This window comes from Coregonus clupeaformis, unplaced genomic scaffold (genome assembly GCF_020615455.1).
Source record: "Coregonus clupeaformis isolate EN_2021a unplaced genomic scaffold, ASM2061545v1 scaf1271, whole genome shotgun sequence".
NCBI lineage: Eukaryota > Metazoa > Chordata > Actinopteri > Salmoniformes > Salmonidae > Coregonus > Coregonus clupeaformis.
Genome location: NW_025534725.1, coordinates 28 through 56,477, shown reverse-complemented (window position 1 = coordinate 56,477; position 56,450 = coordinate 28). Strand labels below are relative to the sequence as shown.

The window sequence follows — 56,450 nt, the reverse complement described above, 5'->3', positions numbered from 1 at the left end:
TCTGTGGAGTGAAGAAAAGGTGTGTGGGTGTGTGTGCACTTGTCTCTCTCTGTGTGTGTGTGTGTGTGTGTGTGTGTGTGTGTGTGTGTGTGTGTGTGTGTGTGTGTGTGTATGTGTGTGTGAGAGAGAGAGAAAGAGACAGAGAGAGCGAGAGAGAAGGAGAGAGACATCAGCGTGTCCGTCCTGAGGGCACTTTGTTATTGTGTGCTGAAGGAATAAGTTTGCTCTTTCCCTCTCTCTGTGCGCTCAGCTGTATGGTAATTCGGCAGCACCTGCTCTCCCCTCAATATACAGTGAGTGAGTTTCCTTGGGCGCGCGCCGCTATCCTCACCCAATTACAATGTACCCAACATCTAGAAGAGCGAGCCCCTCCTGAACAAAACACAAACAGTAGGTCAAATATATATTTGGTTTTCCCTCTTTGCTCGCATATGCAATGAATACTCTCTTTCTATGTCCACGATGTGTTTTTTATTTAACCAAACTCGAGCAAACGATTTAGGGGAGACTATTATTCAAGTAGGCCTACTTTTGTGTGAAGGGGGGCAGAGTGGGGGTGGGGTCTCTCTTAATTAGGTCGTTCATTATAAGTGTGATTTTCTTTTGGATAATAGGCCTGAGGTCCATAGTTACCATACACAGATACATTGCGTCACTGCTAAGATATGCAAGTCGAGGTTCAGGCTTGTTTAAATTCCCTTTTATCGAACAGCCAGAGTTGTTGTTGTTGTACCTGTTTTTTTTTTTTATCCCTATTGACAACACAAACAGCCTATAGACAGAACGAATACATCGGTGTTGTTTGTGATGAGCTGTGCTGTGATTACGCATTTAAATCATTAAAAAAAAAATCACAGTAGAAAGGGCGTTGTTTTTGCATTGAAGTCTCTGAATAACTTTTCTAGTACAGTTCATTCAGTTTGGGTTTGTATTTTCTTCTCGGTGGCAATGACCCAGAAACAGCATGTTGCGCCTAACCATTGCCCAACATTTTTCCATATGGAACACTTTGGGCAAATAAACTGCGCAGTAGTGATATAGGATAAACTGCTTTCTCCATTGCACATAACCCACCCCTATAGGCACCCATAAGAACTTCCCTCAGCATACATATTTTTTATTCTTGTGCTGCCAACCCACTCAGACTTGAGTTTGGACAGAATGCCCCCTTCTCTACTTTCCAACCTTAATTCCTTTCCAAAATTGATGGCTACGGGGGTGACTGTTTAACTAAAGTGCTACTGTAGGGGGCTGTTGTAGTTTAACTCCTGCCCACCAGTAGCTGCTGCTAACAAAAAGGGTTATTCGAGGTCTGACTATTCATCCATTCTTTGCGCCTCAATTTTCATTGATTCTGAATGCACCGGTAGCCCTTGGGGATTCTCCGTGAAGGGCCACGACACGCCTTCAGACGCCGCCAGACCCTTACAAGCCATCTGCCACTACCCAAACGTCGTTTTTTCCTCCTCCCCCTCCCTCCTCCTCCCCATCTTCCCTCAAGCGCACGGGTCTATACGCCACTGTCCACTGGCTGGCTCTGTCTACATTGAACTGGAAGCATGTTAAAGAACCTGTAACGGTATGGCAATGCAGGGCCATATGGCGAGGGGAAGCCAGAAGTTTTCGTCCCGGAAGAGTAGACACCACATGGTAGCTCGTGGGAACGTAAACACGGCGCGCATCACACGATATCGATCATATGAAGTGATGTGGAGAAGATGATTAGCTTGAATGGGGGGTTGGTAACTGTTACCAGGTGATCAATCGACTTACTTTTGATTCTTTATGAGCATTCAGACTGTTGGCACGATTCACCTCGGCTACTTATTGGTTCGACTAAAATAGGCAATTTTCCAAACCCTCATAATAATATGCCATTTAGCAGACGCTTTTATCCAAAGCAACTTACAGTCATGTGCGGATACATTATCCGGGCTATAGCTTCTGTCTCCTTAAAAGAAAATGTCGTATGGTCATTTTTAAGCGCAAATAAGATTGGCGACTGAAGGGCAACTTTATATTTGTCTTATCAGGGCTGAGATAGGCCTAATAACAGCAACTAATCTTCTCTGGTCGTGGTTCTCTCCATTTTCATCCTTTCTGACCCACCTGTTTACCTGCTGAAATCCTTGGACTCTGCAGGAGCAGCGCGGTCTTTGTGTCCAGATCAGATTACTATGGCCAGCTGCTTGAACGGGGGCACAGGCCAAACCATGGGTTCCCCCTGGTCGTGCTGCTGTCACATTTGCATATGTTGTGGCTGAGTACGTGCTGGGCTTAAGTTTGGGGAAGAGTGCCGCAATAATTACGCGGTGGCCCCTGAAGACGCGCCCGCGCGTGTGTGTGGCGCGAGTGTGTTGTGTAGGAGTGTGTGGGACAGAGAGAGAAAGAGGGAGAGGGACAGAGGAGGGAGGGGGGAAGTGGAGAAGGCGTCGAAGTTTTTCACGGAGCAGTGGCCAGTCGCGTGCCAATGTTTATCAAAACACATCTGCCACGTTCCCCCGGGTAACGTCCATGCTTTGGCGCATCACAACATATGCGGGTCCCTATGCATAAATCGATAATTGAACATCTGATCATTTGTATGACACATATCCACACACAACAAATACTCATGGTGAAATGTGATAGAATCAATCCATAATCAATGCAGACATAGTGAAGTGAAAAATATATGGAGTAGAACTTGTGACAAAAGTAGTTTTTGATACCCCCAACTCATTAGTGTTGATAACTCCTAACCATGATATGGAAATAGGGGCTGATCAATTATTGTATCATTCTAGTTGAGTTCTAATAGGAATTACCCCATGCATGATCTTTATTGCTTATGAACAACTATGTGGAAAGTATGGCCATAGTTTCTTAAAGATGATCATTTGTAGTAGCTCCAAGATTTTTTCACTCCGTCTCAATTCTGAACCAGTGCAATCTGGATGAAATTGTCTACCACAATCTATGAATAGAGAGACCTTGTGAATGGGGCAGTGACACCTTTCTCTCTCTCCCTCCCTCCTCTCTCTCTCTCTCTCTCTCTCTCTCTCTCTCTCTCTCTCCCCTCGCTATTTCTCCCCTCGCTCTCTATCTCTCTCCACGACATCTGCCCAGCCATGAACAGATGTAGGCACCTGCGTTGTCGGCCCACATATGCACACATGTCCCTTTCAACCTCTCTGGGACCCGGACCAATCACAATGGGATAGACCAAGGGTGTGGTAACCAAATACTCCCTATCCCCCCAGGACACACGCTCTGTTAGAGGCATTGTCACCAGCAATATCATGTGGCCAGGCCAAACAATCTGTTCTAAGACTGTTCATTTGAGAGATGGGGGTTTGTAGCTATGTGTTAAAGGGGCTATATAGACTTTCTTCTTGTTGTTGGAAGTTGAAGTAGTAACACCAAGGCATTTGATTTTACCATGTTTTAGAGACGTGAATAGAAAAGCATAGAGAAGCAATGGAGCTATCATGCGATAGACTAAGTGGCCGTTTGGGTAATTCTGGAGTGGCCAAGCCAGTGGCAGCAGCAGGCAGGTGTTAGTTGTGGTTCAGTAGATGAGGCTGATGGGAACAACAAGGAACAGGGCGGGAGCAGGTTAAAGACAGAGGAGGGTTTTGTTCTATGAGGATGAGTGGGAAAAGTAGCCTGAAAGCCCACTGGCAGCCCTAGATAATAGCGATAATAGCCCTGTCCCTATCCCTCAGCTGCTGCAGGACAGAGGATCCACACGCACCTGTTGTCTTTTCGTCCCCATTGTGTGTGGCTAGCTAGCTAGTGTTAGCGCTACCTCTCAGGAATGCTCCAGCCCCATCCCTGCTGCACCACGACCATTAGCCTCTGTCCCAAGAGGGAGGAGGGGAGCTTGGGTGGGAGGTGGAGGGAGGTGAGGGTAAGCTAGGCTACGTGATGCGGAAACCAGCAGGGGGGCTATAGAAGGGTGTATGGGGAGGGGGGCCGGTTTAGACGCAGTGCCCTCTTCATAAGGGGTTCCCTCCAGGGTATGTCCGGAGACCCCTGTCCTAAATCACTGCCCCCAGGGGAAAGGCCCTCCTTTGTGAGGAGATGGGCCTGCAAGCTGGGATGCCAGCTGCCACCTCTGTAGCAGCACAGTCTCCACCATGACAATGCTTCTCTCTCTGGTCACACTGGCCAGGCCAGCAGAGCCCATTAAAAAGGACTTGGAGGGACTCCTAGAAGGGCTGCAGGGCCACAACATGTTTTTTTGGCTAAACGTTAATGATGACAAACTAACATGTAGGTTATGGTGTATGACATAATAACCTCTGCTGATATCAATTATTTCTCTGTGGTGAATAAAATGGAGTGTCTGTAAAGACTGATGAGTCATGATTTGGATGTTATTACATCATGAGATAATCAATAAAACAATGCTATAAAGTGGTTTCTGGAAGCCGTACTGAACATACAGTGTAACACTGGGGATTGAACTATAGGGCTGTATTGACTGTTGTCTTGTTGCTTTCATTGAATTGAATGGAGTTCAATGATAAAGGAAAACATGTAAGTATGTTTGTAAAGTAACCATGACAACACATGAGAAAAACACAGAACATTTACTTTCAGTCAAAACTATATTTTGGAAGGGTGGTGTGTATCCCAAAAAGCATCCTGTGATTTGAGCCTTTGAGACTAACAGCTGGTGAAGAAACAGGAGAAACAATGAATAGAAAAGTGAAAAAGCGTATTGCGTCCACTAAATTATAAGATGACATCATGAGTGTACCATGAGTCTTCCTCACTACAATATTAGACGTGATATAGCCAAAACGTGAACGTAATATGAAGTATAGCAGATCCCCAATCATGCTCATATAAGCATTCAGACATTTGTGTAGGATATTCCCATCCATAGCTAAGGGAGTCTGTCCCCCCATTGTATGGAGCTCTAATGGTGATTCTAATGATGCCTTGTCCATCTTTGATAAAAAACAGCACGCCCCTCATTAAAGACCCAGGGCTGGTTCTCATGGCCCTCTCTCCCGTCCCCGGAGCTGGATGGACAGCAGGCGCGGGAGTCGAGACAACACCGTGGCACACGCCTGTTGACCGAGCCACAAAGCAAAAGCGTGTGACACTCACCGCCCCAACCCCCTCCCCAACCCCTGCCCCAGCCCCAGCCCCATTGTCCCCCAGGGTCCCGCAGCACAGGCACAGACAACCCCCCTATTCTAAACCCACACCACCTCTTCCTTTAGAATCAATTTTACCAATCAGCTGATCCCTAGCTCTCACACCACCAGAAATATTAAGACACACCCTCCATCCTCCACCTACCCTCCCCCATCCTACCCAACCGACCCTGGGAACATCAGCTGCTAAGGTGGAAATCCATCATTGTGTGTAAGAAGGTTCCCCCTCTGCACATTGCACGTCATTACCATACACCATACAGGGGAGGAGGAGGGGTGGTGCTCTAATTCACTGATTCGCATGCAGACAGTATTTCTTGGGAGTCTGGGGCTGGGCTGGAATAGCTGGCTGAGGATGGAGATGGGGCAGGTTGGGTGATGGGGATGGAGATGGAGATGGTGCTGGTGGGGGGTGCAGAGGGGTTTACGGCTGCCGGGGTCAGGCCTGTCCTGGGAAAGTTGGATTTTCCATTTAAATCAGCACATGTTGTGGCCTTCTGGTGGCTGCGTGAACGCCTCACGCTGACAGATGGCCGCGGCCCATAACTATAGAGTCCGAGCGCCCGGTCCCCGAGGGATACAGAGAGAGATGGAGAGAGGGGACCCGCTCAGTCTGATCCCACACAAAAGAGAGAGAGAGGGAGGGAGGGAGATAGGGAAGGAAGGCAAGAAGGAGGGAGGGAGGGGGTCGGGGGGAAGAGCCCCAGAGCCCCTTAATCCCAATCCCTAAAATTGAGTAAATATATTTGCCAGCTCTGCAAACTTTAAAAGGGCGCCTGGCGCTCCCTAAAGGTTCTGATTAGGTGTCTAGTCTATCAGCTGGGGGGTCTTTGGGCAGATTGTTTGTCCACGGGTAGAATAGTGGCTTTGTATGGTGTTGGTGTTCACAGAGGATAGGTTTATAGTACCATCTAGTAGAACTGGGGTGCTGGCTGGTCGTCAGTCCTCATTGTGTGATGCTACCTTTTGTCTTTTCACCATGACTCTTCGTTAATCCTATTAATGAAACGAAGTCATCGCCTGGTTAAAGATCCCACGTCTCTGATTTGCATATTTGAGGAATCTTCTTTGAATAAAGAGTTAAAATAGCACTAGTACTGGTAGACAATGAAGCCCTGAGATGCCCGTCACCATATATGTACAGTGCCTTCGGAAGGTATTCAGACCCCTTGACTTTTTCCACATTTTGTTACGTTACAGCCTTATTCTAAAATGGATTAAATAAAAAAAATCCTCAGCAATCTACACACAATACCCCATAATTACAAAGCTAAAACAGGATTTTAGAAATTCTAGCAAATGTATTAAAAATAAGAACCAGAAATACCTTATTTACATAAGTATTCAGACCCTTCACTATGAGACTCGAAATTGAGCTCAGGTGCATCCTGTTTCCATTGATCATCCTTGAGATGTTTCTACAACTTCATTGGCGTCCACCTGTGGTAAATTCAATTGATTGGACATGATTTGGAAAGGCACACACCTGTCTATATAAGGTCCCACGGTTGACAGTGCATGTCAGAGCAAAAACCAAGCCATGAGGTCGAAGGAATTGTCCTTAGAGGTCCGAGACAGGATTGTGTTGAGGCACTGATCTGGGGAAGGGTACCAAAACATTTCTGCAGCATTGAAGGTCCTCATGAACACAGTGGCCTCCATCACTCTTAAATGGAAGAAGTTTGGAACCACCAAGACTCGTCCTAGAGCTGGCCGCCCGGCCAAACTGAGCAATCGGGGGAGAAGGGCCTTGGTCAGGGAGGTGACCAAGAACCCGATGGTCACTCTGACAGAGCTCTGGAGTTTCTCTGTGGAGATGGGAGAACCTTCCAGAAGGACAACCATCTCTGCAGCATTCCACCAATCAGGCCTTTATAGTAGAGTGGCCAGACAGAAGCCACTCCTCAGTAAAAGGCACATGACAGCCCGATTGGAGTTTGCCAAAAGGCACCTAAAGACTCTCAGACCAAACAAGATTCTCTGGTCTGATGAAACCAAGAGTGAACTCTTTGGCCTGAATGCCAAGTGTCACGTCTGGAGGAAACCTGGCACTATCTCTACGGTGAAGCATGGTGGTGGCAGCGTCATGCTGTGGGGATGTTTTTTAGCGGCAGGGACTGGGAGACTAGTCAGGATCGAGGGAAAGATTAACAGAGCAAAGTATAGAGAGATACTTGATGGAAACCTGCTCCAGAGCGCTCAGGACCTCAGACTGGGGCGAAGGTTCACCTTCCAACAGGACAACGACCCTAACACAGCCAAGACAACACAGGAGTGGCTTTGGGACAAGTCTCTGAATGTCCTTGAGTGGCCCAGCCAGAGCTTGGACTTGAACCCCATCGAACATCTCTGGAGAGACCTGAAAATAGCTGTGCAGCAACACTCCCCATCCAACCTGACAGAGCTTGAGAGGATCTGCAGAGAAGAATGGGAGAAACTCCCCAAATACAGGTGTGCCAAGCTTGTAGCGTCATACCCAAGAAGACTCAATGCTGTAATCGTTGCCAAAGGTGCTTCCACAAAGTACTGAGTAAAGGGTCTGAATACTTATGTAAATGTGATATTTCCGTTTTGTTATATTTTTTATAAATTAACAAACATTTATACAAACCTGTTTTTGCTTTGTCATTATGGGGTATTGTGTGTAGATTGATGAGGGGAAAAAAACAATTTAATCAATTTTAGAATAAGGCTGTAACGTAACAAAATGTGAAAAAAGTCAAGGGGTCTGAATACTTTCCGAAGGCACTGTATATTGTGGAAATGAATAACAAGGGCTTCCTCTACAACTATAATATAGGATATTGAGAATGGATGTTCTATCTACTATAGTTCTACGTTCTGTCGGCCATTACAGGATTTTGTAAAGCAGTATATCATTCCCTGTACTCCCACTTGGTCTCACTCCTCACTGTACACCCTGTTTCACTGCTGCTCTGTGCATACTCTCACACCCACTCACTTCTGCTGTGGCTCTACATGCAGTTTTCTGTTTTTTATTAAATATGTTCAACTTTGAATAGCATATAAATAGTCTAGTGATAGAAATCAAAATGTTCGATCAATTCTACAGCTAATACTCCAGTCATGATTTCACGTCCCTACCATTCTGCTAGGCCTAAGGTCTACTACCAAGACGGCACTATGTTGTAGTAACAATTCACAGTATTGGATTGCTTGGTGTGGCTTGCTATAGGTCTAGGCTGCCATCCTCACCGTCATGATGCATTGGCACCTGCAATTTAAGCCCTAGACTCCAACCCTCACAGGTTGTGTGCTTTTTCCACTAGAGGGCACACATAAATCACTTATCAATCCACACAGTTGTCCTGTCATGGCAGGCCCTAGACTTTTGAGGACCCTAAGCAACATTTTATTGCGGATCCCACACTTGGCGGGCAAAACATTTTAGTGGCCCCCCTCTTGACGGAGGATAGAATTTTTTTTGAAAAATAATTCCTGCAACTCTACACATTTTGCCATGGGGCGTAGAGAAAATGTTGCAGTTTTAAAGTACATTTGCTGCAATTGTACACATTTTGCCAAAGGATGGAGAGAAGATTTAACAATTTTATAACTCATTTTATGCAATTTTACTCCTTTTGCCATAAGTTGGAGAGACATTTTTGCAGTTCTGAAGCTAATTTCCTGCAATTCTACACATTTTGTCATGACTTAATGCCATGTTAATATGATATTTGAGTGAAAGTGACTAACAAAATCAACGGGGGCCTCCTGGAGGTCAGGGCCCCTGGGTACGTGCCCTGCATGCCCGGTCGGTAATTCCGCTGATTACTACAAGTTTAGATAGCTGGCTAGACTAAGTTACCAATCTCAATGGGCTAATTGAGTGACTGGCAGTGACTGACATAACAAGACAAAAACTGCCAATGCACAACCAAATTTCGAAATTGGGGCGGGGCCCCCCTAAGTGGTCACTTATGCCTAGGGCTGGCCCTGGGTCAGGGTTAATACTCATGTTGGAGTCCTCATTTACTTTATGGAAGGATAATGCAACTTTGTTAGAGATAAAACTTGTCTGGTTTTATTGGCTACCCATTCTTCTTATGTTGTTGCTAGAATCAAACAAATAAAGAAAACAAATTAATATTCAGTGGACCATATCCTTAAAAAATAGATCAAGAAAAATGTGTAGACCTACATAATTGGTCAAGATTTCTCAAACGCAACTCTGGACCTCGAAGCAATGTTTCACTGCATTTTTCATTGTTCCCCTCTAGTCAAGGACTGATTTAGACATGTGACACCAGGTGGGTGCAATTAATGATCCTATAGAACAGAAAACGAGCAGGCTCCGGACCTCATAGGGTAGGAGTTGAGTACCCCTGGTCTAGATATTCACCATATTTACTTGTGTAAATGACAAAGTGGATCACATTATTTACTACAGGGGATCAGAGTTTCCAATGATCTTAGTTTGTTTCACTTTGAAAGCCCTGGGACACCGACCGCACCTCATGTGGCGCGCGGTAAGCCTCTTACAACCATGAACACACCAGATGCAGAGGATGCCAATCAAGAGAAACTTAACGCAGAATGCGTTTACAGTATGCTGCACGAGTTCCGCTGTAGCCTACCTGAATTATTATTTATCTACATTTATATGACTCACTGACACAAACGGACAGTCAGGTGCGTGCTGGTTCTATAAACTCTAGAACCAACATATGGGATATCAAAGTGCAGAGACCCAGACGGCTCTGGCATTATTGAAGTGTTATTCCCCGTGGATTAGGCCAGTTATTCGACGGCACAATGCTTCCACAAGATATAGGAGTGCAGAAACCCCGTCGGATCTCGGATCCGGCTCCACCGGTACCACCACGGCGGGGCAAGAACAGAGACTTTCCTCTTTCAAAGCGCCGGCGATCGGGCTCCGTACCTGAGCGCAAGGTGAACTGCGTCCTCGTGGGAGATGGAGCGGTCGGGAAGACAAGTCTTATCGTCAGCTACACCACAAATGGATATCCGACAGAATACATTCCAACAGCTTTCGATAACTTTGCAGGTAATTTGTGAGAAATCAGATAACCCGAAAACGTGATATTGTTAATTTGACAGCTTTTGTCACAAGTTTTACTCATTAATTGATTTATCCAAATGTTGCATTTTATAAATGTTTTCTTGTTTTGTTTTTTTGTTGCTTTTGTGTATAGTATATTATTTTAGATCTCTCCGAGTCAATAATAGGTGACTATTTTATATAATTTGATGGTGCAAAGTAAACATCACTGATGCCTATAGTGCTATGACAGGTAGGCATTGAACAGGTGTCTTAATGCTGTCACCATCAATAACAAATCTGTGCACGCTCTTCTTCTCCTTCTCAGTTATGGTTGTGGTGGATGGAAAACCTGTGAGACTGCAACTCTGTGATATGGCTGGCCAGGTGAGTCAAAGTTTTGTTTTTGAATCCAACACTAAATGAGTGTTAGTAAACTACAGGCACATTAACAAGGATATCCTATTTTAGTGGTAACGCTAACACATTATTCTTTCTTCACATGTTCTGCTCAAAATGATAGAAATGGGGGATGGAGGATGACACTATTAATGTAAGCCATTCTCTATCAGTGGTCAGTAGTTTGTTTAGATTCCACAGCTTCACTTATCCCAACATAGGTTGCTTCCACATTTTACCCCCTGTGTCTTGGTTGCTCACTGTAGGGATTCCCCTGCACACCCTCCCTTCTCTGATCCTGTGTCAGTAGTTATTACCCCCTGGCAGAATATCTTTCATAGCCATTGCCTCCCCTTGATCCTCAGACTTATATCGCCCCCTGTAGGAGGTTCCTGTCCATGCTCCCAGAATCTATACCTTCTTACCTCTCCCCTCTGGCTCTCTGTGCTTTATCGCCCCCTTTTGGATTACACTCACAGACCTTGCTCTCCCTGACTCATGACCAATTCCAAATCAACTCTTCCCATTCTCCTTAATAGGCACCTTTGTAGATCTGAAAGGATTGAATAGGTGTAATAATCAATATGACCTGAACTCAGAGAGAGAAAGGGACGTATTACTGGACCATGTTGCTAACCATCCAGTAGTAGTCTTTTCAGAATCAGATCTACATGGTATGCCATAAGATCAGGGCTAAGAATCAATTTGGGATTGGGTATCTCTGACCCTTCCACTTCCTCAACTTGAGACTTTTCCCCTCCTGTCTCCTATAGGACGAGCTGGACCGGATCCGCCCTCTATGCTACCGCAATGCCGACGTCTTCCTGCTCTGCTACAGCGTGGTGCGCCCCTCCTCCTTCCGCAATGCCACCGACCGCTGGGCGCCTGAGATCCGCCGTCACTGCCCCGGGGCACCCATGGTCCTAGTGGGGACCCAGCTGGACCTGAGGGAAGACGTCCAGGTGCTGGTCCAGCTGGCCAGGAACCAGGAGCGGCCCGTGGGAACCGAGGAGGCCCAGCAGCTGGCACAGGATATTGGGGCCGTGTCCTTCGTAGAGTGCTCGGGTCTGACCCAGAAGAACCTGAAGGAGGTGTTTGACCAGGCCATCTTGGCCAGCATCCAGCCGGCGGAGAACGTTCAGCAGCTCCAGCAGAGGCAGAGCCTGAGGAAGAAGACCCCGGATAAGATCAAGAGTCTCTCTGAGACTTGGTGGAAGAAGCTGAGCTGTGTTGTTGTGGCAGGAGAGCGTGTGGGAGGAGAGTCCGACTGAACCCCCCAAAGCAGCTGTTTAGGATTTTTAATTTTTCTATGCTTGTCTTTTATTTATTTTTTTCACTCCAGATATAATAGCACTTAGGAAAACAGACCTGGATCAATAATATGTTGGAAAAATTTAAATGTATTATCTAAAGACTCATGGAATTATTTAATATCTAAAAAGGAGAAGCACTAGAAAGCATTATCGTTGCTGGCAAGATAATGAATGAAATGCAGAATGTCAGCGTTAGTGATACCTTATGTTTTGTGTTCAAAGGCCTTGATGAGGTCACAGCAAGTCTAAATTAAGTGATTTGAGTTAGCAAATCCAATAGCTGGGGAGACTACTAATGAAATGACTGACTTCACAATGACTTCTGTGTAACCCCCATCAAGGTTCAAAGGTCACCAGTGGAGAATGTTGTGGAGGATTACGAGAAACTAGCCAGTAGAAACTGTAACGCCAAACCATAAGCTTGCTTTGTGTCCGCCATTTTGACAATTAAGTCTTTCAATGTTGTTTACTAACCTATATCAGATCAAGTACAATTATTGGTCTTTCAGATTCAAGTAGTCTAAAACACTGTTCCTGTATCAGTTGTTGATATTGCTGGACATACCAACCAAACACAGCTAAAGGATACTGTAGCTTCCCAGTCAGATTGACTCTAATCTGACTAATCTGCAGATCAGTTGGTTTGGCTTTCCCTCCTGATCCCTGGTCAGGTCTGTCGTGGTGATGAATCGTAGTGGTTCTCCGGTGGAGGCCGTACGCAGCTTTCTAATAGGATGAGACAGGACCACCTGGATTGGATTAGCTGGGCATATGGTGGCTGACTCTCAGTCCCCTGAATGCCATCACACCTTAGCCCTGCTCTGATGTCAACCAAGACCGTCTGCCTAGGAAGACTAAGCAAGACTCAGACCCTGTCACCCTGCTGCTAGTGCTTTTTTTTATTGTTGTGCTGTCACCAAGAGTTGAACAGCTTGAGAGAGTTGACATACTGGTGTGGTTAACTTGTGAGGCATTTGGCAGGTGCAGCTTCAAATTCCTATTCACTCATCCATTAGTTGTCTGTTCCAATGTGTACTCTCCCTTGCTTATGAATTGGTGGTCTTTTAAAAAATTTTATTTTTAATTTTTTAGGGTGTGGATCAGCTTTAATATTGCAAATAGATTGTGGCTTCTATCAATGTAATCGTGTGCATCATTTCCAATCCCCCATATATATATTTTTAATAAATATACATCTTTTAAATATATATATTTTATTTGACTTGGTGGTCTGTTATCACCTGGACTCTATCCTACCAACAACAAAAAAATACAATATTTTTTAATGAAAATATTCTAAATATATAGACAAAATATATACAAGATTATTTGATTTCTAACTTATAAGAAAATCGTATAAATCCATAATATAAAAACTGTTCAATTTTGAGGGAGTTGGAAGAGAGAAAACCCTGCCATCTTCTATTGTCGTGACTGAAATTCACTGCCACTAGAGGTCCCTGAAGCATTACAAATCCTGAGCTGAGCTGCAGTTCATGATCCACCAAGCCTCAAGTTGACCAAGGTCAGTGCATTTCTGTCACCTCATATATCTTAATAGTGGCAGAGACCTATTTACTGTTTAAAGGCATGAGTTTAGAGAAGACATCACACAGTGTCACAGATCTTCATACTATCTGAATTTCAAGACATCAATGCATCATTCAGTTGCCTAATCCATATAATATAGATATTTCTTGCACTGTACTGTAGGTCTACAAACCTATTCCACAAATATGTAAAGAACAATATATAGTGGATCCAAACAGCAGATCTTATAGTATTCTAGATGTACGATTGAGTGCCTCTGCCTAGAAGCAACAGGCTGTTTTTAGAGGACCTGGCTGCTCTTGCAAAAGGGGCTATTTCAGTCCCCCCTCTTAGCTGTGCTCTTCAACTGGGCATATTATCTCTGACTAGCATTAAAGACTTAAGTCAAAGACCACAGCTCTGGCTCTGTTCTGCCCTCCTGCGGCTCAGTGGCTCCACTCAAAGCAACCACTGCATTTATGGACAGACATAACTCACTGTTGTTGACGCAGCAATTCTCCCTTTTACCCAGCTTCGACCATTCAAGATATTTCATACCCCAGAGCCTGCCCCTTTTTCCAAGACTCCTTTCTCAGACACTGTCAATTAGGGAGGGGTCCTTCTCTGCTGGCAAAGGAACACGTGGGGGGCTATATTTAATGCCCAAAGCCCTTCCCCCTTTCAGTCCCAGGCGGCTGGTGGTGTTCCTGAAGGCACCTATTTTGGCCCTATTGCGTTTTGAAATGCCAGGTGGCTTTAAATAGAGCGGGAAGATGTCTGGAGGGTGGAATTCTCAAGTAGAAAGGGCTTGAATAGACTTTGGCTCTGATTGAAGGACTCACTGTTGTATGCAGTTGCTTGTCACTGTCAGTGTTACTTTGTAATTAATGTGTTACTGTGTTAACGGGGATTTGATTTTATTGACTTCGGGCACACACATACAGAAAAAGATACCCACACTCATAAAGATTTAAGGAAGTGTTTCTGTCTCTTTTAAACAATCAAAAGATAACCATTGCACTCTCCATAAACCAGCAAATACAATTTGTTTGTCTCTTAAACACCGATGTGCCAACACACACACACACACTCTGTCTCTCTCCATCAGCTGCCGGAGGTGGGTATGTGACAGGTTGGTATTTATAGCCAGTGCTAAACCCTTTGTCAGGAGATCTGCATGCTAAGAGGCCTTTTGTCTGAACCTAATGATGTATTGTCCCACGGAATTCACTCATCATACATAACATCTGAAATGTCCTGTCTAGTCTGTCATTGTGTCAGGCTGACGACTTAATACGAAAGCCTTGTAAGTGCTGTGGTGGTCACCTCACTGGAATCATACAGTACTCCATATCCTACACTGGGACACATGGGTCATAGAGGACGATAACGTCAGAAGTATTCTGGAGAGAGAATATGATCTGGTATGTGATTCTAACGTTTCACTGAACCTTTCCGTTACGTTTCAGACACCATAGAGCGCAGATGACCACACCTAACAAGAAGTTATTTAACTAATAGAGAAAAGTGACAATGTAGTTGTAGTCATGATGGAGTGTCTCAGAATATCACAATACCTCACTAACGGATCAACATGGTAGTAAATTGGAGTACTGTTTTGACTAAAACAACTAGTTATATATTTCTCACATTGACGGAAGTTGGTGGGACACTAACGTAGCATACATGAAAGAAACGCCTGAAACTAGATCCCTACATAATGGTCTTGACGAGGAGAAAAAACAACTGTCGGGGGAGGTTCTCTTCTGCACTGTTCAACCAATCCAGTAAATGTGGAGGAGGAGTTAAGACGGAGTGTCACCTTGTTAACGTCCAAAAGCGGAAGTTGCGTCACAGGCTCTCTTTCCATTTCCTCTGAAAACAGGAACATCCGGTTGTTGGGGACTTGGCAGAGACTAGTGGGACACATACCTGGCAGTTAAGTGACAGACAGGGTGCTCTACAATGCACCAAGGACACCATGCCCAACACAGATTTTGTAACTTTTCAGGCCTGGATAGATGGCAGCCGTTTGCAGTCACTGAAGTAGGAGGATACTATCCATAGATTACTCTACTCTACTCTTAACCCTGGTGCCAATGCTGGACAGTGACATCAGATAGACCTCAGAGCAGCAGTGCAGAAAGGGCTGTAGGTTGAAATACCCTAAAATACCCTAAGTATATCACATAGGTTAGGAGTGAAATCGAATTAAAACAAATCATGTATAATATCACTGGTATTAATTGATCAAATTGTGTCCTTATGGGTCATGGAGGGGTCATGCAAAAATACATCACAGTGTTGTTGTTTTTTAAATGCCTATATAAACATAAACAAAAGCAAACAACTCAACTATTCAAATATTATTTTAATTCACAGCAATGTTTCAAAGTGGACAAAAATATATATAATTGTGCATGTTTTCAAATACAAATACAGTGATCAAAAATGTAAACATCTGTTGAAATAAAACACAAACATGGTTATATATACTATTGTATGAGACATATATCACTTTTGGTCAAATAATATCTTATGCAAATCAAATCCACACATAAAAATAACTCTAAGCGTTGTTCAGAGAGCTCAAACAATTAATCTCCTATATAAAACAATCAATTTAGTTTTGAAACAGTGTGTTCCAAGCCCCTGAAACAGTCCATCACATTTCCTCACATTGTAGTTACAGTAAGCCTTTAGACACATCATTAGTGTCTCTTATTCCTTCCTGAGAGATGGTTCATGGAATGAACATATTCATAAAGGAATGTTTTAAAGGACAATGAACACACAGACACTTTACTCAAACCTGTCTGTGATTTAAGCAGCCAGCTCTTCAGTTTTCATGACTTAGTCATAACCTGACATAAAAACCTATGACTTCTTATAATGTAATGTTCAAGTAAAGAATTACTGGGTTGTTTTGCCAACCCATGATGACATAGGAGGGAGGTGTCACATGACCACCAATGGATCTTTGACCACTCTGAATAAAGATGACCATAAGATAATGCCAGTCGGTAATCGTCTTAACAGTGAGCTCTCTCTGCCTCTACAACCACAACCAACCACACACACTAAAGACTCCCCTCTGGCGGACACAAGGGAAGTCTCATCAGATTGTACACGCATTAGTCAATTAAAGCCACACCCTTTTCAACACTCCAAAAAACTGCTGGTGTCCAACAAGGTTCCCCGTGAGACGTTCTGGAAACGTCATTCCAACGGAACCGTTCCTAAGCTAAGATAGAGGTGAAAGTGAATGATTTGGTGAAATGTAAAAGTATACATTCTGAGTAAAAACATTCTGAGTGAATAGTACTATGTATAAGCATAGCATAAAATAGGAAATGTATGTAAACTGAGCATGAATCACAACCCACAACAACCTATATTTCAAATACAACACTTCATTTCTATCAAAATAGCCCTAATTTTCAATTACAGATACATAAATTGGTACTGACATCACAATTCAGTATGAATAACCATCAAATAAGTACATATACGAAAACCTGTCAAAGACAATGGTGATGGTGTGAGTGACATACTCTAAAAAGCGTATTTGGTGATGTAGCACATTAGGGCATTTCTTTACCACGTTACATTGCAATTTCAGCCTGTCTACTACAAAACTTGAGGCAGTGAGTGTTTGTGATTGTAAAATATAAGACAACCCTAAATTGGAGGGTGAAGCTGCCAAGATGGCGCCTCGTACGAACTATCCTGATCTCGCGTGCTTACGTTCTGGATCTGTGTAGCGAAACAGAATGTGAGCTCGCGAGATCAGGATGGTTAGTTTCCAGGCTAGCCAAGATATAAAGAACAGGAAATACAGGTGTGAGCACAATAACTATGTCATACAATGTCTAACAGTATCTTTCTCCAACTTTACAACAGTTTCCATTGTGCTGTTGATAAGAGCTTTACATTTAAATGAAAATATTAACAATACAAGCCTCTGGAATGCATTCTACATTTAGATGGAAATTTGCAACAAAATACAATAAAGCTAATGCAGGATATTACCCCGCTAACAGTTTATTTCTCTGCAGCCCCTTGGCTATGGCTTTTAGTAGCTCAAAAATACTGTAATATCTAAAACAATAATTGTTTGGTCCTTACATCTAACTCAGGGGTCTTCAACCTTTTCTTGCATAGGGACCCACGCCCAAGCAAACCGGCAACCCAGGGACCCTCATCATATGCTAGCTTTTTTCCCCCTGCATGTCTTGTCTTATCATCAGGTGAATGGCAAGGAGAATGAATCAACATTTTTAAATTAATCGATTTGGTAGATCGTTTTTCATAGCCTATTAGCTAGAAAGGTAACTCCAAACATTTATTTTTGCCACGTTTTGGCTAAAACAAAACAAGAAAGCTTACCAGCGGGTGCTTTGTCAAAGCCTACAGTATGTCAGATACTCCAGTGAGTGTAATTAGCTCCAATTAGTGTAATTTGCTCAATATTAGGAGTTGAGAAATACATTTGACATCATTAAAAAGAAAATATTCTTCTATTTTTTACTGTAGCTTTTTATGTTTATTATTGTGGACCCCCTGCAGTACTCCCGGTTGAATACCCCTGATCTAACTTTCTGATTTTATGCAGCTGCCTTTGTGATAGAGCCTGAAATGACATAAGCAACACAGAATGTCAAAAATGCCACCAAACTAAAGCGATGTGTAAAAACCATAATCTTGCTTGGAATTTATAATAATACAGTACAAATCATACTCTGTAGTCAGCAGCATAAAAATGCACAAACCAGTCCAATTTCTCAAAGCATAACTACATATCTTTCAATATTCTACTATGATTGTTCCATCCCTTGTGAAAGAAAGAAGAAAAGTGGCATATGGCCAACTAAGCGATCAACTTAACAAATCAACCATACCTTATGATTAGGGCCCTGAGTTCTTCCTAGTCAGGTTACGCTCTGGATAAGAGCGTCTGCTAAATGACGAAAATGTAAATGTACGTGGCAAGGAAAACCTCAGGGCCCTAATTCGTGTCTAAACCAATCCAGTCATTTTGTTCTGTTAACCAATCCTCAATAAGAAAACATGGTGTTAAAAATTGAATGGTCGACGGTGGCGGTGGAATACCCATGATCCTTATGCTCTACCTCAACCGGGCAGAGAAGCAGCGCATGTACTCGGTCATCCAACGGTCATCTACCACGGCCAACTCCAACCGCCGTATCTTCTCCAGGTCGGCGGACCGTGCCCTCCTCCGGTCCAGATTCGAACAGCGTTTATCCGACTCCCGTCTGGTCTGGACGCATGCGTCGGATGTGCGACTCTGCGGAGAGAGAGAGGTCCCTGGGAGGTTAGGGCAATGAGATAGGATAGGTGCTTCCGAAATATATACCACTCTTCTATTATTGATAGTTTCTGGGGGGGGAGTGTTGGATGATGAGCTACGCTTCTCTGGTATCCTTTCCATGAAGATGTGCCAAAAGACTCAAAATGGCCTCCTATCTATTTTCCCTGAAATAACTTATTTGCAGAATAGATGTTTGACGCACAGTAATACTGCATTACATAAGCTACACAGCTTTCATCCAGTATTCCTATAATGTTAGCCTCTTTTGATCATTATACCCTGGCCTGAGAAACCAAATGCAAGTCTGGTACTGAAATAACATCAAATGGAATGAATATCAAAGCATTTTCCCAACCTCACATATGCCCAGCCTCTCACACACACAGTCACACACACACACTCTTACCTCATTTGTAGACCTCCTAGCAGACGACGCGTGTCTCTCTGCCCAGTCGAGCCGGGAGGAAGGTTGTCTGTTCTCCTTCTCTGTGGTGATGGTCGGGGGCTGGCTCTTTGCTCTGGAGGGCTTCCTGATGGGTGCAGACTTGATGTCGTCACGGGAACAGTCCCTTTGACAGGGTTCTGAGCGAGGGACACGATGGCGGTGGCGACGCTTAGGCTCAGTCTTCACCGGCTCCTCGTCTGATGACGTCTTGTCTGCTGGTCCCTCATCTGTTGGAGTTTCAGCTGCTGGACCATTTTGTACTACTGACCCGCTAACTGTCCCCTCGTCTGGTTCGTTTAGGCCCCCGTTCTCTATTACAGACTCTTTGAATGAGCAGAAAGTGATGTAGTTTTATTATACACTATACCAAACATTAGGAACACATTCTTAATATTGAGTTGAACCCCCTTTTGCCCTCAGAACAGCCTCAATTCATCGGGGCATGGACTCTACAAGGTGTCAAAAGCATTCCACAGGGATGCTTTGGGTGGTGGACAATTCTTGATACACATGGGAAACTGTTGAGCGTGAAAAACCCAGCAGCATTGCAGTTCTTGACACAAAAAGGTGCGTCTGGCACCTACTACAATACCCCATTCAAAGGCACTTAAATATTTTGTCTTGCCCATTCACCCTCTGAATGGTCTCAAGACATAAAAGCCTTCTTTAACCTGTCTCCTCCCCTTCATCTACACTGATTGAAGTGGATTTAACAAGTGACACCAATAAGGGATCATAGATTTCACCTGGATTCACCTGGTCAGTCTATATCATTGAAAGAGCAGGGGTTCTAAATGTTCTGTACACTCAGTGTAGAGACCTAACAAGTTAAGACCTTTTTTATTTATGTTTGTAGCTCAAAAGCATAGTATACTGCAGGCCTTATTACAATAGGATCAACACACTGGTGTATAAAAGTATTTGCAATAGTAGAAGATAGATACCTGTGGGTGGTAGTGCATCCAAGAGGGTAAACTCCTTGGCCTCCAATTCTGGTTCCCCATTCACAGAAGAAGGCTTCGGTTCCGGGCTCTCCCTTGATTCTGACTTCACTGATGGTGTCTGAGGTTTGACGTCTAAAGGCGCGACTTTATTCCTCATCTTGGGGGTCGACCACCCACTGGCGCTGGAGTCTGACCCGGTCGAGGTATCCCACCCCTCCCAGAACCACAGAGGTTTGTGAGCGTGCTCCATCACCCGCCTAGACAACCTGTACTTCACTGAGTCCTCGTAGCACTTGGAAAACGTCTCCCATTTCGGCTCTTTGAATTTCTTCATGTACTCTGTACGGATTTTCTTAGTCACCATGATTCCTGTTATTGCTTTGGTCCAATTTTGATCAGCTCACAAACTATGGAGGAGAGGAGAAAAGATAAGTGTTATTACATACCCCTACAATGCAACAGTAACTAGGCCTATGTTTCTATATTTGGTGTGGAATGTGTCATTGTAGGCTACTGGTGACACATCTAAAGCCAGTAGGAATCCAGAGCACCTGGGCCTTCTAGAATTACCTGTTGGCGTTTCCCTCCCTCGAATAAAGTAACCCATGCCATCTGATGGCTATCTATAGGCTGCGCCCCATAACGCCCACCTGACGCTAGAAATATACACATAGTCTATATGCAGTAATAGCATCGTTATTACAATGTTGTTTAGGCCTAGAATACTATAACAGAATAGATGGTGATAATTTATTTTAAGTAATTTAATATTCTTATTTAGTGTAGGCCCTATGTAGCCTAGTTATGTAGTTTATTAAGAGCATTCCCATGCATAAACCAGCCACGGCCTAAATTGTTTCCCTTTGCCTTTTCTGCAACATAAAACTACATAAGCCACGACAAAAATCAGTTTTGTGGTTTATCTGCTGTTTCTGTTGCATAAATATGACCGAGCCTGCTAGCTTCTCGACAATATCCGAGACTGTTTGCAGACGCCAATACGGGCGTCTTTATCAAAACACTTTGCACGGGTCTATTGCTACTGAAATGTTATTGTTAGCCCACATACCAAACGTAATTTATTAAATGTAAATACTTACAAGCAATAGGGTGACGAAACCATGCACTGCTGGTGGCGTCGACGTTTGCTTCTACCTGCGCACTGTAGTGGTTGTAAACACGACCAGAACGCTTATAAGCTTACCCCTCACTCGGACTTCATTATGGAGAATTACAGAACATCATAATTTTCACTTAAAGTATTCCTGCATTATAATTGCCTGTTGTTGCGCATATATCTACATTGAATCTTCGTCAGAATATATCCCTCTCAACCTTGGCATTAGAGAGGTTGTTTCTCCATGAAAAGCTATAGCAAGTGCAGTGCGCATGCCCGGAACAGCATGGTACTGGCGCGCGTCTCTTCCTCAGATGCATTTTATTCTAAAGGCGTGTATTACTTCAACAGGTGTGTAATCCTTTTATTTAATTTATTTATTTGAAACAAGTATACATGGATAATACAAATGTAATGGTTTTTTTTCCTCCAGCCTCAAAGGTTGTGAAATATCAAATGATATATTAGTCTGCTCATGTGATTTAAAATCAATATCCATATTGGTATTGCAGTCGAATTGCCTAATTTGGTGACAAAGAAGATAACTGCTCTGCTGTGAACAAGGATTTGCTGTGACTACCTCCTTGATGAAAGAATGCTATGTCATTGTTTAGTCTGAATCTAACACATAAAATACAATTATTCACTCTCACTTCAATAAAATGTAGGCTAATGTTTGTTAAATAAATAGTTAAGAGAGAACAATTCGTATTTTAGGCACATTGATAATATTATAATATTATTGTAAAATATAGTTAATAGCACAAAGGAGGTCTGCTCAATGATGTATAGTCTTATATCCATGACATTGTTTGTTTCTTCAGGAACGTTAAGAACAATTTATTTAAACACTTGTAGGCCTACTTGAGCTCATTGTTTGTCCTTCCAGTTCCAGGCAGTCATATTGGCCCTTGTTCTTCAAAACATTGAAAGGCATCCAAATTTAAAGTGTCTCATAATGTGTAGGCTATTTATGTTGCTGTGTGCCAAAAAGGGAGTTCATCTTTGCCCTAATGGGTTTTTAACAGCATCATAAAACTCACACCATAAAGGCACTTTTTAAGGCCTATTTTAAGTGTTGATTGTGTTGTAATGCACCTCAAAAGAACAAAAGAACAGAAACACGTTTGAAAATAGATGGTTTTTATTTCCTATGTGGATCTCTTGATGGTTAGTAGTTGATATGTTTTGCCTCGAGTACAGATGGCACGTACTTCTGAGCCAATATCCGGTAACCAGAGAAAACAACGTTGTGGTCACCCTCTGTCCCCCTTGCTTGTCCCCGAAACAGACTGTGCTCACCAAAAAATACCAAATGATGGACTATATCAATAAATAACATTTATGTACATTTTACATTCACATGTTGGTATTTTTTCCTCACACGTCGTGATGTTGACGTCATTCTCTCCGTTTTGCTGAGCTTTCGCTGTTACAATGTAACAGTTGTATAAAGTTGTCCCTTGATCGCAAGGCGGTGTGCCGTTGTTGCTTGGATCCTTAGCGAGATGTTGACAATGCATTTAGAAGCACTTGCGGTGAACAATGCTGGGGCCTGCCTCGTCGTACTCCTGCTTGGTGATCCACATTGCCTGGAAAGTGGACAGGGAAGCCAGGATGGAGCCACCGATCCAGACGGAGTATTTACGCTCAGGTGGGGCAATGATCTATGCCAAGTGAGAAAAGCACGATTAGATACTGGGTACCATGGGTACCATAGGTAACACAGGTAACACATTGACAATGACACAATTATGCAGACCTATGGCATCTCTTATAACTATTTTAGTGTGCGTAAAAGTATAGTTTATTTGTAATTACCTTGATCTTCATGGTGCTGGGGGCCAGGGCAGTGATCTCCTTCTGCATACGGTCAGCAATACCAGGGTACATCGTGGTACCACCGGAAAGCACATTGTTGGCGTACAGGTCCTTACGGATGTCAATGTCGCACTTCATGATGCTGTTGTAGGCAGTCTCATGAATACCAGCGGACTCCATACCTGTGCAGGTGTACAAATATCAATATTAATATTCAACCACTCTTTAGACCGAAGATTTTATGTTGGATTATATTATAGGCCTATAACGGTAAATACGCACCAATGAAGGAAGGCTGGAAGAGGGTCTCTGGGCAACGGAAACGCTCGTTACCGATGGTGATGACCTGACCGTCGGGAAGCTCGTAGCTCTTCTCCAGGGAGGAGGAGGAGGCGGCGGTGGCCATTTCGTTCTCGAAGTCCAGGGCGACATAGCACAGCTTCTCCTTAATGTCACGCACGATCTCACGCTCGGCTGAAATGAGACATTTCCGTTAATGCGTATAAGTATATCCCCGTGCGTCTTGCGCTTTTGTGCGTACAACGTTCTAATACTTGAAAATGATCAAACAAGCATTTCTGTGTAAAAACAAAAAGTTCATGCTCACCGGTTGTGACGAAAGAGTAGCCACGCTCGGTCAGGATCTTCATGAGGTAGTCAGTCAAATCGCGACCAGCCAGATCCAGACGCATGATGGCGTGGGGGAGAGCGTAACCCTCATAGATGGGGACGTTGTGGGTCACACCATCACCGGAGTCCAGCACAATACCTAAACACAGAAAACACCACCATTCAGTAAAGCAGACAACCCAACCATCAACAACTTGAAATACAAATAACAGGTTGTGTGCGTAAAAGGCGCGCGTAGGGCAAGTTCTTACCGGTGGTACGACCGGAAGCGTACAGAGACAGGACAGCCTGGATGGCCACATACATGGCGGGAACGTTGAAGGTCTCGAACATGATCTGTGTCATCTTCTCTCTGTTGGCCTTGGGGTTCAGGGGGGCCTCAGTGAGCAGGGTGGGGTGCTCCTCGGGGGCAACGCGCAGCTCGTTGTAGAAGGTGTGGTGCCAGATCTTCTCCATGTCGTCCCAGTTAGTGATGATACCGTGCTCGATGGGATACTTCAGGGTCAGGATACCCCTCTTGCTCTGAGCTTCATCTCCTACGTAGGAGTCCTTCTGACCCATACCCACCATCACACCCTGGAAGAGACAGAACAAGCCCATTGAGACACCCGCGAAGACATGGCGCACACGCCTAACAACTGCACATTATAATCTAACGGTACACTACACCTTGGACACTAAAATGGCACGTCACACCTGACACATTACACGTTAGCACTAGTAAACTATAACTAAATGCATTTTTGAACTTGAATTCGTATATATTTGCCAATATGCTTTTTACGCATATGTTTGTACTTTGGATATCATAGTAGGCTATATCATGAAACAAGGTATGGCGCCTTCATTCACATAGCTATCCATACCAAGGAGTGGTGCTTTTACGTACCTGGTGACGAGGGCGACCGACAATGGAGGGGAAGACAGCCCTGGGGGCGTCGTCACCGGCGAAGCCAGCCTTGACCAGGCCGGAGCCATTGTCGCACACAAGAGCGGTAGTCTCGTCGTCGTCACACATCTTGGTGGGTTCTGAGACAAGGTGCAAAAGGAACACACGTTTATCATACAGTATACTGTAAGTAGCCTACTTACTACAAGATCTCTCACTGACATTCTATTCGTGAAAACGACATTCTGTGCGTAAAAACGATACTTTCGGATGTATTGCTAATGCATCACGTATGCCCATTTCCCCACAGAATTAATAACATTACACTGAGAGTTGACCGATAATCCCATCAGACATATTAGGTTGCTTACATCAGTGGTTCCCAAAGTGGGGTCCACAATTTATGTTCTTCACACTCAGGTGTCAAACTCATTCCACGGAGGGCCGAGTGTCAGCGTGTTTTCACTCCTCCCTTGTCCTTGATTGATGAATTAAGGTCACTAATTAGTAAAGAACTCACTTCACCTGTTTGTCTAGGGCTTAATTGAAAGGAAAAACCAAAAACCTGCAGACACTAGGCCCTCCATGGAATGAGTTTGACACCCCTGTCTTAGATGCACTACATGAGCCTGGGGGACTCACAGGGGTATTGGTATCCACAGTACTCCATCAATGATAAAACATTTCAACTCAATTATTATTGTATTGCCCAAAAATCTTGTTTGCAACATAAATGCAATATTTAAGCTTTATACTGCATAATTATTTCTCTGCCCCATGGCCATGCACTGCAGAAGTCATAGTAAAACTGCTTGATTGGTATTTTTTATCGCACTCTAAAGTAGGAATTGTGTTCTGACGCAAAAAAGTTGGAGAAACCCTGGACTACTTGACGCCTCGAATAAACAAGTTAGAGCTATAGATATAATTATAAACCGGGGAGTTTGGCTCCTGGATGACACAGGTATGACAAAAAAAATTAGTTGGTAACGAGTTTATAATAGCAATAAGGCACCTCGGGGGGTTGTGGTATATAGCCAATATACCACAGCTAAGGACTGTGTCCAGGCAATCCACGTTGCATTGTGCAGAAGAACATCCCTTAGCCGTGGTATATTGGCCATATACCACACCCCCTCAGGCCTTATTGCTTAAAGATGACACGGTGGTCTGACACTGTAGTCTGCGTCATTTTACCAAAGTGAGCATGATAACGTTAGGCTACACATGACACATTGACCACAAACATTTAAAAAATCGTTCCCTGGAATCATTTTCCTTTACATATACGTTTTCTATTAATAAGGATTTCAGGTAACGCACTATAAACCTGTCGATAATCTGGTTAAATAGATCGACTATCAATACACATATTGGGTAACCTATCATATAGGGTAGCCTATAAGCATGTGATGCAGTCGTTCCAGGAACTTTTGATTCAATACAAAGTTCTCTCGCTCTCACCTCCTGACATAACAGGTTTTCCAATATCCAGTAGGCCTATTCAATATTTTGTCTTACATTATTTTAATAAATAAAATGAACTACCAAAATGTAATTTGAAATAATTGTATCTCAAAGACCAATTATCATTTAAATCAACAATGTTTAACATGCATGCATTAGCCTACATTATGCAGGTGGATTTATTTACATTTTAGTCATTTAGCAGACGCTCTTATCCAGAGCGACTTACATGAGCAATTAGGGTTAAGTGCCTTGCTTAAGGGTATATCGACAGATTTGTCACCTAGTCGGCTCGGGGATTAGAACCAGCGACCTTTCGGTTACTGGCACAACGCTCTTACCCACTAAGCTACCTGCCGCCCAGGTAAACTAAATCAAATCTCTTCTATTATCATAATAATCATTTGACAGCCAGGTGAAATCTGTTTAGTTTACTAAAGTAGGCTAGAAGTTAAACTGTGCTGGAGGTTGGCTGCCAAGTTTCACTGCCTGTCACAATACTGTGTTGATTATCTTTGATTTGTTTAATTCGTTATCCAGAGTCCATGATGTAATGTCCCAGAGAGAAAAAAATCCACTCCTCGTATTGACCTCAATGCTGTTCCCTCGTGCAGCAGTGCGGTCTAATATTCCACGGACCCGTTCTCTTACCTGGTTTTCTTTTAGAAGAAGCTCAGTTGCAGAACTTTACCACTGCTGGTTCCAGCTAAGGACTGACAGCAACCACCGTCAACCTTATATACCCGACGCCATCCACCTTTTTTCGTCTCCTGACAACCATTAGGAATGCTCATCTATTCCACAGGAATTCTCCCGACCCCTCCATCCATATTTGGTTCTTGGGACGGGTGCGCACCGGACACTCCCGTAGACTCAGGGTCGCACTTCGTAATGCGCAGGACGGTCCATATATGGAGAGGTAGTCCCGAATCCAAACTGTAGCGCTCGGCCCGTGTATGGAGAGCCGAGAGGTGTAATCCGTCGGACTCCTGCATGGCATTTTGAACACAGGCGCGCTTCGACGCAGGACTACACACATCCATATTCCTCGTTCTATGACAGCATGCAGTGCCAAATCATTCAATGATACAAGGATATTGATTGTGGCTTTATTAATTTTTTTCATCTCTTTGCAAAATGACTTGCTTTCCAAGCGCATCTCGTCAAGGTAGCCAATATTCTATTAATGTTATTTTATTGGTTTATGTTGATTACTTTAAAGCTTGAGCAGGTGCTATTTTATAAAGGTTGTTTAATGGAACACTACAAGTTAAACAGTGAATATCTCAGTGTGTTTTACCCGGTTCTTTGTCAGATGCATGTTATTTTAATTGATAAGAACATTTTAAGTATAGCATATTTTTGGGGGGGAATTGTCTCTCAAAGATTTGTTTAAGTGTAACTGTTAGTCTACAGTGATATGTTTTCTACAAAAAGTTTGAAACATTCTGCCAATAAGATCTCTCTCAAACTTTTCACAAGGGTCATGATTTAACACTGATGTTATTCTGCAGCATCAACAACAGCAAGTAGAGAGGGGGGAAGTTGTGTCAAGTTTGAGATGGGGGTGTTTCTTGTGTGGTCACTTGTAACTTCCGCATTGACTACAGTAGCCATGGTCTAGTTTCTCTGAACAGGGGGTGGGTGAAAGCAGATAAGACCCTAGCCATGCAGTCGAACAGCTGCAGCCAGCCACCAAGGCATGGAGAATTCCTTTTTTGTAGCCCCAGCGTTTAAAAAAGCATCTATAAACTCTGATATGGTTGTCCAATTGCTAACTCATCACTGCCAAGGTATCCAACTAATTGTGCTTGTGGAAAGTTATTTTAGTAAAAGAAAACAAAATGTTTAAAATTGCATTTAAAATCGCATCCAACTTCCATTGGTCCCTATAATTTATTTGAGCTTTGATAGGCATGTTATTGTCATTCATGGGATATCCTACTTCATATATCAATATTAACATTCTTACATTTGTCATTTAGCGGACGCTCTTATCCAGAGCGACTTACAGTAGTGCGTGCATACATTTTGGTACTGGTCTCCCGTGGGAATCAAACCCACAACCCTGGCGTTGCAAGCGCCTTGCTCTACCAACTATGCCACATGGGAGCAATACTCAGGCTCATAAATGTAATCTCCATACCAACTATAGACAACCCCACCATCCATGGAGGCATTCTACAAGCCAAACAGGAAGTCCTGTGATAAAATATTCAGTAGAAGCCTGGCTTCCAAACCTAGAGCTCTCACACAAACAGTCAAAGATCAGTGAAAGTTTCTACCAAGTAGTTAGTCAGCATTCATATGACAACTACTCAAGATAGTCAATCAAAACTATTGACAAGGTTTGAAAAAGTATGCATAGAAGCCCATCAAAAGCAATTGGCACACTTTCTCTGAGGGAGTTCTTTCAATCCCCCCATATAGGGCAACTGAACTTTCAATCCCCCCCCCATAAAGGCGGTGGCGGTAATTTATTGTGGATGCCCCTAATTTAACCTCCATTTTCTATTTTTAGGACAAGACACAGAGGCCATCTGCTTCTGCCATCAGTGAAAGTGGATCAGTTGCAGACTCCTCTAAGGGTTGGAGAGAGAGACACTTGAGGAGTCAGGCCCCGCTATTTAAACAAGAACCCAATACAGTGAGGCAATGTAGGCTACACCACCCAATGGCTTGCTGCAGAAATCCAATAGCCTATTATGGCATGTTACTCAATGAGTGTGGCTTGTTGTTGAGTTGGATGTTGAGTTAATTTTGAGCGGTTAGTATAGGTATATTTTCCATGAGGTGTGTACTGTTTCATCCATTTGGTCCTAGCCTAACAGCTCCAGTTTAATCCATGACACTTACTTTCCTGACTTTTACTCAAGCAATTATCACAGGAGATATAGCTGTATTGGAGATGATGCCTTTTTCCAGGTTATTGAGGTAAGAAAATAAAACAATATATTTTGTTTTTCAAAAACGTAAAGCAGTCTTTTGTGAAAGCCAAAATCAAAAGAATAGAACATTTACAGAAATATGAAATTTATTTAGAAGAGCAACACATTATCTTTTTGTCAAACAAACAAACAGTAAAAATTGAAAGTAAGGAACAAACCAAGTGCAACCTGGGAGATGTAGTTGTGAAAGGGGTCAGGGGTCATCAGATCTGTGCTTGCAGATAATGTTCATAGTTGGCCCGCAGGACAAACTCAAAAGTGGGCTTTGATTTCAAAGCCTCCATCTCGTCCACCTGAAGAAGATCTTTGACGTCAGGAAGGTAGGTCTGTAGAGGAACGCCTGGAAAACAAAAAGAGAAGACATTCTGAATAGGTTGGAATGGTCTTACAGAGGTAAATAAACAGAGCAGTGACACTCAATACCTTTTTCAATATTCTGTAATTAATACAAAAATATTATAACAATTCAGCAAAATCCAAAATATCTCTTAAGTAACTCTTGAAATGTGTTGTTTACGAAGAAATTAACTGATGAGAATACAGTGAAATCCTTAGGTCAGACACCGAGACAAAATGGCTACTGCTGTGCTAACCTTCTTGTATGAGCTTGAGGAGGATCTTGACAAAGATGCTGTCCTTGGCTGCTTCCAGAGGGTCATCATTCCCATCAGCAGACGACCAGCTGTGAGCAACACAGCGCAAACGAAGCTCAATGCAAACGTACCGTAATAACAATAATGCTTATTAATGAATTAATTGCATTTACTATATAAAGCGCATTGACAACGTAAACAAATAACAAAAATGTAAGATAAGTGTCAAACAGTGTATTTACACCTATCAAATCCTTTCAGATTTGGAATTAAGAAATGAGCAAGAAAGGGAGTAAGAGAGAGATATTAGAACGATTAGGACCACTGAGCAGTACTTACTCATCTTTCTTGAGGGCCTTACAGAAGATCTCACACTTGAGTCCCGCAATGTCCACCGCGTCCTCCTGCAACAAGAATATGGCCCATATCAGTGAACTCTGATCCCCAACAGACCTGATTAAATCAACCCTGAGCTACTGATTCATGCTAGCGGCAGGAGGACTACCTCGTCTATGTACTCCAGTAGATCAAGAGCCTTCTTGAAGTCATACTCATTGGCTCGTCTGTTGTCATCACAAATATACAGCTGGTGAGAAAATAGAAAAATGAGGTCAGTCCATTTTGGGGTTCAGTTGGTGACAGGGAGGATAGATGTATGTGTTGTATTGTCATCGTGTGTCTGTGTGGTGGCAGGTATGTGGATTTATGTGGAGTTATTGGTTATGCGACTGTGCGTGTGTGGTCTACTTAAGCAATAAGGCATGAGGGGGTGTGGTATATGGCCAATATACCACGGCTAATGGCTGTTCTTATGCACGGTGCAACACGGAGTGCCTGGATACAGCACTCCGCCTTGTCAGAGAATCAGCATTCAGGGCTCGAACCACCCAGTTTATAATAGTGCATTGATAAGGTTGTCTGTGTTGGGTTATGGTGGTAATGTGAGTGTAAGGGAGGTGTGTGTGGTCCACTGATGTGTGTTCTCACATGAATAAGGTTGTGAGCGCTGAGCAGGGGCATGGTGTCTGGGCTCTGCTGTTTCTCCTCCAGCAGCTGTTTGGGCAGAGTCTCCTGGTGCAGCAGGAACCGCTCCTGCTCTACCATGTCTGTACGATGACAAAGAAAACACTGGTGATATCCCTGCAGAACTCGACAATTGGACACCCTACAGCGGACACCCTACAGCGGACACCCTACAGCGGACACCCTGCATCAAACACTGTCTGTTGTCTTAGGGCTAAATAATAAAACAGTTTAAAATATACCAATTTAAAATACATGTTCATAATTCCATTGACAATCATGTATGATTTAAGTGAGTCAGAATTTAGCAGCAGTATCTCAAGTAGCCCCTTACCATCTACTCGTTTCTTCAACACAGCCTCAGGCATGTCTGATGCCAGGGCAGTCAGTTTACTGAGAGCCAACAGGGTCTTCTTCTTCACAAAGTAACGTGTCTCCATGTTGGCCTGGTCGTACAGGGTTTTGTGGGCCTGGAGAGAGAAAGAGACGGTCAAATAAATATCACAAATGCAACACCGTTTATATTAACATCAGAAACGACACTATGTAGCTGCCAAACTATGTATACTGATACGAAGCGGCATGTTCACAAGGTAGCTACTAAGGTCAACTGATGTGTGTGTGAGTGAGAGTGTGTGACTGTGTGTTCCACCTACGCTGCTGAAATCATGGACGTGGATGTGGTGCAGCCAGCTGAGGTGTTCATGGGACTGCAGGAAGCTGGCCAGCTGCTGGTGCTGGGCGACGGGCTGGGAGAGCAGCTTGCCCCGCTTCCCCTTCTCCATGTACCAGCGGAACAGGAAGTCCGCAAAGTTCTACAGGAAGTGACATGGAAATTAAATGACACGCAGCATCTATGGAATTCTAGTCTTAGCTTGAGAAATAACAAAAATGTTATCCCATAATGGGTATCAATGTATGATTTACATGCGCAGTCTGAGTAACTTTTACAGTCTGAGTAATGGCACGTAGCCTAGCGGTTAAGAGCGTTGGGCCAATAACCGAAAGATTGCTGGTTCGAATCCCAGAGCCGGCTAGGTGAAAATCTGTCGATGTGCCCTTGAGCAAGGCACTTAATCCCAATTGCTCCTGTAAGTCGGTCTGAATAAGAGCATCTGCTAAATGAATGAAATGTAACATGCACATATCCCTCGTTAGTGCCAGATTTGATAAAACACCAGTGATAAAATTGGGCCGTGTTCAGTATGGCACACAGCAGCAACACATTTTGCAACAACAACAAAAATCTGTTTTTATTGGACCAGTTCAAGTAGTACCTCCCCATTTCAAAAGTTTTCCACCTAATGAACACCACCCTGGTTTTAGTCTAACCTGGTCGGCGAACTTGGCCATGTAGTGCTGCAGTCTGTTCTGGTTGTCAGTCAACTCACACATCTGGACCAGGATGTCAAAGTCACAGTACTTCTCTGCCAGCGCCGCCACCCACTGGTACTGACCCAGCTCCACTGGAGCACAAGGAAAAGTTAGTAACACCCTTAATATTATTTAAGTGTACAGAATACCTTTATAATGGATGCAATTAGCAGTCAGACTTATAATTTATGAAAAATATCAGCTACATTTAGCTACAAAATGTGTAATCCCACTGAAAGGAATCAGACTTGATGTCTGATAAAAATGATTCATAATCCAAAATGGCTTCACCCGGGAACCAAATATTCAAGCCAAAATGGCTGCCCTGTATTTTGCGTTCAATCTCCACTCACACAATGGTGCGAGCAGCTCAGAGCGGCGCTGTGTGTACTCCATCTCCAGGGTGTTGTAGCGGTCCTGCTGGCCCGGCCGGCCCGGTCTCAGTGAGGTCAGCTGGGCCACGTAGCCTCCCAGGAGCACGTCCAGCAGCGCCGCCAGCTGCTCGTTCAGGCCGTTGCGCAGCTCCGAGTCGGCGTGAGGGTACACGTCGCGCAGGATCACCTCGTGCTGGCGGGCGATGACGGTGCGCACCCCGCCCAGACCGCTAGAGGCTGTGGGGAGAGAGAGAGAGAGGTTTGGGGATTAAGGGCACATCTCAATTGTCTTATGTTTGGGAGGCTCTTCTCAATTCTTCTCCTTCATCGCAGTGATAGGCATCTAGCATATCACTTTCACCTATCCTGTCTATTCAGATCAGTTGACATTAATAAAAGGAGACAAGATGTTACAAGAAGTTGCTTTAGATTATTATGAGTGTGTGTGTTGAACAGGGAACGTACCGGTCCATGGGATGTATTCTGGTTCAGCAGGGGCGGCCTCTGAGGCTCTGTACAGTGAGGCCTTGGTGTCTCTGTACTGACCAGCAGCCTGCAGCATTTCCTGGAATACAACACACAAACATTACCGACTGTGCCATCACAAGAAATACAACCTCACACGCAACATGATATACACTACCGGTCAAAAGTTTTAGAACACCTACTCATATTTTTACTATTTTCTACATTGTAGAATAATAGTGAATACATCAAAACTATGAAACAACACATATGGAATCATGTAGTAACCAAAAAAGTGTTTAACAAATGAAAATATATGTTATGTTTGAGATTCTTCAAATAGCCACCCTTTGCCTTGATGACAGCTTTGCACACTCTTGGCATTCTCTCAACCAGCTTCATGAGGTAGTCACCTGGAATGCATTTAAATTAACAGGTGTGCCTTCTTCAAAGGTAATTTGTGGAATTTCTTTCCTTCTTAATGCGTTTGATGCGGTTGAGCCAATCAGTTGTGTTGTGACAAGATAGGGGGGGTATACAGAAGATAGCCCTATTTGGTAAAATACCAAGTCCATATTATGGCAAGAACAGCTCAAATAAGCAAAGAGAAACGACAGTCCATCATTACTTTAAGACATGAAGGTCAGTCAATACGGAACATTTCAAGTGCAGTCGCAAAAACCATCAAGCGCCATGATGAAACTGGCTCTCATGAGGACCGCCACAGGAACGGAAGACACAGAGTTCATTAGACTTACCAGCCTCAGAAATTGCAGCCCAAATAAATGCTTCACAGAGTTCAAGTAACAGACACATCTCAACATGTGACTGACTGTGTGAATCAGGCCTTCATGGTCGAATTGCTGCAAAAAAACCACTGCTAAAGGACACCAATAAGAAGAAGAGACTTGCTTGGGCCAAGAAACACGAGCAATGGACATTCGACCGGTGGAAATGTGTCCTTTGTTCTGGAGTCCAAATTTGAGATTTTTCGATCCAACCACCGTGTCTTTGTGAGACGCGGTGTGGGAGAACAGATGATCTCTGCATGTGTATTTCCCACCGTAAAGCATGGAGGAGGTGGTGTTATGGTGTGGGGGTGCTTTGCTGGTGACACTGTCTGTGATTTATTTAGAATTCAAGGCACACTTAACCAGCATGGCTACCACAGCATTCTGCAGCGATACACCATCCCATCTGGTTTGGGCTTAGTGGGACTATCATTTGTTTTTCAACAGGACAATGACCCAACACACCTCCAGGCTGTGTAAGGGCTATTTGACCAAGAAGGAGAGTGATGGAGTGCTGCATCAGATGACCTGGCCTCCACAGTCCCCCGACCTCAACCAAATTGAGATGGTTTGGGATGAGTCGGACTGCAGAGTAAAGGAAAAGCAGCCAACAAGTGCTCAGCATATGTGGGAACTCCTTCAAGACTGTTGGAAAAGCATTCCAGGTGAAGCTGGTTGACAGAATGCCAAAAGTGAGCAAATCTGTCATCAAGGTAAAGGGTGGCTATTTGAAGAATCTCAAATATAAAATATATTTTGATTTGAATTGGAATCTCAAATCATCTAAATTGCATGTGAATAGTGTGAAGACCCCAACTCTGCTGGGGATATTATCTCTGTTCTCATTGTCACCAGACCCCAACTCTGCTGGGGATATTATCTCCCCACCCCCTCCGGGGGATTTCTCTGGTCATTGTCACCTCTCTGAAGAAGACGTCTGCAGCCGTGAGGCTAGCGGACACGGTTGCGTCGCTCTTCCTCAAGGCAGTGAGGATGGCGCGATTGACCAGCTCGCTGTGTTTGGTGTGGTGGTTCTTCAGCGTCATGGCCGCCTGTAGCTTCTCAGCATGCTCGCACAGCAACAGGCGCGTCGCCATGGGAGACGAGCGCACTGCGGTCTGGCCCAGCCGGTCCAGGAGACCCACCTGGGGGGGAAGGGGAGATGGTGTGGGGGAGAGAGCAAGTGGACAAGAGTAAGAAACAGGGGTGGGGAGTAATGAGGTAAGGTTGTTGAACTCAGTCATGACATATCGATCTGTATTCATGAATTTGTGAGGAGCCACGGAGCCACAGTGACCCATAGGATTAGAATTAATCCGGATTAAGCGGAATTTAAATATATTTCTATGCAGGTGGCCCACAGGATTAGAATTATTTAGGATTATTCGAGACTGAAATATATTTCTATGCAGGTGGCCCACCTGTAGCAGGAAGTCCATGAAGCAGCCGTGGGCCTTCATCTTGTCCTCTAGCTGGTGGAGGATGATGAGGGAGGTCAGGGGGAAGCCAGCATTCTCTGGCAACAACAACACAGACACAAGGTCACTTCTATGTGGAACAATATATTCAATAATTTTGATAGAAAATAACTCCAGGTTTCCATGTCTTCGCCTGTCTACATTTCTCTCCCTCTTTCTGTCTCTTTTTCTGTTCTCTTCTCCTTCCCCTCCCTCCCTCCCTCCCTCCCTCCCTCCCACCGTCAGGGACAGACTCTGCCCAGCGGGGGTCTGAGGCTGGGTAGTCGTCCACCAGGTCCAGGTTGATCCGGGTCACCACCAGGTCCAGATCCCCGCCCACCTCCCCGTCTCCGTCCCCCTCCGGGGGGAACAGCTCGTCTGTCATGGTCTGGGCCCCCACCAGATCATTCCTGACAAACAGAACAGTCACGTTTCACTCACAACATTATAAGGTAAACTCAATAGTAACAATGTTTATTGCTTAGATCATTTAACCCGGTAATTCCTGAAAAATCATCAAATCATTTCACATAATTGCTTAGTGGTACTCATTTAAACTGTACACACCTCATTCACTCTCTGTCTACATGTACACTCTTTCAAACACTCACTACCAAACGCTCACTCTCTCTTTCTGTAAAAAACTCTCAGAGCCCTGCGTCCTCTTTTGGCAGTAACAGCTGCTCTAGATTACCAACAACAGGGCAGATGCAATCACAGAGAGCAAGTAATTACACAGACCTAAATCCACATCGTCCTCAACACAGGGACATATTTTCAGGGGAGGAACAAACAAATTCCATTGTTTCACAAAGGAGTTCTGTGTCACTGTCAATAAAACGTCAAACTTCGGCAATTGGGGCCAACGTCACACAATCTTTCTGCAGACTTACCGGCAGAACTGCAGGAATGCTGCTTTTAGGAGTTTGGTTTTGTCCTCTTGTGCTACAGGCTCCATCCTAGTCGGAGTCTCCATAGCAGTTGCCTTGAAACCAATAAGTGTGAATTCAGAAATAATGTACACGTCATTAAAACAATGTGTACTCACCAATTATGTAAAAATAATAACAACATTGCTCGTTCACCAATTTCATGTAATCTCATTATTCACACAAGTCAGATGACCCAGTTCCATATTAGAGACCTAGCACTGCTTCATTTTTAATTCAATCTGCCTCTACTCCCTACCTCAGGGCCGGCCCCAGCCAGGGAGGAGTAGAGGGAGTCCTCCATGGTCTCAGGCAGCATGGAGGCACTCTCCCTGGCCACCACGGCCACCAGACCACTGTTCTGGGAGAAGAACACTGGCAGGTTGGCACAGCAGCCCCCACCACGCAGATGGTCACCTGGAGAGATGAAGGAGGGCGGTGAGAATAGAAACATGGGAGGCGAGTCAAGTCAAATCTTACAGAGATACATTGTTTATCATACATGAAATACAAATTGACCATTCATGAAAATGGATAATGATCTATAAAGACAAAAGGTTGATGATATTATTATGATAACTATGAATTCCTGAGAGCTGTTGTGCCATCTACACCATTCACTCATCAATACCATTCAGTTTAAAACATTGGGTGCATGTCAACAGTCTCTAAATTCTTCCTCTTCTTGTCTATTTTTTAAAAAATTTATTAAGAAAAGGAGACGAGGAAAGGGGCCAACTTTAAACTATTGAGAGGCACCCAATGTCCTCTAACCTTGAGTCCATTATCTATGTCTCTCACCAGGTGTGTTGAAGGGGATCTTCTCCTCAGGTAGACCTCCTCTGCCTGTACCGGTGGAGCAGGCAAACACCAGCTCCTCGTTGTACAGGAAGGCAGCAGGGCTGGAGGCCCGTGGTAACACCAGCCTCATGGCCTGGAGGGCATCCTCACTCTGAGGGGAATAACATAACATTATCGCATTATAGACAAATGTAAACTGTAGGAAGACCAATATGGTTGATATTTTCATGTCTGGAAAATAGCATTCCGTTTTTGTGGAGCAGAAAATGTAGAAACGCATGAAGCCTTGAGCGTATTCAGAGCAAGTCTACTTAGGGAACCTATTGCCACTTACAAACTCATTTAAAAATGCCCCAAACATTTCATGAACCATAATACACCATTTCAGTTGAAGCCCAACAGTGACCAGGGTTGAGTGAAGACTGACCTGGAAGGGGGGGTTGTACTTGGTGACCTCCACAGAGAGCTCCTCAGAGATGTTGTTGCCGTTGTCCAGCAGGGTGACCAGGCAGAAGTAGGCCAGGCAGGGGGAATCTGAAGGGTGCCAGGTTGCTGCCAACACTACCAGGCCATCCCTGGGACACACAATTATAGTCAAAAGTGTGTACAATCACACAAGGTCACAGTCACCAGCTGACTATTACATCAAATCATGCACTGGGATAAATACACATCCAGAAACCTAGATGAGAGTTCGACTTACTGGCTGAGCTGCATGTCCATGTAGGTAACGTTTACTCCCTCCTTGATTTCCTCATAGTTGCTCTCTGACCCCTGATTGATGGCGAGAGAAAAAAAAAACAGGACATGCCTTCAGGACAAATCATCAAATCTACAGGTAACTGACAAAATAAAGGAAACACCAACTTAAGTCTCTTAATAGGGCGTTGGGCCACCACGAGCCTCCAGAACAGCGTCAATGCACCTTGGCATAGATTCTACAAGTGTCTGGAACTCTAGTGGAGGGATGCGACACCATTCTTCCACAAGAAATTCCATAATTTTGTGTTTTGTTGACGGTGGTGGAAAACGCTGTCTCAGGCGCCACTCCAGAATCTCCCATAAGTGTTCAATTGGGTTGAGATCTGGTGACTGAGACACACACACCCTTTAAACCCCCCTATGCACCTTTGAGACCCCTCTTTCAAAGTCACTGAGATATCTTCTTCTAGCCATGGTAGCCAAAATGGCTAAGCATGATGGTACGTTCATTCCTTGATTAACTCAGGAAGCACATGCTTTGTATCCCTTCATTTACTCAAGTGTTTCCTTTATTTTGGCAGTTATCAGTACAACCATACAGTAGTGGTGGTCCTTCAAGGGGACAGTTCACCTCAAAGTAACGCACCACGATTTAACGCAACCCGACATAAAGTAACGCAACACAACATTCATGTAAAGTGTTGTTCTGCTTACCCAGATGGCGTCGGCGACACTCTCCCTCAGAGCGCGGCTGGAGTCCCAGCTGAGGACCTGGTGCTCTGTGACCTCATCCACCTCCCATTTACTGAGCCCACAAGAGGTCAGAGTATACAGGCAGCCTGTCTCTCCCACCCACAGAACACTGTGGAGCTATAGAGGGAGGAGAGGGTATGTGAGTTGTTATCATCATATTACCCACTAATGACTTTATTTTGGGGATTCATAGGACTACACTAGAAGAAACGTGCATTGTTGTTGGTGAGCGGGGCAAGCATGCCAAAGAGGCTGGAGACGCGGCGTCCGATGCCGGAAAGCACCCCCTGACCCTGCTGTAGCGCCCTCTGCAGCAGCTTTCCGGAGGGGTCCGCCCTGAGACGCAACAACTGGCCCCTATAGGAGGACACGATGAAACTACCCCCCTGAGGGAAGAGAGGGATGGTGGGGTGAGGGAGGAGAGGAAGGAAGGATGAAATCAACAGCACATAATGTTTAATCAGATAAATATGATCAACATGTATCTGTATGCAACCATTTTACACACAATCTGTTGATAATTCTCAATCAACTAATAATGAGAACCTGCTCTAAACATCCTTTATCTGTGAATAAGGAGCAGCGCTGTATTCAAAACTAGAACAATGCATCCACAACGTAACAACTTACCCTGACAGCAACAACAAAGTTGCAGAGGTTTTCGCCCATGTCGACCACAGTCTCAGTGTAACTCCCCTCGTGGGCCAAACTGGGCCAGAACCGGGCTGTTCCCTCCGGAGCCACCGCCATGACAGAGATAGACTGCGCATTCAAAACAAAGACCCACAACAGTAAACAACCATGACTGAGGGTGAGTTGATTGGAATTTCAGTTAATTTGTTCCTGATTATTACCCTGGGTGACAGCTTACTCAGTCAGGAACGCCTTGTCAAGACAACAACAAGTAGACTAAAGCAGAAAGACACTGGCACTCAGGCTAGCTGCTCAACAGCTAACAGTTAAGTCATTAGGCAGACAGGTGGGAACTCTTCGCACATTCGGAGGTTGTATAGTTTAGTAATAGAATAATTGATTACCTGAACAGTGGCAGTCTCCAGAGGGCTGGGAGATGATATGGAGATGAGATCAGCACAGTAGGCAAACTCACTAGTGGGCAGCTGGAGGCCCTTACATACTGACAACTAGGAGAGACAACAGAGAAGGTTCACTCATTGGCACTCCATGTTTGTTATTATAGGACACACTGTATCAATGCGTTGCATATCTCATCATTATCAACCAGGGTCGTGTATCCAGTGTTAAAACGGAGTGACACAAAGAGGTAGGGTTCTACCTGGACTTGCCCAATAACGAACGCTCATATTGTGTTCCATTTCAAAGCGTTTTGCTACGGTGTGACCTACTGAACTGTACCTTTGCAACAGCAGTCTGACAGATCTTCCAGATGATCAGTCTCTCTCCACACACCATCCAGGCCCAGCCACTCTCATCCACCTTCACAGAGATCTGGTCATCGGCTGAGGGACACAAAACACAGAACCCGTGGGAGAAGAGAGCATCAGCCAGACTGCATTGATCGGGATGACCTCTACAGCATGTATGACTCGCAGAGAGATAATGACAGGAAAGAGTCAATGACCCACCATCAGCCATTGTCAAAGCCTCCATGACTTTGACAGGTAGAGAAGAGCCAAACGTCTGGACATCGAAGTGGAGTGCTTCTGAAGTTGAGTAGCTCTGCACACGCGTGGGAGTTGATCTGGAAATGAGAGGGCGAGCAGTTATTTAAAAACACTACACTAGTGACTGTGCCTCAAGATACATTGTTGGCAATGGCATGATGGAGCATGGGCACTCACCTCGCTGCTAACGACGTCCTACGTGGGGAAAAGAGAAGCCCTGTAGGTGTACCGGCAAGACTCTTTCTACCGGTGACCCTTGAGGACTGCCTTCGGCCTGAACTAGGGGTGGGACGAGGGCTAAACATCGTAGCTATGCCCCAAAATGCTCAATATTCATTCAACTCCAGACAGCTCTACTTATTTTGCGCGCACAATATGAAACTTCAGGCGCATGAAATATACGTCATGAAATAGAAAATCTGATTTGCAGTACATAGTTGGTCCACTAGAATGTGCAATTGAATACATTTGTTTGAACACGAATTGTATACGAATAACATTGTCATTTATGAATAATTCCTTAAATTAAAATCAGCATTACACTATTACTGATTGTGGATTGATTGATTTTTGCAAGCGGCTAGTTGTAGTTTTTAAGTGGCAGTAAACAGAGTACAAAATAGATTTCTCGCCTTCACATTCAGGTAAGATGAGTCGATCGATCGATGACTCCAAGATGAGAACGAGCTGCAATTTGATGGAAGGGGTGGACATACATGATGATGGAGTTGCAACGAAAGGCAGCGGGATATTTGTGATAAAAACCAACCACATTGCATAAATATAATCTCCTTAATAGCTGTAACTGACAACGAAGAATATCAGCACGATATGCAGTGAGTGGCCAAGTTGTTGTTGATGAGATGTTTTTCGCTAAACTCGCTTAAAGTTCAGAAAGGGCCGTGTGGCCCTTCTATCGACTAACTAGCTTAGCTAACGTTAGCTGCTGGCTAGCTTGCTAATGACAGGACTGCAATACTGTTTGCCTAAGCTGTTTGGTGCATCATTTTACCAGTGCATTTGTTGCTCACTTGTACGGACATGTCATTCATGATTCTCCGAAGTTTGCATGTTGACCTTGCTAACACTGGCTAGCAGTTTTATTGAATGGTTGTTGTGTTGGCAAGTGTGAGCTAGCCATATAGCTAATCTTTCTCTTCTCCGACAGCACTGAAGTGAGTTATTCATGGGTCTGTGTAATTCCAGCAAGCTATTAATATAGCTATCTAGTTTCTAGCAGTGTTTGTAATGAGTTAACCCATTTATAGAAATGCAATGCAGTAAGTTACAGCAGCTTAACAACGTCTTAATGCACAGGTAAAATCTTTGCTTTTGCCCATGTCCAAATTCTGCTGTTATACTGTTTTGTTTTTCCCAGGTTATGAAGCGGGTACGCACGGAGCAGATCCAGTACACGGTATCTCAGTACCTGAAGCGAAGGCAGTATGTGGACACTGAAAGTTCCCTGAAGGGGGCTAAACTGTCCCAGTCCGCAGAGGAGATGGCTGCCAACCTCACAGGTGAGGCTTTGAAGTGGCAGCTGGCTGGTATCTTCTGCAAAGATCTATGACCAAATCAAGTTAATGTAGTATCACAGATGTAATGGGTGAATGATAGCAACTATTTTTGCAGACATGATTCAGCAAATCTCACTTATTGAGAAGTTCAAGCATCATCTCGCAGTTTAGGATGAGTAATAACAGGTGATTACTCATGGACATATAACTAATCCTATTAATTGTCTCTTTCTCTGAGCAGTGCAGACAGAGTCGGGGTGTGCAAACATTGTCTCTGCTGCCCCTTGTCAAGCTGACCCTCAACAGTACGAGACACAATTTTCCAGACTACGCAATTTTCTCTCAGGTACTTCACAATTGTATAGAGACTGATGATATGTACGCTGCTGTTCCAGTGTCTATACTAGCTTACCACTTAGTATGAAGCAATGTATTGTAAATGCTATGCTAGTTATTGTGGGCATAGGATCGTGGCCTTACTCTTTGTTTATTTTCTCTGGTCCAGAAGCGGCGTTGCCATGGGGCCAGGAGGTGAGCTGCGTCCTGTACCCGCTCTTTGTTTACCTCCACCTGGACATGGTGCGCTGCAGCCTGAAGGGGGCAGTGGACGGCTTCTACAGCCGCTTCCACAGCCTCTTCCTGGGGGACGCCGAGCAGCGCTCCACCGTGGAGCAGCTTCGCCACGTCCTCACCCAGCAGGATGTCACCGCCAACCCCAAGCTCCTGGCCTTCCTCGACCACAAGTACGTGGTGCACCTGACGGAGCCGGCCTACAGTTACTTGTTACGATACCTGCAGAGCGAAGACAACAGTACCCTCTGCAGGGCCCTCAGCACCCACGTCCAGGTAGAGGTCACCTCCTCGCCACGCACCGACTACCAGCTCTACGGGACGACGGGTGCTGGAGCCGCTGGGGCCGGGGCCGCAGCCACGGCCCCCAACTCTACCTCCTCGTGGTCAGGCGCGGAAGGCCCTGAGGGAGGGGAGGCGGCTGTGGTGGAGGTCCCCACGGGGATCCCGCAGAGCGAGGCGGCCCTGGAGTCGCTGCAGGACTGCATTAAGAAGGTGCGCGAGGGGCCACCGTCACTCACCACCGTGTGCTTCTACGCCTTCCAGCACACGGAGCAGCTGCTGAACGCGGCGGAGGTGTCGGCCGACAGCAAGCTGCTGGCCGCCGGGTTCGACAGCTCGGCTGTCAAGCTGTGGAGCCTTAGGGCCAGGAAACTGAAGGCCAGGCCACACCGGGCCGACGTGTCGCACATCCGCCTGGCCTGTGATGTGCTGGAAGAGGAGGTGAGAGGATTTTCTTTGGTTAGGATTTTTACAGAAATAGTAAGTTGTAAGATAAATGGAATGGCAGTTGTTGGTATCTCTGCCGACAAGTATGGGAAACTTTTACATATCTAGGCAGTACAATGGTGTTTCCTCAGAAAATGTTAAATGTCAATGCGCTTTTTTCCCCTGTATTCAGGCAGATGAAGAGGACGGCTCGGGCAGCGAGATCAAGACCCTGCGCGGCCACAGCGGCCCGGTGTTCCGCACGGCGTTCCTGACAGACAGCTCGGGCCTGCTGTCCTGCTCGGAGGACACGTCCATTCGCTACTGGGACCTGGGCAGCTTCACCAACACGGCCCTCTACCAGGGCCACGCCTACCCCGTCTGGGACGTGGACGTCAGCCCCTGCAGCCTCTACTTCGCCAGTGGCTCGCACGACCGCACCGCCCGCCTCTGGACCTTCTCCAGGACCTACCCCCTGAGGCTCTACGCCGGCCACCTAGCGGATGTGGACTGCGTCAAGTTCCACCCCAACTCAAACTACCTGGCCACAGGCTCCACGGATAAAACCGTCCGCCTCTGGAGTACCCAGCAGGGGGCTTCAGTGCGCCTGTTCACAGGCCACCGCGGCCCCGTGTTATCCGTAGCCTTCGCGCCCAATGGGAAGTACCTGGCGTCTGCGGGCGAGGACCAGCGGGTGAAGCTGTGGGACCTGGCCTCAGGTGCTCTGGTCAAGGACCTGAGGGGCCACACGGACAGTGTCACCAGCCTGTCGTTCAGCCCCGACAGCAGCCTGGTGGCCTCCTCCTCCATGGACAATTCAGTCAGGGTGTGGGACATCCGAAACTCCCATGGGGCGACCCACGCGGATGGCTCATCCAGCGAGCTGGTGGGGCTCTACACGGGCAACACCAGCAAAGTTCTCAACGTCCAGTTCATGGCCTGTAACTTGCTCCTGGTGACGGGAACAGCGCAGGAGAAACATGGACAGTAGCCATTTTGTTTTGTCTGGCCTGTCTGTTTGTTTAGTTTAAAAGACTGTTGTCTGGAGGGTCTCATCTCAGACATGGTCACCATGGAAACATACATGTTTTCTTCCCTAAGCCAATCACAGAGGTTTAATTTCAGGTCAAAAGGTCACTTGCTAAAATTGCCCACTCAAGAAGTTGTTTTTGACAAGCTCTCTGAGTAGATTAAGAGATGCTAATCTGAACATACTGCAACAAATGACTTGGTTTTATTTTGATGCTTATATCCACAATTCCAAAATGAGAAGTTACATGTAAGAGGGTAGATTCATAGGAAAGGACATTTGATTTATGGCATTATCACTGAGAACTACCTGATGGGTTCTACTAGTGTTGGTGAAACCATACGGAGAGGAAGTACAGAACCACCGGCTAGACAGGGAATATGTTTAAGCAAAAGTGATTATTAACACAGAGATGCTTATCTTCGACTCCATGCATACCCATTTCGTTGCCTCTTATGTTAAATCACAGAGTTTTCAGCGTTACTTTTACAATGCAACACAAAGGAGGGGGTCCTTCTTCTAGTCCCTTGATTGGTTCGGAGCGGTGGGTCGGGTCTGCTCTTCCGATACACCACATTTTGTGCGCAGAGTCCTCTGCCCCTAGGCACCCACCAGTAAAAAGTCAGTTTGTGTGTATGCGTAGTCGTGAGGCATGAGGATGAGTGTGCGTATGCATGGAGATGTGTGTGTGAATGTGTGTATGTTCTCAAAGGGAGAAAGTCTCGAGGGGCAACCTTGTGGCCTGTGGCGTGGGTGTTGTCCTTGCGATATTACTCTTCCATTGTTCTTGCATAGGAACGCATTGATTGAAAACAACTCCTACATAAATAGGTCATGCACAAGATTTTAAGTCAACCAACTATAACATTTTTAATATTTACTACGACACTAGTGAGACCTCATAACTTTTCAGACTTCCCAAATGTCTCCAATAAATTCCCATCAAAGTAGAATTTCCATGTAGAATGTTAGCTTGGCATGATTCCAGATGAGGATTGCATTTTGGGTCTAGTGCCTTGATGGTCAACACCTGTTTTATTCGGGCACGCACAATATTCACATTGATCTAAGAAAGCACTTAAAAATGGGTCTCTGGTTATTCAATTATTTGAGTTGTTTAAAATCAGCATCTCCCCAGAAGGTGTCCTCCATACAGTTGTTAAACGTCATCACCACTAACTGAGAATGTTATGTTATGAAATGCTGAACTGCGACCAATATGAGAGTAATCACAGGAAAATAATGACAGTTGTACTTTGTTTCTTACCATTCTGTTAGTGGCATTATTTGTAATATGCTGAGAAGTATAAATATATTTTTGTAATATCTGACTGGCTGTACCTGGTTTTTCTTTTTCAAGAGAGATGGCACCCTGTTGCATGTTTTTCTTTGTGGGTGAAAATGAATTGATAAAGTTAAGAGAGATTTGGACTTTGGAGTGTTTGTATTGCTTCATATCTATAATGGTAAAGATAAAACAAATGGATACTCTTGTCAGTTGACATACATTTTTCTGTTCATATCAGCCTTTTATTTGTAAACGATCGTTTCTTTTTAAATTGCCTGTTAATAACTTCATGGGATCAACCATATCTCCACAAATTGATCGTTAAGATCTAAAACTTGATCTTGTGCTGTTCCACTTCAAATATGCATAACATGTTAGCAGTGACGACAAATCTGTCACTACCTAAAACCTGACATTCCAGAACATTCTATAGTGAACTCCCATATCAGAGAGGGAGCGGTAACAACCAGTTGGGCAGGGGAAGTGGGCGAGGTCAGGTGTGTTGCCGTGGTAGAGAACAAACCAGTTTATGTCTGGAGGGTGTGTACCTATCTACCCACCTGCTTGACAAGCTTGTCACTCAGTCTAAACCACATGCACATCAAAGACACAGGACGGGCAAAAACACTAACACCCCTCTCTCCCCGTCTCTGTCACTGCTCACAAACAAGGGACATCTCTCCCACACAGACACAGTCCTCCATCTCTCCCTAGTTTCCTCCTTAGTCTGAGCCCTCAAGATGTCCACCAAGTCGATCAGCACCCAAGCGGATGGGAAGACGTTTGAGCAGCTGAGGCAGGAGTGTCTACAGAAGAAGAAACTGTTTGAGGACCCAGACTTCCCTGCCTGCGACTCATCCCTCTACTACAGCCAGACCGTGCCCATCACCTTTGAATGGAAGAGACCTGGGGTATGTAAAGCTACAGTACAAATGGTCTACTCCGAGTGAGCTAATGTGACTGAAAGAATACAGTAATTACAGTGGTAATTACAGTGTAATTAGAACATTTGTAGTTGATCGTTGAGAATGAATGGCCTGGATGGGGTCTCTGTTTAGTAGGTAGGTAGATTGAGCTGATTTGTTCTGAAGGCAAGACAATATGCAATGTTAAAGTATAGAAGACTAATCCTTATATTTACCTTATTCGGATTACATCAAACCTCAAGACCTGGCCAGGTCTGTCTGTTGATGATGAGCTTTTATCCAACCATCACTTTAAAACCAGTTCTGCAAGAAAGGAATACTTTTATCTGGCTAATATTTAATGCCCTTTCTGCAGTGTTCATATCTTGAAACTTTAAAGTGTCCTGCACATAAATGAAGCCGGAGATGCTGTACATGCCCGTCTCACATGAAGGGCACAGTCTTCTGGAATGTAGCCTTGAAGCATGCATTGAATGTTTTCTCTCTGTGTTGACTTTGCTGGAAGTGGTGGTTGACAGGTTATGTGCTCAGAGAGGTTAGCTAATCTCAAGAGTTTACGCTAACCAGTTTTCACTCATCCACAGCAACATTCACACTGTGCATTTCAATACATAACGCTGACCACACACTTTGCCATTGAGATTGAGTACCTTGCCAAGGTTGATACTGCAATGTGTAACTATTTAGATCTGTGATCAACTATTAAAACTAGCATACCTCAAACCTCCAAGAAAACCCTGTAACTGAGAAAGATCCAACTAGATCCTATTTATGATCCTTAAGCATTTCTCTCTTGGGTGATCCTTGTGAAGGAATACCTGTACCGCCTCCCTTTGTTTCTGCGTTCCAGTGACTGGGGACTTTGACTGATTAAGACACCAGGAATGTGAACACACCTACCCGAGGCGGCAGAGTCCCTCCTAACCCCCTCTCCATTAAAAGCTGTTTCTCCACTGTCACTAAGCCTCATACACCTGCTCCTATTCTTTTACAGGAGCTTTGTGAGAATCCCGAATTCATAGTCGGTGGGGCTGACAGGACAGACATATGCCAAGGAGCGCTAGGTTTGTATACATAGTACTTCTTATATGATACGAATCGTGTATCATACATCGATATCCAAACGCTAGAAATGACAGTGAGATATTTGTCTGGGGACCACAAGAAAGCAGCTTGCGGGCCTGATGTGGCCCGCTGGCCTTGAGTTTAAGACTTTGACTCTATAGCATTACATAAGACCGCTAAGATTGGCGGTTATATCTATGGCTTTCAGTGTGTAGGTCCTGACTCATCACCTCTCTCTCTCTGTCACCCAGGGGACTGCTGGCTCCTGGCAGCCATTGCCTCTCTGACCCTCCATAAGGAGACCCTGGCCAGAGTGGTGCCCAACGACCAGGGCTTTGACCACAGCTATGCTGGCATCTTCCACTTCCAGGTAGACTCACTCACTACACAGCTATCAACTGCGCATCACATTTATTGACAGAATATAGCGTTTTATCTGTATGACAATATTACATTATTTACAGAATGTTTGAGTCTTAAATGTTCATTGTTACATAGTATTTACTTTATTGACATTAGTGATTACACAATTATTTAGTTAATGGAAGTCATCCGTAAGTATAGTCTGACATGTCTCTCTCCTCCAGTTCTGGCAGCACAACAGATGGCTGGACGTGGTGGTGGATGACCGACTGCCTGCTGTGAGGAACCGCCTGGTGCTGCTCCACTCTGCATCCAACAACGAGTTTTGGAGCGCACTGCTGGAGAAGGCCTATGCCAAGTATGTGTAACTTGTAAACTTTGAAAAGTACAGGTATAACATTTATGCAAACTAAAATAAGTGTTTTGTACAACTATTGACGTTTGTTATCGTCAAGTTTGCTTGATAGTGTGTAGTTCATGTAAAACATGAGTATTGGATGATTGTAACCAATTTCTCACCAAATGCATGCAGACCACTCTGCAAAGCTTGGGTTAATTTTCAAGTGCCTGCTATTTGACGCCCATTATATCCCTAGTTAACCCATTCCATCCCATTCCTTGTCCTGTCAGGTTGAACGGGAGCTATGAGTCCCTGAAGGGAGGCTCTACCCTGGAGGCCATGGAGGACTTCACTGGCGGCGTGGGGGAGACGTACGAAACCAAAAGCGCTCCAACCGACCTCTTCAACATCATGAAGAAGGCCCACGACAGAGGCTCAATGATGGGCTGCTCTATCGACGTAAGGGCCTCCTAAACCAGTTTCAATGGAAGACCATTATACATCGGGTCCTTAGACACCAGGTCCTGTATTTGCAAAGCGTCTCAGGAAAGGAGTGCTGGTCAGATGTAGGATCAGTTTTTGTCTTTTAGATCACAATGAATAAGATAACATAGACAGGATGGACCTGATCCTAGATCCGCACTCCTACTACTATGAGACACTTTGTGAATACGGGTCCAGGTCTGAGAGACATAGTTCTGGTCTTTGGTGACTGATAAAGATTGTTTTTTTTCTCTCTCCAGATCACCAGCTCTGCTGAGTCAGAGGCCCAGACAGCTTCAGGACTGGTGAAGGGACATGCCTACTCCATCACAGGCCTTGAGGAAGTCAACTACAGAGGAAAAAAGATCAAGCTGATCCGGATCAGGAACCCTTGGGGACAGGTGGAATGGAACGGTGCCTGGAGTGACGAGTGAGTCCAGTTCATTTCCATCAGGTGTTGCTGAGATGAGTAGGAATAAAAACCAGCATACACTATGCACTATGAGAGAGTGGTTCTTCTGTTATCTGTTTTCTCTCTCACAGGTCTAAGGAGTGGAATGTAATCGACAGTTCTGAGAAAAAACGCATTCTTCAGAACTCCATGGATGATGGTGAATTCTGGTTAGTAACAACAGTGATTTTAATAGTTTTACATATGGCAAAGTTTCCCGCATGTTCAACAGCAATGTGCTTTCCAGTGGCCCTGAACAAGGTCTGGGGACCACTCCTGTATACAGTGAATACTTTTCTGAATCAAAATGGTTGCTTGTTTCAGGATGGAGTTTGAGGACTTCAAGGCCAACTACGACAAGATAGAGATCTGCAACCTGACGCCGGACTCTCTGACGGACGACAGCAAGCGGAAGTGGGAGGTGAACATGTTCGAGGGCAATTGGATCCGTGGCTCCACCGCAGGCGGCTGCAGGAACTTCATAGGTGAGAGGACAAGGTTGCAGACAGAAATGTAATAAATAGACTTGATTCCCTATTCTACATCAGAGATTAACATACAGTACCAGTCAAAAGTTTGGACACACCTACTCATTCCAGGGTTTTTCTTTATTTTTTAAACTATTTTCTACATTGTGGAATAATAGTGAAGACATCAAAACTATGAAATACCACATATGGAATCAAGAAGTGTTAAACAAATCAAAATATATTTTATATTTATATTTGAGATTCTTCAAATAGCTACCCTTTGCCTCGATGACAGCTTTGCACACTCTTGGCATTCTCTCAACCAGCTTCACCTGGAATGCTTTTTCAACAATCTTGAAGGAGTTCCCACATATGCTGAGGACTTGTTGGCTACTTTTCCTTCACTCTGCCGTCCAACTCATCCCAAACCATCTCAATTGGGTTGAGGTTGGGGGATTGTGGAGGCCAGGTCATCTGATGCAGCACTCCATCACTCTCCTTCTTGGTCAAATAGCCCTTACACAGCCTGGAGGTGTGTTGGGTCATTGTCCTGTTGAAAAACAAATGATAGTCCCACTAAGGCCAAACCAGATGGGATGGCGTATTGCTGCAGAATGCTGTGGTAGCCATGCTGGTTAAGTGTGCCTTGAATTCTAAATAAATCACAGACAGTGTCACTAGCAAAGCACCCCCACACCATAACACCTCCTCCTCCATGCTTTACGGTGGGAACTACACATGCGGAGATCATCCGTTCACCCACACCGCGTCTCACAAAGACACGGCGGTTGGAACCAAAAATCTCCAATTTGGACTTCAGACCAAAGGACACATTTCCACCGGTCTAATGTCCATTGCTCGTGTTTCTTGGCCCAAGCAGGTCTCTTCTTCTTATTGGTGTCCTTTAGTAGTGGTTTCTTTGCAGCAATTCGACCATGAAGGCCTGATTCACACAGTCCCCTCTGAACAGTTGATGTTGAGATGTGTCTGTGACTTGAACCTGTGAAGCATTTATTTGGCCTGCAATTTCTGAGGCTGGTAACTCTAATGAACTTATCCTCTGTAGCAGAGGTAACTCTGGGTCTTCCATTCCTGTGGCGGTCCTCATGAGAGCCAGTTTCATCATAGCGCTTGATGGTTTCTGGGAATACACTTGAAGAAACTTGAAATTCTTGAAATTATCCGTATTGACTGACCTTCATGTCTTAAAGTAATGATGGACTGTCGTTTCTCTTTGCTTATTTGAGCTGTTCTTGCCATAATATGGACTTGGTATTTTACCAAATAGGGCTATCTTCTGTATACCCCCTTAACTTGTCACAACACAACTGATTGGCTCAAACGTATTAAGAAGGAAAGAAATTCCACAAATTAACTTTTAAGAAGGCACACCTGTTAATTGAAATGCATTCTAGGTGACTACCTCATGAAGCTGGTTGAGAGAATGCCAAGCGTGTGCAAAGCTGTCATCAAGGCAAAGGGTGGCTATTTGAAGAATCTCAAATCTCAAATATATTTTGATTTGTTTAACACTTTTTTGGTTACTACATGATTCCATATGTGTTGTTGCATAGTTTTGATGTCTTCACTATTATTCTACAATGTAGAAAATAGTAAAAATAAAGAAAAACCCTTGAATGAGTAGGTGTGTCCAAACTTTTGACTGGTAATGTATATGTTCTACACAATACATTATTATCTGAACGTCTATCTGAGCTTTGTAATGTGACAGTCAGTTTGGGTCATACAAAGTTTGATGACCCAGATAAAAAAGGAATGCCAATTGTATCTTTATGATGAATCCACTGTGCCAGAAGTGGCCAACCCTGATTCTGGAGTGCCAGATAGGCTTTTGTTCCAGCCCAGCAATAAAACAAACATTTAAACCTGTTTTCCCCAGATACATTTTGGACCAACCCTCAGTTCAAGCTGAACCTGGTGCATGCTGACGATGATAATGATAAGTGCAGCGTGGTCATCGCTCTGATGCAGAAGAACCGCCGCGCGCTGAGGAAAGAGGGACTGGACCTGCAAACCATTGGCTTTGCTCTTTACGAGGTTAGAGAGACTACAGGCAAAGAGACCATATGCACAAACAATAGGAATACATTGGTTTTCAATTTCCTAGTACATGCTACCTATAGTTATTGCGGTTAATCACAAAGTTACTCATTCAAATTTGAAGGGTATCTAAAAACATGTCCCTCCCTCTCTCTTCTCACTCAGGCCCCTGCAGATGAGGACCACCTGGGTAAAGACTTCTTCCGTTACAATGGGTCCAAGGCTCGCAGTAAGACCTACATCAACGTGAGGGAGATCTCTGAGCGCTTCACCTTGCCCCCAGGGAACTACCTGCTGGTGCCCACCACCTTCCAGCCCCACGACGAGGCCGACTTCCTCATACGCATCTTCTCTGAGAAGGCAGCCGGAACCATGTATGATATTTACGTTTGGAGTATTGTCTGTGAATCAGTATTAGTTTCAAGCAGATAGTTGATTAAGAGAAAGGTTGAATGAAAGCCCTCGATGGCTGTAGGCAATCGACACAAGATTTGTTTGGCTTTTAATATTGCATGTAGCCTAAACTGTCATTCAATGTAAGATTTGTTGTGATAGAAAGCTAATCACAGGATGTTGTCATCAACAGGGAGATGGGAAACACAGTAGATGCTAATCTGCCAGATGTAAGTACTCTGCTATTGAATAGCACAAAACTGCAATGCTGAGATGCTCTTTACTTGGTGTTGATGATGTGTTTGTGATGTGTCTCTCAGCCCCCAATGCCCAGTCTACCAGAGGAGGAGACGGATGAGGAGAAGGGACTGAGGAGGCTGTTTGAAAAGATTGCTGGTTCGGTAAGAAAGTCTGAATATTATAAGACATTAGGAAGAGTAGAGGTGTTTCTGTTAAACTGGCAATGTCATTGATTCAGATACCATAAGCATGTCGAAGGAATGTCATATCCTCTGGCCATAAGACTGTTAAATGGCTAACAACTACTGCTCTCTATTACTACCATTCATTACATTGCGGTTAATTGATTATTGATTTCCATTAGTATCTATCTATTTATGCTACTGGTCACTATTACTCCTGTTTACATGTATATATTACCATTAGTACTGTATATTACCATAAGTATTTATATATTCCTACTGCCAGTCACTTTTCAGCCCTGTTTACATGTATATCCTACTACCAGTCACTTTTTATGTATAAACCCTGCACATTGAATAAGGTACTGTCACTGACCTGAAAGGGCTCTCAATGTAAGAATGTCACTGTACTGTTTTACACCTGTTGTTTCCTGTGCATGTGGCGAATAAACTTTGAAACGTGTGCGCCCCCTATTGGTCATAACCAGAATGCCATATTTTGTCTTCTCCCTAGGACCAGGCCATCTCTGCCAAAGAGCTTCAGCAGATGTTGAATGGAGTACTGAGCAGGAGTAAGCAGCCCTCCTCTTTACGCTTTGAACACACCGACTGCGTCATTGCGTTTTGGTACATCAGAAGTACATTATTTTCCAATGGAACGCTGCGTTTGCCTTGCAGCATTGCATTGCAGACGCAGTTGCAGTGCGTTCTGTGTGGTGCATACGTTGGATTTATCGAACGTATGCGTCAAACTGTATGCATAAACGGGTTGACAGAAATGGTAGCAGAAGGTGAATGTTGAACTTTTGTTGCACACATATCTAGATGACGCTGCATACTATTTTGCGCAATGACGCAGTCGGTGTGTTCAAAGCGTAAAAGTCACATCCATTGTGTTTCGCTACAACTCAGATGTTAGCATGAAGAGCAATTCAACAAATGTCATTTGAATACAAATCCACACGCACATTGTTTGACTCTTTAAGTTAGAAAAACTTTCACACTGGGTCTGTGAGGTTATACTATCATGGATTACAGATGTTATAATATTATGATTATTTTGTTATGATGTTCCTCTCTTTTCCTTCAGGGAGAGAAATCAAGTTTGACGGTCTGAGTCTCAACACCTGCCACAGCATCATCAACCTGATGGATGTATCCTTCACCTGTCCTAAATGCCTATAATGAGGCTTTGGAAAATGCATTACTGTGATCAATATTGGTTTTATGCTTTTAGAATATACACTATATATACAAATGTATGTGGACACTCCTTCAAATTAGGGGATTTGGCTATTTCAGCCACACCTGTTGCTGACAGGTGTATAAAGTCAAGCAGACAAGCCATGCAATCTCCATAGACAAGCATTGGAAGTAGAATGGAAGAGCTGTGACTTTCAACGTGGCACTGTCATAGGATGCCACCTTTCCAACAAGTCAGTTCGTCAAATATCTGCCTTGCTAGAGCTGCCTCGGTGAACTGTAAGTGCTGTTATTGTGAAGTGTAAACGTCTAGGAGCAACAACGGCTCAGCCGCAAAGTGGTAGGCCACACAAGCTCACAGAATGGGACCCCGTGTGCTGAAGTGCGTAAAGATTGTCTGTCCTCGGTTGCAGCACTCACTACTGAGTTCCAAACTGCCTCTGGAAGCAACGTCAGCACAATAACTGTTCGTCTGGAGTTTAATTAAATGGGCTTCCATGGCTGAGAAACCGCACACAAGCCTAAGATCACCAATCGCAATGCCAAACATCGGCTGGAGTGGTGTAAAACTCGCCGTCATTGAACTCTGGAGCAGTGGAAACGCGTTTTCTGCAGTGATGAATCACGCTTCACTATCTGGTAGTCCGACAGACAAATCTGGGTTTGGCGGGTGCCAGGAGAACGCTACCTGCCCGAATGCATAGTGCCAACTGTCAAGTTTTTTGTGGAGGAGGAATAATGGTCTGTGGCTGTTTTTCATGGTTCGGGCTAGGCCCTTTAGTTCCAGTGAAGGGAAATCTTAACACTACAGCCTACAATGACATTCTAGACGATTCTGTGCTTCCAACCTTGTGGCAACAGTTTGGGGAAGGCCCTTTACTGTTTCAGCATGACAATGCCCCGTGCACAAAGCGAGGGCCATACAGAAATGGTTTGTTGAGATCAGTGTGGAAGAACTTGACTGGCCTGCACAGAGCCCTGACCTCAACCCCATCCAACACCTTTGGGATGAATTGGAACGCCAACTGAGAGCCCAGGCCTAATCGCCCTACATCAGTGCCCGACCTCACTAATGCTCTTGTAGCTGAATGGAAGCAAGTCCCCGCAGCAATGTTCCAACATCTAGTGGAAAGCCTTCCCAGAAGAGTGGAGGCTGTTATAGCAGCAAAGGGGGGACAAACTCCATATTAATGCCCATGATTTTGGAATGAGATGTTTGAAGAGCAGGTGTCCACATACTTTTGGTCATGTAGGTTATTTGCCTTGACAGATCAATCCAGGTTGACAATTCAGGGCAGCTTGAGTTTCAGGAGTTCAAGGTCTTCTGGGAAAAGATGAAGAAATGGATTGTAAGTACAGCATGACTACGTGTTACTGTCAGTTACAATAACATATACATTGTTATACAATAGCCTATGGTGGCAATTCAATATTGAACATGTGTGTAGAGTGGAGGTGATAACGATGTCTATGGTGTTTGTTGCAGATGCTCTTCATCTCTTATGACACGGACCGGTCAGGGAAGATGTCCTCCTATGAACTCCGCATAGCCCTCAAAGCAGCAGGTGAGAGACTACCGCGTGGTACATAAGGTTAGCATAGAATGCCAGCATAGAACATCATATCTCAATGGTAGAATGCTAGGGTTGAATCCTGTCTTTGATCTTGAAGGTCTCTTTCTCTGTGAGTACTCCCAGGCTTTCTCAAGAAGACATTTCAGGGGCTCATAAAGACAACGGTGTAACTTCAGTGTGAATCAGAGCCGAACTAATAACATTGTCTCCACCGTCCAAGGCATGCATCTGAACACGAAGCTCCTCCAGCTGCTTGGCTTGAGGTACGCTGATGATAACTACGACATCGACTTTGATGACTACCTCACCTGCATCGTCCGCCTGGAAAATATGTTCAGTGAGTACAAAGGGACTGTACCACTTTATGGGATATAGCTGCTCAAATAACTTGGATTTTCATGGAGAAAGTAAACACTCAGAGATGGTAAATGCTTTCTAGTTGTTGGACATACCCAATGTTATATTGGTTGTTGACCCCAAAAAATAATTTGTCCTGCCCCAGGAGTTTTCCAAGCAATGGACAAAAGCAAGAAAGGCGAGGTCAATATGAACATGCTGCAGGTATAGTAAACATTGTATAATATAACATGAACATTACATTTTGTATAATGTGTATATGTTTCCACTGTAAAGTCCATCCAGTGTGATGTGCCCACCAAGACATGATTTGCTGTTGATTGTGAAATTACTTTTGTCTTTTCAGTTCCTCCTTCTTTCTATGAACGTCTGAAGAAGATCCAGCAGAAGAACAAAGTAAAATAAAGGGGTTGGGATGCAATATGTGTTGCTTGCAAATACACTAATCTCGAGTCATTCCCGCTGGGAACGAGGTTAGCGAATACAGTTATAATCCATGCGTAAAACATATGCTATATTTTAATGTATGCCTTTGTCTCTCTTGAATTCACTCTTTTGTTTTAAAATGCCCCTTGTATTTGACAACCAGTGGAATTTGTGTTAAATTCTGTTTACAGAGTTGCTCCAATAATAAATAATGCACTGATAAAGTTTAAAGTTTCATCATTTTGACACCCTGTATCAGTTGATTTCTCAGTTTGGATGAAACAAAATTAAAATATGTTTTGAAAGTGTAATATACAGTGCATTCGGAGATGTTACGTTTACAAGCCTTATTCTAAAATGGATTAAATAGTTTTTCCCCCCTCAATCTACACACAATACCCCATAATGACAAAGCAAAAACAGCTTTATCTAAATGTTTGCAAATGTGTTAAATACAAAACGGAAATATCACATTTACATAAGTATTCAGACCCTTCACTCAGTACTTTGTTGAAGCACCTTTGGCAGCGATTACAGCCTTGAGTCTTCTTGGATATGACGCTACAAGCTTGGCACACCTGTATTTGGGGAGTTTCTCCCATTCTTCTCTGCAGATCCTCTCAAGCTCTGTCAGGTTGGATGGGGAGAGTCACTGCACAGCTATTTTCAGGTCTCTCCAGAGATGTTAGATCGAGTTCAAGTCCGGCCTCTGGCTGGGCCACTCAAGGACATTCAGAGACTTGTCCCGAAGCCACTCCTGCATTGTCTTGGCTGTCTGCTTAGGGTCGTTGTCCTGCTGGAAGGTGAACCGTCGCCCCAGTCTGCAGTCCTGAGCAGGTTTTCATCAAGGATCTCTCTGTACTTTGCTCCGTTCATCTTTCCCCTTG

The 56,450-nt window shown here is 44.4% G+C and overlaps 6 protein-coding genes across 7 annotated transcripts; 3 read left to right on the top strand and 3 right to left on the bottom strand.

Moving 5' to 3' along the window:
• The first annotated feature begins 9,503 nt into the window (after positions 1-9,503).
• LOC123486567 (rho-related GTP-binding protein RhoU-like) lies at positions 9,504-12,778 on the top strand. 2 transcript variants are annotated; one of them, XM_045217908.1, is made up of 4 exons: positions 9,510-10,182; positions 10,505-10,563; positions 10,700-10,729; positions 11,349-12,778. In XM_045217908.1, the coding sequence occupies exons 1-4, from the start codon at positions 9,930-9,932 to the stop codon at positions 11,844-11,846; spliced, it is 840 nt and encodes a 279-aa protein (XP_045073843.1). In that variant the 5' UTR covers positions 9,510-9,929; the 3' UTR covers positions 11,847-12,778. The 2 variants fall into 2 exon arrangements, with proteins under 2 accessions (XP_045073844.1, XP_045073843.1); XM_045217909.1 differs by lacking the exon at positions 10,700-10,729 and having other exon boundaries at positions 9,504-10,182.
• A 2,993-nt stretch (positions 12,779-15,771) lies between these two features.
• LOC123486573 (centriole, cilia and spindle-associated protein-like) lies at positions 15,772-21,526 on the bottom strand. The gene is made up of 4 exons (XM_045217922.1): positions 21,240-21,526; positions 20,140-20,546; positions 19,157-19,518; positions 15,772-18,726 (listed from the first exon to the last, which is right to left on the bottom strand). The coding sequence occupies exons 2-4, from the start codon at positions 20,501-20,503 to the stop codon at positions 18,547-18,549; spliced, it is 906 nt and encodes a 301-aa protein (XP_045073857.1). The 5' UTR covers positions 20,504-20,546; positions 21,240-21,526; the 3' UTR covers positions 15,772-18,546.
• Positions 21,527-22,382: 856 nt separating this feature from the next.
• Positions 22,383-26,822, bottom strand: LOC123486571 (actin, alpha skeletal muscle 2-like). The gene is made up of 7 exons (XM_045217914.1): positions 26,715-26,822; positions 24,597-24,736; positions 23,959-24,283; positions 23,685-23,846; positions 23,360-23,551; positions 23,078-23,259; positions 22,383-22,923 (listed from the first exon to the last, which is right to left on the bottom strand). Exons 2-7 carry the CDS (start codon positions 24,723-24,725, stop codon positions 22,780-22,782), a joined length of 1,134 nt encoding a protein of 377 aa, XP_045073849.1. The 5' UTR covers positions 24,726-24,736; positions 26,715-26,822; the 3' UTR covers positions 22,383-22,779.
• A 2,257-nt stretch (positions 26,823-29,079) lies between these two features.
• LOC123486569 (nuclear pore complex protein Nup133-like) lies at positions 29,080-40,317 on the bottom strand. Its single transcript, XM_045217911.1, has 25 exons — positions 40,094-40,317; positions 39,878-39,993; positions 39,648-39,751; positions 39,311-39,415; positions 38,904-39,035; positions 38,489-38,659; positions 38,235-38,390; positions 37,522-37,592; positions 37,246-37,393; positions 36,819-36,969; positions 36,277-36,434; positions 35,982-36,073; positions 35,329-35,498; positions 35,053-35,147; positions 34,552-34,776; positions 32,841-32,958; positions 32,355-32,612; positions 31,960-32,093; positions 31,284-31,442; positions 30,962-31,097; positions 30,592-30,710; positions 30,110-30,190; positions 29,944-30,008; positions 29,605-29,693; positions 29,080-29,351 (listed from the first exon to the last, which is right to left on the bottom strand). Exons 1-25 carry the CDS (start codon positions 40,219-40,221, stop codon positions 29,215-29,217), a joined length of 3,318 nt encoding a protein of 1,105 aa, XP_045073846.1. The 5' UTR covers positions 40,222-40,317; the 3' UTR covers positions 29,080-29,214.
• Positions 40,318-40,414: 97 nt separating this feature from the next.
• On the top strand, positions 40,415-44,060 carry LOC121561306 (TAF5-like RNA polymerase II p300/CBP-associated factor-associated factor 65 kDa subunit 5L). The gene is made up of 5 exons (XM_045217913.1): positions 40,415-40,752; positions 41,295-41,436; positions 41,675-41,779; positions 41,939-42,726; positions 42,905-44,060. Exons 2-5 carry the CDS (start codon positions 41,298-41,300, stop codon positions 43,700-43,702), a joined length of 1,830 nt encoding a protein of 609 aa, XP_045073848.1. The 5' UTR covers positions 40,415-40,752; positions 41,295-41,297; the 3' UTR covers positions 43,703-44,060.
• A 1,534-nt stretch (positions 44,061-45,594) lies between these two features.
• On the top strand, positions 45,595-55,788 carry LOC123486565 (calpain-9-like). Its single transcript, XM_045217906.1, has 19 exons — positions 45,595-45,940; positions 46,950-47,019; positions 47,272-47,390; positions 47,608-47,741; positions 48,014-48,182; positions 48,467-48,636; positions 48,750-48,827; positions 48,982-49,142; positions 51,028-51,185; positions 51,354-51,562; positions 51,775-51,811; positions 51,902-51,982; positions 52,518-52,575; positions 53,094-53,158; positions 54,487-54,555; positions 54,693-54,771; positions 55,001-55,117; positions 55,283-55,341; positions 55,484-55,788. Exons 1-19 carry the CDS (start codon positions 45,770-45,772, stop codon positions 55,508-55,510), a joined length of 2,031 nt encoding a protein of 676 aa, XP_045073841.1. The 5' UTR covers positions 45,595-45,769; the 3' UTR covers positions 55,511-55,788.
• Positions 55,789-56,450: the final 662 nt, after the last annotated feature.

What these genes read in the sequence shown, in the direction of transcription:
- LOC123486567 (XM_045217908.1), top strand. Translation starts at nt 9,930, where the DNA reads ATGCTTCCACAAGATATAGGAGTGCAGAAACCCCGTCGGATCTCGGAT. An exon ending in AGCTTTCGATAACTTTGCAG is followed by an intron (nt 10,183 to 10,504) that starts GTAATTTGTGAG and finishes TCTCCTTCTCAG; the next exon opens with TTATGGTTGTGGTGGATGGA. An exon ending in TCTGTGATATGGCTGGCCAG is followed by an intron (nt 10,564 to 10,699) that starts GTGAGTCAAAGT and finishes TCAAAATGATAG; the next exon opens with AAATGGGGGATGGAGGATGA.
- LOC123486573 (XM_045217922.1), bottom strand. Translation starts at nt 20,503, where the DNA reads ATGGTGACTAAGAAAATCCGTACAGAGTACATGAAGAAATTCAAAGAG. An exon ending in GGATGCACTACCACCCACAG is followed by an intron (nt 19,519 to 20,139) that starts GTATCTATCTTC and finishes GCTCATTCAAAG; the next exon opens with AGTCTGTAATAGAGAACGGG. An exon ending in CTAGGAGGTCTACAAATGAG is followed by an intron (nt 18,727 to 19,156) that starts GTAAGAGTGTGT and finishes CTCTCTCCGCAG; the next exon opens with AGTCGCACATCCGACGCATG.
- LOC123486571 (XM_045217914.1), bottom strand. Translation starts at nt 24,725, where the DNA reads ATGTGTGACGACGACGAGACTACCGCTCTTGTGTGCGACAATGGCTCC. An exon ending in CTACTCTTTCGTCACAACCG is followed by an intron (nt 23,552 to 23,684) that starts GTGAGCATGAAC and finishes GTCTCATTTCAG; the next exon opens with CCGAGCGTGAGATCGTGCGT. An exon ending in CTTCCAGCCTTCCTTCATTG is followed by an intron (nt 23,260 to 23,359) that starts GTGCGTATTTAC and finishes ACACCTGCACAG; the next exon opens with GTATGGAGTCCGCTGGTATT.
- LOC123486569 (XM_045217911.1), bottom strand. Translation starts at nt 40,221, where the DNA reads ATGTTTAGCCCTCGTCCCACCCCTAGTTCAGGCCGAAGGCAGTCCTCA. An exon ending in GTCAGACTGCTGTTGCAAAG is followed by an intron (nt 39,416 to 39,647) that starts GTACAGTTCAGT and finishes TGTCTCTCCTAG; the next exon opens with TTGTCAGTATGTAAGGGCCT. An exon ending in CCTCAAGCTCATACAAGAAG is followed by an intron (nt 29,352 to 29,604) that starts GTTAGCACAGCA and finishes TTTGTTTTCCAG; the next exon opens with GCGTTCCTCTACAGACCTAC.
- LOC121561306 (XM_045217913.1), top strand. Translation starts at nt 41,298, where the DNA reads ATGAAGCGGGTACGCACGGAGCAGATCCAGTACACGGTATCTCAGTAC. An exon ending in ACTACGCAATTTTCTCTCAG is followed by an intron (nt 41,780 to 41,938) that starts GTACTTCACAAT and finishes TCTCTGGTCCAG; the next exon opens with AAGCGGCGTTGCCATGGGGC. An exon ending in GTGATGTGCTGGAAGAGGAG is followed by an intron (nt 42,727 to 42,904) that starts GTGAGAGGATTT and finishes CCCTGTATTCAG; the next exon opens with GCAGATGAAGAGGACGGCTC.
- LOC123486565 (XM_045217906.1), top strand. Translation starts at nt 45,770, where the DNA reads ATGTCCACCAAGTCGATCAGCACCCAAGCGGATGGGAAGACGTTTGAG. An exon ending in ATGGATGATGGTGAATTCTG is followed by an intron (nt 48,828 to 48,981) that starts GTTAGTAACAAC and finishes TGCTTGTTTCAG; the next exon opens with GATGGAGTTTGAGGACTTCA. An exon ending in CATAGCCCTCAAAGCAGCAG is followed by an intron (nt 54,772 to 55,000) that starts GTGAGAGACTAC and finishes CCACCGTCCAAG; the next exon opens with GCATGCATCTGAACACGAAG.